We start from the raw sequence: 72,089 nt of genomic DNA, 5'->3' as shown, positions 1-72,089 counted from the left end.
ATACAGGCTACCGAGGCAGAAATCAAGGTCAGTGCTTCGGATGACTTTTGTGTACTGAGTCCGGTTCGGCATCACAAACCGAAACCAGTTCGATGAGTTTTTGTTTGTAAAGTCTGGCCGAGTTTCATGTATTTTGTTATCTTTATTCCTGACTCAACTCCGTCACTCGTAACTCCGTCATTCACCAGAATTTAGCAGGGTAACTGGGACACCTGTCTAGTACATTGTGTCATCAGTAGAAGTAAGGACAAAGAAATACATAATACGTGAGAACGAGTATATGAAGATTAATTATATAGGTTTCTGAAAATTTAGCCAGTCTCATCATTTTCAAAGTAGTTATATAACGAAATTACTATACGTTGCAAATTTGCCATCTTATCTGAAAGTGCTAAATGTACCATATTCGCCAGGTAGATGCAGGTAAAATATGAATAAGAACTTGTTGATGATCGCTGTGATGAATACTATCATTTCAGGACACAAAGTGATTTTCATTCTGGTCGCTTCTACAGTAATTCGTCCCAGGCGATAATAAGCTATCCCGAACTGTTGGGGTTAACTAAGAAAGATACGGTATTAGTAAAATAAGTGTCCATCCCACAGACCCTCCTTTTTCACCTCATTTATGAGTTCAGGTTCTCTGGCTTTGTATAATATAGTGGTAAAATTAACACAGTCATTATGTAACATGTGCGTAACAATATGGTGGTCTTGATGTGAGTAAGAGCAGCAAAACGGGATTCAGTTAATCGAACTGGTACTCCTTTTCCCCACCTCATAATAATAACAGCAGATACTATGACATTAAATTGACTTGATTAGCTCTATAAATATATGGTAAAAATTACCCATTATCATTTTAATGAGGGCCCAAAATGCATTCTTCAATGTATCATGTTTCAGCCGTGTATCATTGCTGTGGTGGACCGGAGGGCATCATGCCTGTACATTCCGCACCTCTCCCACACCTACCCCATCCCAGGATAACCTCGCTAACTAGAAGGTACTGATTATGTGATTCTGTGTGATGTAGTTCGATCCTCTTCTATGAAGCAATGAACAATGAAGCTTAAGATTTGATAGATACTGTTGGCCTGCATCAATATAGTTGTATGAGAAATTAAGGGACGTTTCTGGTGTAATTTAGTAGAGGTCTATCTATCTATCTATTGCCAGACGCCTCAATCCCGTTTGGGGTGGCCACAAACAAATCGCCTCCAAGTCGCCCTGTCCCCCGCCATTTCACTCCCCTGCTCCCAACTCACACACCCCTCTCTCATATACCTCTCCACCCCATCCCTCCATCTCATCCTCGGCTTCCCCCTCCCTCTTCCCCCCTCCACCTCACTCACATACACTCTCTTCGTCAGTCTTTCCCCCTCCATCCTCTCCACATGGCCAAACCACCTCAGTGTGTTCCTCATAACGCTTCCTATCACATCCACATCCACACCTTCAACGCTCCTTTATATCCTCATTCGTCAGCCTGTCTCTCCACGTGACTCCACAGGCTCCTCTTAAATAACTCATTTCCACTGCTCTCATTCTTGACTTGTGTCCTTCCAACAATGTCCAAGCTTCACTTCCGTACGTTAGAGTTGGTATCACAATACTGTCATGTAGTAACTTTTTCACTTCCATGCTCACTTCCCTGTTTCTTATCACTGCTTTCAAGGAACCAGCATCCTTTCTTCCCTGCTGTACCCTTTCAAGCACTTCATCCTCCAAACCTCCATCCTTACTCATCATACTACCCAAATACTTAAACGTACTCACATTTTCCAATTCCTCACCATCTAACCTCGCTGTACATTCACTAACTTCACCTTTCTCAAAGACCATCACTTTACTCTTCCCTACATTCACCTTTAGGTTCCGTTTCTTACACACTCTCTCAAACTCATCCACCAAGCCTTGCAGCTCCCCTTCGTCTTCACTCAACAACACAGTATCATCTGCAAACAACAGTACAGGGAGTTTCCAAACACTATCCTCTCTCACCAGGGCCACTCCAACATCCACTACCCTACCTTGTACCTCTTTTATTACCCCATCCATGTACAGATTGAACAACCATGGAGACATGACACATCCCTGTTTCAAACCAACTTTCAAAGAGAAAAATTCACTTAGTTCACCATCCACACGCACTGCAGCCTTCGCACCATCATACATACTCTTCACAGCATTCAACAACTTCCCATCTACTCCATATATTCTTAACACTTTCCACAATCCTTGTCTATCCACCCTGTCATATGCTTTCTCCAAATCCATGAAAGCCGCATACAACTTCTTTCCCTTGTCTAGAAACTTTTCCACTAAAGATCTAAGAATGAATATCTGATCTACACAACCTCTTCCCTTCCTAAAGCCTCCCTGTTCTTCTCCAACTAATTTCTCTGTTCTTTCTCTAACTCTGTCTATAAGTATCCTACCATACACTTTTCCTATTATACTAAGAAGACAAATGCCCCTATGATTACCACACACTTCTTTTTCCCCTTTTCCTTTGTAGAAGGGAATAATTATACCTGACTTCCAATCCTCCGGGACTCTACCTTCCTCCCAGGCTAATCTGCACATCTTCCACATCCATTCTACTACTATCTCCCCCATGCTTCAGCATTTCACCACACACTCCATCAATTCCTGGGGCTTTCCCAGATTTAACTTTCTTCATTGCTTCCACAACTTCTATCCTACTGATTTCTTCCTGTCTTCTCACCTCCCTCCTTCTCCCAGCCATTCCCCAGCCACTTATACTCGCATTACTTCCATCCTCTACGTTCACCAATTCCTTAAAGTGTTCTCTCCATCTGCTCACTTTTTCTCCCTTCTCCACTAGTAATCTACCATTTTTATCTTTCACTCCCCTGCTAACTTCACTTCCACCCAGTCTTACTCTTTTCACTTGTCTCCAGAACATTTTCTTACAGTCCCTCCACTTTACACTCAAATTCCTTCCAAATTCCTCATCCACTCTCTTCTTACTCTCTCTTACTAATCTTTTCACCTCTCTCTTCCTTTCCACATATAACTCTCTCTTCCGCCTCTCAACTTCTTCCACACCCCTATTTCTCACCCATTCATTGTATGCTTTCTTCTTTTGTGCCACAGCCTGTTTCACCTCTTCAGTCCACCACGCTGTTCCTTGCACCCCCCTCCGTCTTCTCTTCCACACACCACATCACACGCTGCACATATTTCTTCTGTAAATATCTTACACACACCTTCCACGTCTCCCATCTGCTCCAATTCATATTTGCCCAATCGTTCCTCCACTTCTCTCTTATACTCTGCCTTTTTCTCATCCTCTTGTAACCTTTCCACTCTCCTTGCAACTACTCCTTCCTCTCGTCTTTCCCTTCTTCTATTCCTCCATCTCACTTGCATCCTAATTCTGGCCACCACCAAGTAGTGGTCAGAAAGTCCACTCCCCCAACCTCTATACACTCTTGCATCCTTTACACATCTTCGCATCCTTTCATCCACACACACATAATCAATCATTGCCTTCCTTTCATTCAGTTCACCACCCACCCTTCTCATCACTCGCCATGTATACCTGTGGATCATTTTATGCCTGAAGAGGGTATTGGCTATCACCAACCCCCTCCCAGCACAAATGTCCACTAACGCATTCCCATTCTCATCTATCTCGGCAGGCACACCCCACTCACCAACTACTCCATCCACCTTCACATTACCAACTTTACCATTCATATCACCAATCAAAAACACTCTCTCATTCCTTCCAAACTTTTCCATGCACACTTCCACATTTGTCCAGAACTCTTCTCTCACTCTTCTAGCACGATCTTGCGTTGGCGCATACACACACACAATCGCCCACATTTGTATTCCAACTTTCAACTTTACCCACACAATCCTTGACCCAACTGATCCATACTGTCTTATGCTCTTCTTCCATCTTTTACTCACAACTATACACACTCCTTCCTTTGTCCTCTCATTCTCATCTACTCCTGCACATATACCCCATCCATACTCCCATTCTCTCACACTTTCTCCTCTCCATTTTGTTTCAGTTATTCCACATACATCCACTTTCGCACCCTCAAGCACCTGGACAATCTCTCTCTCTTTCACCTCATCATTCGCTCCTCTTACATTCCATGTACTCATTACCAAGTCCTTTGTCCGGTCCTTGGTCGTCATCGTTTGGTCAGTCCTTGTCCGAGGCTTCTTGTTTTTTTTTTTTTTTAGTTAGTTGTTTTCCGGGGAGGGGCACTAACCCTCCGCCAACCCTTTTAGTCGCCTTTTACGACAAGCAGGGATACTGGGGGAGTATTCTTGAAAACCCCCCTACCCCCAGGGGGTAGAGGTGAGGCTAATAATTTTTTAATGCTGATCTAAGGAACCTTTTGCTTTTAGGATGATGTAAATAAATTATCCAGAAATGTTTAGTTCCTTGCATCTAAAGTGTGTTCTAAGCTTTGTGTAAAGTAAGTGATTTTTCTTATGTTATTTTATAAAAGATCACTTGCGGACTGCATAATATGAACAAAAAATATTCCTGAAAGGTGATTAGACTAAACTTGTTCGTGTGTAACTGCTCTGTGACACAAATAAAATCTTGACTAATATTTTGTTTCTTGATAATAATTAAAATGATTTATCCCCAACATCCTGTGCAGTATTTGTTAAGCTGGTGTTTTTGGCACTGCAGGTGAGCCAGCGGTGTGGTGTGGCTAGGTAAGTGACTTAGAGCAGATACTAAGCTGCGTTTGTGCATGTGGTGAAACTAGGGGAGGAGATGGGATGTGGTGCGGTGTGGTGCGGTGTGGTGTTGTGTTGTGTTACGTTGTGTTTGGTGGTTTGGTGTGGTGTAGTGTAGTGTGGTGTGGTTGGGTTAGTGGTCTGTTTAAGGTCAAGCTGGGGCAGCAGGGAGGGACGGCACAGTGGCTCTTGCTTTAATCTTTCCCGGGTCAAAATTTCCAGGCTGGCTCTGACCTGAGAGGAAATATTATAACTCCTGTAGTCAGTCAGGGTTCGTCTGTTATCCTGCATCACACTGTATCAGAAAATACAGTTATATTTTCAAAGGCTAATCATCCCTTGTGCGTCAAAACCCCTGGTTTATGTGAGAGTAAAATGAGTAGGAGTATTAAGTACGTGGTTGGGAGTTACTGTGTGAGTGATTGTGGGGAGCTATCAGGTGCATAACTGCGGGAAGTGGTGCCCGGGGACGCAGCCAGGATTTTATTATATGGGGGGGGGGGTTGAAATATGGAAGTCATTATTCTTGAGATACACATGCTTGAAAGCATTATAACAGTATCTGGATTAATAATAAATATTTTTGGTGTTAAATAGTACATGAAGCGATCCAGGAAACAGTCATTAATACCTGCATGCATAAATGAAGGTTTAAATAAATGAATGATTACTTTCTTGTTCAGCATTTTTTGTTGGGAAAGAGGTGGCCTGGGCCCCTTGAGCCTCCCTATTGGGTGCACCCATAGCTCGGTGTTAAGGTAGATATTATATATTCCTCCGTAACAGTTATGAAAGGGCTAAGGCAGTAATGGCTTATTGTACTCTTCTTACTCTTAACTTAGCATAAAATTGCCATCTTTTCACCTTGAATGCTGAACTGTGACAACAGATTAACACCGAAATATGACGCTAGTCACGAAGAAGTGCTATGGAGGGAATTCAAAGCCATAACACTGCCATTTTCTATCAACTCATATACGTGAAATAAACTGCAAAAGGAACAAAATCTGGGTCAAGTTAAGGTAAAAAACGTATAGTAAAGGGAAACATTGAATTGAGATTCTTGAATAACTACATAATTTTATTCAGATTCCTGATTAAGTACACTCATGATTACTAATCTCTTACCAGAGAGTTAGCCAAAGTCGTGGCCAGGTGTAGGTTACTCAGTCACGTTCAACCATCGTTCCAGTAAAGTTTAGTGCTTCAGTGAACAAGTTCCTATGCATCACTGAAACACTTTCGCATCACATATTATTTTTTTAAGTAATATGTATGCATTTTAAGAAATAGACATGAAAATTGGTCATAGCTCTTATTTTTAGTGTGTAGTGAGTGCGTGATGCTATTTGACATTCATACAGCGATTTATTAATGTTTATTATTTCACTGACCTATTTCTTAAGGGGAGCCTTTAACCGAGCTGTTGATAGGTGATAGCTGAGAAATATCCACGACTACCACAGCAGCCGGCATTCACACGACATATTCTAAGTATACTTTAAAATACTTATTGACAAAAATTCACCATAACTTGCTACTTTGAACTAAATGTTCTTTTCTAGTCATAACAGGCCCCGTTACCATCCAGTGGGAATGGTTGCGCTATTCCTACGCGACGTCTTAGCTGCATGCCCCCTCTGGTCATAATGTGTGCCAGTTAATGCCGCTAATTCATAAATGATTAATATATATGACGCCAATAACCACTTATAGTGGCACATGCCTATTTACTTGATGGAGATTGTCCAAATGCAGATTGATTGAGGAAATGTCTGTCCCTGTCAATAAACACAGATTCATATATTATGGAAGGGAAACCATAAAAATAATACATGGTAATATCAGAGATATGAGGAGTAGAACGCTTCAAATCACCTGGTTACAGTTCTTTGCCCCGCCCAGTAGTGTAGAAGCTGTGTTCGAATGCGTGGCTCGTGTGTGGTCATAACACTGCCCACCACGCATCTCTGGTCAGAGATTAGTAATCATGAGTGTACACAATTATTATTATATGGAATTTATCAAGCAGCATCACTGAAAAGGCCAAGAAGTTCTTGCAACATACTAGTATAAACTGGTGTGTGTGTGTGTGTGTGTGTGTGTGTGTGTGTGTGTGTGTGTGTGTGTGTGTGTGTGTTTTAAAGGACCTTTCTTCAGGTTCTCAAGTCAGTTAGTCTACTTCAGATCATTAAAGGGTTCCCAGGCGGGGCTGTTTGTTCGAGCTCCACCATTCTTAGTTTAAAAAAAATAGTGCATTATTGTGGGAAATAGTCATATAAATGATATCAGGCGACTCAGTCATTAAATCAGCCCAGTATGGTCAGGGATGTAAAAACTTGGTCTGCCTCAGTGAATAAGAACTTGGTTTGGCTAAGTGACGCACTTCTGAGGTTTGTGTTTGCGAGAGTTTATTTAACGGGTATGACATTGTGTGATTTAAAAGAGTAAGAGATTTTTCTGGATGTTCATGCAGTCTCATTATATATATATATATATATATATATATATATATATATATATATATATATATATATATATATATGTATATATATATACATATAATTTTTATTTATATGAGATGAATATGTCCATACGAGGCAGCCGAGACTTCACCATGCTGTTACTAACATGATTCGGACTCTACTGTTCCAGGCATTCCTGAAACTTGTTGGTTATTGCTTTGTTTACATGTTTTCAGCAATAGTTCGAGCACATCTGTGTACGCGACGTTATATCTGTGAGTGAGTTTATGAACGTTTCGCACGAAACATGGTCTGGGTCATGACCCTAAAGGTTAAGACGTACCATAATAACGTAGATACACGTAAATGATTTACCCAGCGGGAAAGCCGTCAGTAATCACGTGAATTGTGACTCATGGGGTATTTGCATATTATCTATAAACACTCAAGAGACAGACCGCCTCAGTCTTAACCTTAATTAACATACACACACACACACACATACACACAAAGCCTTGTACTGACGAAGCCAACTTTTTTGTCGTGGCAAGACATTCAGTCACTCGGATTCCTTTAATATCACTCATCATTGAATTTCCATGGATAGCAACACCATGGCATGACATTTACTGTAGTGCCTCCAGCCTGACTAAGGACAGTCCACACAAATTGTTGTAGTCAAGGCGGCCAGCATGTCTATCTATCTATCTATCTATAGCCCGACGCCCTAGTCCCGCAAAGGGTGGCCGCAGACAAAACGCCTCCAAGTCACTCTGTCACCCACCATTTGACTCCCCTCCCCCCAACTCACCCCCCCCTCCCTCATATACCTCTCAACTCCATCCCTCCACCTCATCCTCGGTCTACCTCTCCCTCTCCCTCCCTCCACCTCACCTACATACACCCTCTTAGTCAGTCTTTCATTCTCCATTCTCTCCACATGTCCAAACCACCTCAGTGTACTTCTCCTAATCTTTTCAACCACATCCACATCTACCCCACAACGTTCCTTCACTTCTTCATTCGTCAACCTGTCACTCCACGTCACTCCACATGCTCCTCTCAAGTAACTCATTTCCACTGCTCTCACTCTTGACTTGTTCCCCTCTTGCAAGGTCCACGCCTCGCTTCCATACGTCAGGGTAGGGATCACAATACCATCATGCAGTGACTTCTTAACTTCCATACTCACCTCCCTATTTCTCATCACTGCTTTCAGTGTACCAACAACCTTTCTTCCCTGCTGTACCCTTTCACGTACTTCATCCCCCACAGTTCCATCCTTACTCATCACACTACCCAAGTACTTGAATGCACTCACATTCTCCATATCCTCACCATCCAATCTCACTGCACACTCTTTGACTTCATTCCTCTCAAACACCATAACTTTACTTTTGTTTACATTAACTTTCAGCTTCCTCCTCTTACACACTGTCCCAAATTCATTCACCAAACCTTGCAACTCCCATTCATCTTCACTGAATAATAATGTATCATCAGCAAACAGCAACACCGGAAGCTTCCAAATCTCACCCTCATTCATTAGGGCCACCCCCACATCCACTGCCCTACCTTGCACCTCCTTTACAACCCCATCCATATATATATTAAACAGCCATGGAGACATCACACACCCCTGTTTCAGTCCCACATTGAGATCAAAGAACTCACTCAGCTCACCATCCACTCGCACCGTAGCCCTAGCTCCCTCGTACATACTCTTCACAGCACTCAACAATTTCCCCTCCACTCCATATATTCTCAATACCTTCCACATACCTTGCCTATCTATTCTGTCATAAGCTTTCTCCAAGTCCATGAAGGCAGCATACACTTTCCTTCCCTTCTCTAGATACTTCTCCACTAAACATCTTAGAACAAATATCTGATCTACACACCCTTTTCCCTTCCTAAATCCCCCTTGTTCTTCTCCAACTAGCTCCTCTGTCATATGCCTAACCCTATCAATGAGTATTCTACCATATATTTTACCAGTCACACTAAGAAGGCAAATACCCCTATGGTTACCACATACTTCTCTCACCCCTGACCTTTGTACAGAGGAACAATTATACCTGATTTCCAGTCCTCTGGAACCCTTCCCTCTTCCCAAGCCAATCTACACAACTTCCATATCCACTCCACAACAATCTCACCCCCATACCTAAGCATTTCACCACACACTCCATCAATTCCTGAGGCCTTTCCCAGCTTAATCTTCTTCATCGCTTCCACTACTTCCGACCTACTGATCTCTTCCTCCCTCCTCTCATCTCTTCTTCTCCCAGCCATTCCCCAACCACTTATACTCACACTGCTCTCACTCTCTACATTCAACAAATCCTCAAAGTGCTCCTTCCATCTCCTCAATTTCTCTCTCTTCTCCACCAACAATCTATTATTCCTATCTTTCACTCCCCTACTATTTCCCCTTTCACACTGCCTTACTTTCTTTACCTCCTTCCAAAACAATTTCTTACTCTCCCTCCATTTCACACTCAGATTCCTCCCAAACTCTTCATCCACTTTCTTCTTACTCTCCTTCACCAGTCTCTTAACCTCCCTTCTTCTGCTCACATATACCTCTCTCTTCTCTCTCTCATCTTCTCCCCTACCTCTACTCGCCAACCATTCACCATATGCCTTCTTCTTTTGTTCCACAGCTCGTTTCACCTCATCATTCCACCATGCTGTCCCTTGCACACCCTTGCATCTCCTCCTCACTCCACAAACCGCCTCACACGCTGCGCTTATCTCTTCCGTGAATATCTTACACACGTCTTCCACCCCTTCCATCTGCTCTAGCTCATACCTTCCCAATCTTTCTTCCACTATGCTCTTATACTCTGTCCTTTTCTCACTATCTTGCAATTTCTCCACTCTTCTCACAGGAGCTGCTTCCTCCTGTCTTCCCCTTCGTCTCCTCAACCACTTTCTTTGCAGCTCTACCTTGGCCATCACCAAGTGATGGTCCGAGACTCCATTCCCCCACCCTCTCCACACCCTTGCATCCAACACTTGTCTTCTCATTCGCTCATTAACACACTCGTAGCATGTACTGTACAGTATGTCTCCGCATATACAGCCATAAAGTCTGCATGTGTTGGCGCGGTTATCAAGCCACCAGTCTATCTTAACTCTCTTCTGAGCCAATGACTTTTATTGTCTTGTTTTCTTGCTATCTAAAGGCGATCATAGCCTATTAATCATTGGAAAGACTTCAGGTTGGAGGGATTCCTTGTTGTCTTCATTACCTCTTTAACTGCTAGGGGATTATCCTGAATTGCATATATTAGTAATCGTCTGGAGATAACAAAAATAAAATATGAGTTAAAATGAAGTATAGAGGTACTGTACGTTTTAGTCAGTCTTTCTTCCATACTCATCATCCACTTTCTTCCTCACCTCTTATCATCTTGTTATTTCTTGTTCTTATATTCCTACCATTTTCTCTGTATTTCCTCGGTACATTTGTGTGTCCAGGCTGATAACATTTTGAAGTTTATAGCCTTTTTTTACTGCCGGTGATAAAAGAGGGAGGAATCCAGTTGGAGAAATGACGGGGGAAAGCACTCCTTATGAACATCTGAGTGTGATTTTCCTACAGGCTGGATGGACTGGCTGAATTACTGTTAAATAAAGTTATATGCAATTTCAAGATAGAGTCCTCTTCCGGTGAAAAGGATATAGTCGGGCTACAAGAGAGATGAGGTGGATGATGTTACCGTTAGTGTTGAGAGAGAGGCACATACGCTTCCAGAAATCTGATATAGTACTTTCGATTTAGACCACCGTGGCAAATCATTATTACTGTAATTATTTTTATTATTATTATTATTATTATTGTTGTTGTTGTTGTTGTTGTTGATGATGATGATGATGGTGATGTTACTATTCCTTGGATGTTTCATGAAATGGCTAGCGGAAGGGGAGGTAGGGAAGGCACTTGCAGAAATGTTCTCTGGAAAGAGTAAAAAATAATGAGTGATAGTGAACAAAGTTTCTGTTGAAAAATAATTATAACACTAGTCAAAGAGGCCATTTCTAAAAATACTATGTGGAAGCAAGAATAATAGTAGTCAGAGAGGACACTTGTAAATATGACCTGTCGAAAGGATAATGATAATGACAGATTTATATCGTCAGGAATTTATGGTGATGAATCAGTTGGCCGATCTTTTATCAGTAGGTTATTTGGGCAAGCATTATTGTCTTGATTTTGGTTTAGTTTAATCTGTTTTGGAGGGAGCAGCTTTTGCACACTCCTAGTCTTTGGGGCCTTCTGTGGTGTATAATATAAAATATGGTTTGTAAATTGAACTTGGTGGTTGTGGTGTTGGTTGTGTTGGGAGGAACATAGGTGTTGTGGAGGAACTGGTGCGAGGGTGTAGGTGTTGGCCGGGGTGTTGGCTGTGATGGAAGGATTTGGGTGTTGTGGAGGTGTTGGCTGGGGTGTTGCTGTGGTGGGAGGGATTTGGGTGTTGTGAAGGTAGTGGAATGAGGATTTGGGTGTTGGCTGGAGTGTTGGCTGTGTTGGAAGCTTGGGCATAGATCCTGGAGGGGATAGTGGGAAAAAAATCCTTCCTTGCACCTGGGTCGAGTTGGGAGGTACTATCAATGTAATCGTCTCTCTTGCAATTCAAGTAATCCAGAAAAAAATGCAAAATTAAACCTCCAATTACCTTCAAAATATTTTCAGTCTTCATTGCCTACTGAGAATGCAGTTATTATAAGAACATGAAAACTAAAACTGCAGAAAGTATTATTGCGGCTTCCCCATAATATAAGTTAATCAGATGAAACAACCACAGCTTTTATAACGGGCGATAGTGTGATGATAGATTGGTTCCAGATTGGGCTACAAGAAGCGAATTATTTTTCTTTTGTCCTCTTGCTACTTTACTGACGTTTGGCTTACTTTAATACACTTTCTAAGTATTCTTTTGGCTCTGACGTCATCTCCCAGTAATCGGAATAAATCTACGCCAGTGGTTGGAAGGGACTTTGGTGATGGTGAGTATTGAGACGAGGTTGTGGGGTGTGAGGGACAGAGAGAGGGTGACACTCTGGTGGATATTGGCACATGCTGGTGAGCGAAGTTGACAGGAGACACAACACCCACCACCAACCCTTGATGTCTCTATCACCTTGGCCCGTATTCTCGTTAGTTAAGAAAACTCCCTAACAAGCATTCCTTAGCGATTTATTTTTGGATACGTCTGGTTAATACTGTGTACGTTATTTATGCAAAATTTGGCTATATTGCAAGGATTCGTGTTACACAGAGGGGGACGGTAAGGTGTAATAAACATAATAAATCGCTTAGGAAAAGGTGTTAGAAAGATTCCTTAATCGACGAGAATACCGGCTGTTGACCCACAATCAGTTCTCCACATCTCTTTCTTTATGTTCCTCCCACCATTACCTCCTCCAGTTCATTGTTCATATTCCGTTTCATTAAAGTATCAAGTAAACAATAGTGTCTCTGTCAGTTATTCTTTCTTCTCCTTCCTTAAACTTTCTCTCTAATGCCGTACTCTGCAATCCATCGACCAAGCATTTTTCAGTTCTTTATTTACTGTTAATTATGCTTTTGCTTGCTATTCCTTTGTATTTTCTTATTCATTCTGTATACTTTTCTGCATCCTGCTTCTTGTCCTCGTTTTCTTCAGTCATAATGATTTTTCTTTCGTAAAATCAACCTTTGTTTTTCGAATCTTATTTTTTCCCCTACTGAATATTCACCCTCTTTCAGCAACCTCGTCCATCAAACATGCATTCAGTTACATATCACATTTTTACTGTAATATTATCCTTCTTTTCTAATACTGGTCTCACATATTTAGGACATCTGGGATAATGGTCAGCTACCCCCCAGAAAGTGTGTTTGATAGGTAATGTGGCTGAGTGAGAGTGCGTAGAAGTGTGACTGACAGCCAAGCCACACTCCACCCATTTACCCTGGTCCACCATTCATCACCCTACACCCTCGTCAACCTTTCACCTCACCTTTCACCCTTTATCACAACCCCACCACCTTACTCTCACTCCATCTTCATGCTAGGTATACTAGTATACTAATTTTACACTAACCCTTACATCTTACCGGGCAATTCATCTCTCTCCCCCAGCCATTACCGGGTACCCATTTTCATCCATGTTCCATCTCCCTACAGAGAGTTGTCGAACACCAGCGATTTATGGATACTGATAAACTTTACCTAGCCGACATCTTACAGAGACATGACCCGTCTCTTCTGCTTGCCGAGGTGTAATGTGTACATGTGTTTCTTTTGTGTAAATGTGACATTCGTGTGTGATTATCTGTGTACAGCTGGCAACATGCGAACCTGGGACAGAATCAGTGTGTAGCCCAGCAGAGGTCTTGCATTTGGCACACCTGACAACACTGACATATCCACATAATTGTTGGTGGCACTGACATGAATGAAGGGAGGTGTTAAAAATTAGTTGAAATGACCGAATAACTGTGATGAATGATCGTCGGAAATTGTAGCTAGGCCTTCACTTCACACAGACCCTCTCCCAGGTTCATGTGTAGCCAACTTTACCTCATTTGTGCATTTCTTTCCGTGCCTTATCTCATGAGTGTGCTTATAAGAGTATGTCGTCTACTCAAGACGCTCCCTTTTCATACTTCTCATCTATGGTCCTGGAATCACAATCTTTTATCTTCATGCATGATCTTTAGGGGTTCATGATAACCGTATTTTGTTAGAGGCTTCTTTTGAGTGTTTAAAAATGGTGTTTTATTTTGACTGAAACTAATTCTACGTGCAGGGGAGCAGGTAGCCTAGATTTGTAGCCTTTTGTGCGCTGTTATGATTATATTTAGTCCTGCGTTGTTTAAGCAGCCTGATGACTATTAAATGGTAATATTTTGTAGGTAATAACTTTTGTTCAGTCTAGACTGTGATGTGGTATGTAAGATAATGTCCTCATTATTTTTCTGTTCCTTTATCTACATTTGAGATGAGCTGTAGTCTAGTGATGTGGTTTGTTATGTATGAACTTCATATCCTTTTTTGAGTTGCCACTTGTCTGTAAACTGATGATGTTTGTAGGTCATTATTTTGCTCTTCTATTGAGACTGATGTGTAGGCAGAGATTCAATATTGTTTTTTCTTTCTATTCTGTTATCAAAGGCGTAATAAATGGATTGCCATGTGGGTTGTATTTAATATCGCGTGTGGTTTTCTTTTTTCTCTTTTTCTCTTTGCGATTGAGTGTAGTCTAGTATGTGGCTTGATCTTGTCTCTAAATTTTAATGGTCAGTGGCTTGATCAGTGACGTACTGATTATTGTGATATTTTTTGTCATGGAATCTGGTATGAGTTATTTGTTGGATATTCAGAAGTGGGGCTCGTTTTGTGCTGTGTGATGCCTTGTTTGGTGTGATAATATGTGTGACTCAATGTTGGTTTGATATGTATAGGTTTGAGGTGTCAACAGTAGTGGGATCTTTACTGTCTGGTCCGTGTGGGGCATGTACTTTGGCCTGATGTGATATATACCAGTGAATAGTGGTACAGTGTGGTGGTATATGTAGTTAAAACTATGACGTGGTGTATGCCATGTATGTATGCATATGGCGTGTGGTGTGGACGGTGTATTGCTCTGGCGTGTAGTCTGAAATGAATTAGAGTAAATCTTAACCAAACACCTAAGTAGATTGGACGCTCTCTCTCTCTCTCTCTCTCGCTTGCATACATTGGGTTAGGACTCGAAATTCCATCTGAGTAATGATTTGAAGACCATAGCTTCCTTCTTATAATATGACATCCCTCCTGCCGGTCTTCCCTGAGCAGAGTGGTGAGGTATGGCTTACATCTCCCTTGTGGAGAGATGGGTCTTGCCGTGGGACTAGTCATGAAGTAACCATGACCATGATACGGCACTCAACTCCTCCCCACCCCATTGCACATGTTAACAAGCTATTCATATCGATACAGAACACATTACCTATCACAGAAAAGTCCTGCACCATCCATGCCTTCTCTATAATTGGTGTAGTTTAAGAGCATTGGGTGTGATGGTGGCCAGGGTGGTGCAAATAGAGAGGGGGATCGTTTGCTAGCGATGCCGAACCCAAGGTAAAGAGAATATAAGGTAGTTTCACACGGGGGGGGGGGGAGCTAAAACGTGTCTCGGTCTGCTCATGACGTCACAGATAATCCAGACTGAGGGTCTCAGGCGGTAGTAAGGCCAGCCACTTTCCTACCTGCCCTGTGATATGAGCTCCCTGGCCTATATGGATTACTTTTATTTGCATCCTATACTGCATGCAGAGCAATGAACTGGTTAATGCTATGTTTTTGAGATATTATACAATTTATCTTCAAGAAGAACAGTCTGTTTTCAGAGAATATAGGACTGTAGTATACAGGGTCATACAGACACAGATCCGACATCATAGGTGCCTCTAAGCTAGCTGATTATGAGAAAAACAACTGAAAATATTGACAGAGATCACTGGTTGAGAGCACAGCAACTCCAAACACCTACCAAATGATCCGGAAATCGCAAGTTTACGTTGGTATACCATTACATTCGTTTTCTTTCACGCTCCCATTCTCTCTCTCACTTATTATCCTTGACGTCAAAAGCCTCTGCTTACGCCGGGGGCGGTGAGCCTACCTCTCATATTCTCTGTACCTTGGCCGAATATATAGTGTTGTAACCGCGTCTGTTTCTTTTATCATTATATAGATATATGTGGTTGAACCAGTGTCGCATACTGTAAAGTATGTTTGCACCCAGTCGGCTTGCGCGGGCCGATTACACTTGGTTCACAGACTACACACACATCCAAAGCCATTCCAACACAACAATTATACTTACAAGCACTTCTCACCCTACATACAATCTCTACCAGACAGCCTAAGCCACTTGGTAGAGATACATTGGCTGTATCGTCCCCACTTCGGTCGGGATAGGCCGGTCCTGCAGTGGATACTCAAACGGCTGATGAGATGATATACTGTATATATATATATATATATATATATATATATATATATATATATATATATATATATATATATATATATATATATATATATATTGTTACGGAACAGAGAAAGATAATGTACACTTTAAGTGAGAATACTAATAATCACTACAGTCCCGTAAAGGTCCAGGTTCAAAATAAAAGAGTTAGGTAAAATTACAAGTTAAAGTTTAATGCTCAAACTAACAACAAAACATTCAGGACTCATAAGGATAATGTAATGGCAAAAAACAGGTTAAATATATGGTTAACTGCAATAGCCTCTATTAACACAAAATTAGCAAGAGTAAATTTATCTAAGTCAGCCCTGTTAAAATGAGATACCAGATAATACTCAGTGAATGCCATATATATAATTACAGATACAAAATGTTATTAATGATGGCTGACAATAAGAACCTTACACAAATCACAAAAATCTCACTAGGCCTAAGAACCAACCTCATGCTACACAGTACAAGAAAAAATGCAACAACAGTTATACTCAAATTACACACAGCTGCTAGATGGTTGGAGACTTCCTGAGCACTCACAATAATAATAACTGTACAGGGGAGGACAGAGATGTGAGCAAAATGAGGAGTAGATCTAAGTGGCAATAATGCAGAGATTGAGCTCATTATATAGGGGCCAGCAGAGCTTGATACAACTTGTAAGAAGGACGCGCAAATGAAGCCATAGGGGACAAAGAACTGACAATCCTACTCTGGACAACAGAAAGGACGACTTACTCTACTATAACGGTAGAAGGGGGGACTGAGGCAGAACACGCTCGTGATCAAACATGCAGCATACTGTGCGTTAAAATTAAACAAAGGATGATGAAATCATAGGCTATGTAACACCTCCCCACAAAGAAAAAGAAATTTACAAAGGAAATTTCTTATTACTCTAAAACAATCTGTCTAAAGTCTAGATAAGCAATCTGCAATAACATTTTCTTTCCCCTTGACATGTTGTATGTCTAATGAATACTCCTGAAGAAGTAGACTCCATCTTGTCAATCTCTGATTTTTATCTTTAAACTTACTAAGGAATTTCAGTGGGTTATGATCGGTATAAATGACTATGGGGTCAAAACCAGAACACAGATAAAATGAAAAATGCTGTAAACCCAAAATCAAGGCCAAAAGCTCTTTCTCAATAGTTGAGTAGTTCTTTTGAGGTGGAGTGAACTTCTTACTGTAATAAGATACAGGGTGTTCAATACCCTAATCATCCTCTTGCAGCAAAACAGCCCCAGCTCCTGTATCACTTGCATCAACAGACATCTTAAAAGGTTTAGCAAAATTTGGAGTAGCGAGCACTGGCTGACTTAATAGGATAGCTTTAAGTTTGCTGAAAGAGGATTCACAGTTATCGGTCCAGACAAATTTAACTCCCTTTTTCAGTAGGTCTGTAATTGGTGATACAAGAATAGAAAAATTAAGAACAAATCTCCTGTAATAACCTACCATTCCCAAAAATCTTTGTAGCTCTTTCCTACTTTTAGGTCTGGGAAGATCACTTATAACCTGCACCACTCCTGGTGGTGCAACATGTCCATCACCAATTACATACCCAAGGTACTGAACTTTAGCTTGACCAAACTCACACTTTGAAAAATTAGCTACAAGATTAGCCTGAACCAAACGCTCAAGAAATTTACTGACATGGCATAGGTGATCTTTCCAGTTGTCACTGAAGATTAATACATCATCAATATAAACAACACACCTTGCCAAACACTCTGTTACAACATTCATGAGCTTCTGAAATGTGGCTGGTGCATTCTTCATACCATATGGCATTACAGAACATACAAAAGTCTTTCCTAGTGTTACAAAACATGAGATCTCCCTAGCACGTTCAGTCATAGGTACTTGCCAGTAGCCCTTTAACAAATCAAACTTAATATGTACCTAGCCTTTCCGATTTTGTCTATGCAATCTTCCACACGAGGGAGAGGGTAAGTATCTGTTTTGGTTATCTGATTAACACGTCTGTAGTCAATGCAAAGCCGCTGTGACCCCCCTGGCTTAGGGACCAGAGTGACAGGAGAACTCCACTCGCTCTGACAGGGTTCAATCATCTTGTGGTCCAACAGGTAGCCAAGCTCCTTCTGGATGAGAGGAACTTTCACTGGGTTCACACGGTAAGGAGGCAATTTAATTGGCTTTGTGTCTCCAACATCAACATCATGCATCAACACAGTGGTTCTTCCTGGAGTGGCACGGAACACTTGCGGGTACTCCTGCAGTAATGCCGAAAACTCCTGCCTTTCCTCGGGAGCTAGATGAGAAAGCTTAGTCTGGAGATCATTCATGATATCAGGATTCTTCCCCAAACTATCACTCAGGCTCATGCTGCATGGGAGAGCTTCACTTGCAGACTTGGGTGGAACAGCTACAGTGCAGACTGGATTATTTTCGTCCCGCCTGTGATATAACTTTAGCATGTTGATGTGACAAAGTTGCTTGTTCTTTCTACGATCTGGTGTGGCGATGACATAGTTGACATCACTGAGTTTCTTCTCCACGAAATAAGGACCACTAAACTTGGCTTGAAGAGGTTGCCCATGAACTGGTAGCAGAATCAAAACCTGATCTCCTGGCTGAAAGTGGCGTAACCTGGACTTCTTATCATACCAAGTTTTCATCTTCTCCTGAGCAGCTCCTAAATTCTCTCTCGCCAGCTGTAAAGCAGTGGACAGCCGTTCTTTGAACTTCATCACATACTCCAGCAGGTTGACGTCATCTTCCTCCGACAGCCAGCATTCCTTGAGTAACTTAAGGGGTCCTCTTACTTCATGGCCAAACAGTAGTTCAAAAGGTGAGAAGCCCAGTGATTCATTTGGAGATTCTCTTGCGGCAAATACGACGAATGGAAGACCTTTATCCCAGTCTTTCTGATGTTCCAAACAGTATTTCTCGAGCATCGATTTGAGTGTTTGATGATATCTCTCCAACGCTCCTTGAGTCTGGGGATGGTAAGCTGAAGACGTGATCTGGGTGATGCCCAACTCTTTCAGAGACTGCTTGAAAACATTTGACATGAAATTACTTCCCCGGTCTGACTGTACCTCCTTGGGCAGACCAAACTTTGTGAAGAACCCTAGCATTTCCTAAACCACGTTCTTTGCTGAGATATTTCTAAGTGGAATGGCTTCAGGATAACGAGTAGCCATATCAATCAGGGTTAACACATAAGAAAATCCTGAAGAAGTCTTAGGAAGAGGGCCCACAATATCCACCAACACACGGGTGAATGGCACCTCAAAAGGAGGAATGGGAACTAGAGGTGCAACCTTTTCGGTCTGATTACACTTCCCCACAACTTGACAGGTGTGACAAGACTTGCAATACCAGGAAACATCCCTGAAGATACCTGGCCAGTAGAAGTGTTTCAAAATCCGTGCCACAGTCTTCCTCACTCCAAGGTGTCCTGCCAAACTGGAATCATGAGCTACTCTAATGATATCCTGCCTACAAACACGAGGGATGACAACTTGATGTACAACCTCCCATTCACAGTCGGCTGATGCTGTTGGGGGTCTCCACTTCCTCATAAGTACTCCTGACTTTACATAATAACAAGTAGAAGCACCGGCTGACTCTTCTTCACTGTAAGCAGAGTTAGCTAGACCTTTGAACTCAGGGTCAGCAACCTGCAACTCAATCAACTCTTGATGAGACAAATTATCAACACTACGGAGTACTGCCTCATCTGGTGAGTGGTCCAGATTAGCAAGAAAAGTGTCAGCTAGGATAACATCATCATCATCATTATCCTCTAAATCACCAGTAATTTTAGACTTAGCCCTAGTGACAGCACATGCAGGGAACACATCAGGGACATCACAATCCTGGGTCGCAGCTACTGGCTCACTAGACAACTGAGGAGCTGGACACACTTGACTTCCACCAATATCATTTCCAAGTAAGAAAGTTACACCTGACATTGGGAGTGTCTCAACCAACCCAACCATAACAGAACCATTAACAAAACCAGACTCTAAATTCACTCTGCACAGAGGGACAGAGAAGTAATTATTCCCTACACCGTGTAAGATTACAGTTTCATCAGAGGAATTAACATTAGAGCCTAGAACGCTGGTCAGCATAAGGGATTGGCAAGCACCTGTATCACGATATATTTTAACTGATTTCCTGTCATTACTGTCCAGAGGACTGACAAAATCATCAGACAGGAAATTAGCACATGAACTCTTGAGAGTGTCACCCACGTTACTGCTCAAAAGAGGAGCTCCATCATGAGAATTTAAGTTACCCCTCAAAGCAGGTTCAGTTAACTCAGTTAAAGAATTATGGGAACTCTCAAGGGTGGACACTAGACCAATTGACTGAATATTTAAAGACTCCTTTTTGTTCACATTACGCTGTCTCCTGAAACATTTCTCTGTAGTATGACCAAGCTTACTACAATAAGTACATTTACTTTTCTGAAATCTAGAGGTGAAGCTGGTATTTACTTCCTGAGAAACATCATCTTTATTCTCTTTCCTGTTACCTGTACTCTGAGTAGAGGCAACGTACTTATTCTCAGCTTTCCCTTTTTCTTTAGAATATCTCTTGTGAGTGAGAACATATTCATCAGCTAAAACCGCAGCATCAGACATATTATCTATTCTTTTCTCATCAAGATATAGGCTTACATCTTTATTAACACACCTCTTGAAGTCCTCCAGCAAAATCATCTGCTTAAATTTACCAAAATCAGAATCCACATTCTTAGAATTTAACCACTGCTCTAACAGATCTTCTTTGATTTTTGCATACTCAACATGGGATTGCTTATCTTGCTTACAAGTTGTCCTAAATTTTACTCTATAGGCTTCAGGAACAAGCTCATAGGCCTTAAGAATCAAGCTCTTAACTACATCATAATTATCAGATTGATCCTGAGGCAAAGATGCATAAGTTACTTGAGCTTTACCGGTGAGAACAGTTTGAAGGAGTACTGGCCAATACTTTTTGGGCCAATTAAAACCTGTAGCTACCCTCTCAAACAACTGAAAATACTTAGTTAAATCAGATTCATTAAAAGGAGGGACAAGTTTAACATTTTTAGCCACATCAAAATCATCAGAGCTAGATGATCCAGTTCCACCTTGTTTCATGCGATACTCACGGTCTGCCTGAATCCTAGCTAGTTCAATTTGTGCCTGAGCCTGTATCTGTGCCTCCTGAATCCGAGCCTGAGATTCAGCCTCTTTAGCATTTGCCTGAAATTCAGCCTCCTTAACACGGGCCTCCTGCAGGGCTAGCTGTAACTTAGCTAATTCAATCTGCGTTTGCTCATTTGGAGGAGTTACATTAAACAAGCTCTTATTAATCATGCCAACAATTTGACCTTTAGAATGATGAGAGTGAACTGCAATTCCCAATTGTTGAGCAACAAGCTTAAGTTCATTCTTTGTTCTGTTTTCTACATCACACACTGTTTGCACATTTGACAAAAAATCTTTGGCTTCATCAAGTGTAGTAATAGTAGACATCATGAATAAATCACAGTCACAAAATATCAAGCAATATCCTTATGATAATATCCTGAATATCCTGATATGAGGTCGCCAAATTTATGTTACGGAACAGAGAAAGATAATGTACACTTTAAGTGAGAAAACTAATAATCACTACTGTCCCGTAAAGGTCCAGGTTCAAAATAAAAGAGTTAGGTAAAATTACAAGTTAAAGTTTAATGCTCAAACTAACAACAAAACATTCAGGACTCATAAGGATAATGTAATGGCAAAAAACAGGTTAAATATATGGTTAACTGCAATAGCCTCTATTAACACAAAATTAGCAAGAGTAAATTTATCTAAGTCAGCCCTGTTAAAATGAGATACCAGATAATACTCAGTGAATGCCAGATATATTATTACAGAGACAAAATATTATTAATGATGGCTGACAATAAGAACCTTACACAAATCACAAAAACCTCACTAGGCCCAAGAACCAACCTCATGCTACACAGTGCAAGAAAAAATGCAACAACAGTTATACTCAAATTACACACAGCAGCTAGATGGTTGGAGACTTCCTGAGCACTCACAATAATAATAACTGTACAGGGGAGGACAGAGATGTGAGCAAAGTGAGGAGTAGATCTAAGTGGCAATAATGCAGAGACTGAGCTCATTATATAGGGGCCAGCAGAGCTTGATACAACTTGTAAGAAGGAAGCGCAAATGAAGCCATAGGGGACAAAGAGCTGACAATCCTACTCTGGACAACAGAAAGGACGACTTACTCTACTATAACGGTAGAAGGGGGGACTGAGGCAGAACACGCTCGTGATCAAACATGCAGCATACTGTGCGTTAAAATTACACAAAGGATGATGAAATCATAGGCTATGTAACAATATATATATATATATATATATATATATATATATATATATATATATATATATATATATATATATATATATATATATTCATGCATGTATTTATGAGTGTATGTATGTATATGTATATGTATGTGTACGTATGTATGTATGTCATCAAAAAAATGATGGCTCACCTCCGATTTGGGTCAAAATTGCGACTTACATTGTGTGTCAGTCTGAAAAGCACTTTTTATACTGTATATAATAACATTACAGAGACCTTCCAGTTCCGTAATTTCCACTTTTTAGTGTCCCCATAACAAACAAGAATACTGTTATTTCCTTTGTAACAAGGGTCACATTTATGTCGGACGAATACCATACGTTTATATACAGTATTTATTTGTTCATTTACATTTTTACCATAGTCAACATGTTTCCACGTACTGTACTTCTTCTATGCTTCAGACAAGTACAAACTATGGGTATCAGTAAGCATGTAATATGAAACCTGCTGGCAATCGTACAAGACCTTGAAACTCCAGTTGATATTGCTTGCACTGGGCCCTACACCTTTTGCCACATTACGAAGGTATTGAATCAAAACACTGCCACATATGGATACTTTATCGAGCATAAGGATGAACTCGTCAATGTTGTACTCAGTAACATCCTTGAGCGATTGCTATGCTGTGAATATAGGCTATTGCAATCGGTACAGGTAAGGTCAGGATATAACACGGTGGCAGTAGATGATGTAAGCAGTAACACTTTTTATTAGCTTCTAGTTAATGGGAACTTGATTGAAATGTTTAACATTCTGTTTGGGTAAAAAAATTATTCAGCCTACAGAAAATAAGTATCAACAACTTTATGTATAATATAACCCATGCGAACCACAACTTGCAGTAAAGACGCCTCGGACAGTTAGCACAAAGAATTAGTCGACTCAGTTCATTTGCATTTTTACCTCTGTTCTCATGTGCATCGTAGGTAGCAATGTCGATGAGAGCTTGTAGTTGGTCAGAAGCAGTCGGTGTATAGTCGAGGGATGATCTGGTGTGATAGGACAACGGGTGGGGGGAGGTAAGGGCCATTAAATCTGATCTCCCGCACCCTCACCCTCACCCTCACCCTCATCCGTGCTCGGCGCCAGAGGAGTGATGGATTACCGGCACACTAATGCACGAGCACCAGAGCCACACGGACAGGTAAGACAGATAGGTAAGGGGATGTAGATGAAGGAGGGTGGAAAGGAAGATGCAATGATGGAGGGAGGGAGACGAAGACTGAGGGGAGAGGGAGGAAAAATGGAGGAGGATTGAAGGAAGAGTGATGGGTAAGTTGGAGAGAGGAGAGGAAAGGAGAGTTGAGGAAGTGATGAAGATAGGGAAGGAAGGGTGGATGTAGACTAAAGAAAGAGAGGGTGGGAAGGAAAGTAGGATGGTGGGAGGGATAAAGTAGGAATGGATGGAGGAAGCGAGGTATGGCAAGGAGGGATAATGCAAAGAGTGAAGGAGTGCAGGAGGGAAGGAAAGAGAAGGAAGGAAATGCTGAAGAGAGTGTGCAGAGGTACTGAAGGAGAGCGAGGGAAGGAATTGAAGGAGAGAGTGAAGGAAGGAAATTAAGGAGAATGACGGAAGGAGATGAAGATGAGAGGGAGAGGGAAATGAAGGAGAAAGTGAGGGAAGAAAATGAGGAAGAGAGAGTAAATGAAATGAGGGAGAGTGTGAGGGAAGGAGATGAAGGAGAGCGAGGGAAGGAAATGAAGGAGGGAGTGGGGGAAGGAAATAAAGAGAGAAAGGGAAGGAAATGAAGGATACCGCTGTAGTAAGGCAAAACGTGCTATCCTCTCCTTATTACAGTTCTCGCCATGATCGTACGTCTGATATCAACTGTTCTTTAAGCGATATCTTATATAACTGGTTCAGTGATGGTCTGATGACTGAAGTACAGGTATATCGCACCTGCCATTAATTATTGCATGTGTAACTGAGACAGATTGTTGTTGTTGTTGTTGATGTTGTTGTTGTTGTTGTTCTTCTTTTTCTTCTTCTTCTTCCTCTTCTGCTTCTTCATCTTGGCTAATTGGGACGTAAATCAAAATTACTGCAAAAATTTAGGTGGTTTAGCTGGGCACAACCACAGATCTTTGGTACATGTTAGCTACGAAGAAGACATTTATATGGAATGACAGTGAGGTATATGAGGAGTATTTTGTATTGTTATGAGGCTGCGGTACATGCACTGAGACCCACCCATGGTTGCTTCATTCCCCCTTCCCCCCTTTCAGCTTCACCATACTCCTCCAGCTCCTCCACTTATTCTCCCTCAGAGAATTTATTTCCATTAATTTCCTTTTGTCCAATTGCAGCACGTGTCCCTCAAATAACACAGCTACGAAAATAAAAGAATTCAAATAACTTATTATGTCTACAGTGATGCAGGTACAATAACCAAGGCACAGGGTATTTGATGACCATAGTTTACTTTGCTGCTTGATAGAATGAGTACGAGTATGTTTCTTCTTCGCCATATCTGAATATAAACTTGTGTCTTATAACGTGCGAGTCTGTGTCAGGGGGTTGGCTTCAGTTTCTCCATCCGCTGCCACCTCCCGTTTCCCTATTCACATATAAAGACTGTACGTGATTGATCCAACTGACGCCACGGGTTATAGATTCACAGGAATGAGCTCGTCTTTCGTCTTGTCTTCACGCAACTCTCTCAGACACAATATATAAGCTGTGTGTGTGTGTGTGTGTGTGTGTGTGTGTGTGTGTGTGTGTGTGTGTGTGTGTGTGTGTGTGTGTTTACCTTCAGTGTGGTTGCAGAAGAGGGCAATAGCCCGAGCGACTGATAAAAACATTCCTTATATATAGAATGAGTGAACAAGAGGCCATAATCATGTGCATTAAACTGGAGATACCTGGACACACGGCCTTTGACTGGGTGTAAACCCCAGTAAGGCAGAGAGACGAGGTAAGAAAACTGTCCTGAGTGTGCCAAGGGTCAAATATTATCATTTAACCTCTGCATTAGAAAGCTGAGAAGGGTGATGGTGGTGGTGGGGGAAGAGATGGGTGGTTAGGGAAATCGTGTAATGGGAGACGTTGTGGTGGAGATGGAAAGTAGTGGTGGGGGAAGTCAGGTAGGGAGAGTGTAGGGGTGGGGGAAGGTGGGTGATGAATGGAAAGGAAGAGGGAGGTAATCTTACTCTGAAGGGAATTTTGCAACATTCCGACGTACAGTGGCACAATATTACATTGTTGGGAGAAAATTGTGCTAAACTGTGACCAAGACATTTCTGAAGCACTGCAGTGGATAGCGCTGTGAAGTATTGCAGCTGATCAAGAGAGAGAGAGAGAGAGAGAGAGAGAGAGAGAGAGAGAATGTAAGGCAAGTTGTGGTACGCCCCAAAGGGAGTAGCTAGTTATCCGCTGCAGCAGCCTGTTTCACTAGCCCTTATGGAGGCACGGGGGAAGGGGGGGGGGTTATTGTATGAGAAAGTGACTTTGTGTGTGTGTGGGGTGTGGGGTGTGGGTGTGGGTGTGGGTGTGTGGGTGTCCTTATCTCTTTTAATGCTTATAAGTAAACCTTGATCAGAGAGTAATTTAATTACATCGTGCGTGATGAGAAAAACATATCAGATAATTACCTCATTAATATATTGCCTCGCCTTTGGGCCATTTTGTTATCCTTGGTTGTGATGTGATGCGTTAGTAGTGGTGGATGGGTGGGCGAGGGTGGATGGGTGTGTGAAAGGGTGTGTGTGAATGTGTGAAAGAATACTGGAGAAGGGTGTGGACTCCAGGGTGTGGGTGTGGGTGTTTGTGTGTGGAATGTACTCGAAAGATGTGGAGAGCAGAGTGAGTGAGAGGCCGGGTGCAAAGCATTGACGGGAATAGTTGGATTGGAATAGGATTATGGAAGAAAGGAAGTATGTAGGTGGATATGTGCAGAACGGTGGATGAGTGAGAATGTATGGGTGGGTGAATGAGGACTGGTAAGTGTGTGAGTGAAGAGAATGGAAGGATAAGTCAGTGAATGGACATGAGTTGAAAGGTTAAGCTGTAACTGGGCTTGGGAAAATGGATGAAGTGGAGGTGTATTGAAAGTAGGGTTAGTGAGTGGATGGATGCTGATGAATCGGTGAAATGTTGGATGTGAATGGCAAGCTACATGGAGACAGGTTTGTGTTAGAATGGATGGTTGTGTATGAACGTATGGGTGGGTGTTGGTAGAGGAGTTATGAGATGGATGTGGATGGCAGTATAGAAGGAGGTGGGCCATAGTGCGTGTTTCAAGGATGAACTGATGTGTTGGTAGTTGTGTGTGAATGCTGAGAGGAATGGGTGGCCGTAGGCGACTGAGGATGGGGTTGTGTGTTGGAGTGAAAGGAGTGTGAGTCAGGTAATGTGCTTCGGAGAGATAGCAGAATATTTCTCATAATCATCCGTAACACAAAATACAAGTAAGCCATATGAGGTGGCTCATTTGGCAGATGGGACGTGATGTGCAGGTATAATGGCAGAGCACTATAATTAGTCATCATCCTCATCACCATTATCATCAGTACAGCTGCATAATTCGAGGTTTTAATATTAATGAAGAATGAAGAAGTAAACGAGCATCGGTAAGTATTGTGAAGATTCAAATCAGTATTTATTGATTAAGAAGAAGTCGCACAGTGTAGTATAATGAACAACAAATAAGTCGTATGCCAAAAAATAAATAAATAAATAAATAACGGAACGTGAAGGTCGGATCGAACTCAAAGATAACCCTCGCTGAAAAGACTCTATACAGATACTTTCCATGACTCTGACGCGGAATCTCACAGTGTCTGAGTTTAATACTCTAATATATGAAGGGATAATAACAAGAGTTACAAAAATACGCTAGAATTTTCAAATGTCTTTTTTATACATGATTAATTACCTTAACTTTTGAATTAAGAAAATATCCATTAAATAGAGCAACCTTGAATTTAAATTTGTCTTTTATGGCATAACATAATCATTTCTCAGTCACCGATTGTTTTTAACAATATAAACATATTACTGCTAAAAAATCACCTTAAGGGATTATTTTAGAGGAGCAATGATTAAACGAACTCGTTATAAAATAACTTTTTACGTAACGACGAAGACATTTCGAATATTTATTGTCCTAGTTTTTTTTTTTTTTTTTTTTTTTTTTTAGGTGCTCATACTTTACCCATAACTCTATGGACCTGACCAGAATTTTGTAGGAGTCTTAGTTTGCTTTGGTCGCTCCGACCGCCAGTAAGTGCGAAATGTTTTTTATTACATACTACAGCATATTCGGCCTATATAAACACTTACATTACCTTTTGCTGTGCCATGTATATTCTTTCAGACATCGCAGTTATATACATTTTCTTCATACACATAACTTAAAACTGTACTTAAATAGCTTAAAACATCAAAGGAAAAACTAGAAATGAATGAAAGATGCCATTAGGGAATGTATACTAGCTCTAATAATTCTCTCTCTCTCTCTCTCTCTCTCTCTCTCTCTCTTATTTAGCCTTCCAAGCCTTCTTTTTTTCTTTTCTTCCTCATCCCCCTTGCACCCTCTCCTACGTCCACCCCCTGCGCCCCTGCTGTATCCCTACCCAGCTTGGTTTATTACCTCCACTTTTTCTCTCCACTTCCATTCCCACTCCCCACATTCCCTCCTTTCTCTTTGTCTCAACCCACCCTCTCCCACCCATCTCCACCCACCCCACCCTCTCCTACCCACTTCCACCCATCCCATCGCCCATACCCCACCTGGCAGTGACTCACAATAAGCAAGGTCGGGCAGTTGTTATTTATATTATTCATTTCTAGTTCAGTGTTATGTGGCCATCTCCAGGTTTGCCATCTGTTTATATATCCGACTCTCGACTGTCAGCCTGATCTGTGTCTGTCCTTTTGTTTATTTTGTTATTTGTTTCGCACGCTGCAGTTTATTGCAGTGTGTTTCTATCGTCCGTCTTCAGGAGTTGTCACACATAACTAGGCTAGGCTATATGTTTTCCTGTCAGTCTGTCTGTCTATCTTTTTGTCTATTTGCTTGTCAGTTTATCTAAGTGTCCTTTCCTATCTAATGTCCACGGCAGTTTTTCAATACTGCTTGGTGTTCTTTCTCACTTTTTCCTGTCGCTTTCGTTTCGAGGGTTTAGTGGGCGAGGGAGAGCTTTTTTCTTTGCTATCCTTGTCTTATTCTAGTCACAACCTTATTGGAGCTGCCCAGCATGGGCCAACTGACTGACTGCGGTTATCCTCTCTTCTAATGTTCTAATGCTCTATCAATCTAATGCCAGACTCCCAATCCCAGTGATTATTCATGGCGACGAAAGATTACAACGCTTTCCTGTCAGCACAGATTTTAGCTTGTTTTAATTGCAGCCATCTCTTTTTTGTATGAATATTCCTAATTTAATGTAAGGTTCGGTTTCCTATGTTTTTATTTTTATTCTATGTGCGATAATATTGTTATTATTATTAATATATATTAGTTTTCCTGGCCACAAATCTGCCATTACTGCCAAGGTTTTTGTGTGTGGAATTATGCTAGAGGGGAATTAAGCAAACACCCTCCACCTACCGGCTTATAGTCCTAAAGCTCATAGATCCGGACTTTCGGGTTCTCCCCTCGGTTAACTTTTGAAAATGCCGAATGCCACCTCGCTTTAGGACGGTGGGCACAAACAGGTTAAGATAATAAAAAATAATGTCTGCAGCAGACTTTTAAAAAGCTAACTCAGTCTCCCTATATCATGCTCCCTTTTGTCATTTCAGATTAACACAAACTTATTCGGTCGATAGAAACCAAGCATTTTGAAAGTAAAAATGTTCTCATAGCTTATATGCACGATGGCTTCCAAATTCGAGCTTCGGTCATTTGTGGTTCTGTTTAAACAAGTCCCCAGGAAATTCAAGTGTTGTTCCATTAAAGGCATGTTACCTGGGCCGGTATTACTGTTGGTTCAGGAATATCCTGAACACCTTTTTCTAAGTGCTTTATTTTGCTTATTACACTTTGCCATCCTCTTCTGTGTTACTTAAATAATGCTAATATCACCATACTCTGCATACAGGACATACAAATCGACATTAACCAGCCGTATGCAAAAATATATCGCTAAGGAAGAAGTGTTAGGGAGCTACCTTAACCGACGAGAACACCGGCCTAATCTTCTTAACATGTAAATTCAGGGGAAGCTAATATTCTGTACTCGTTTTAATGGGAATGCTGGGATGTAACTGCCTTGCTTGTGTGTGTGTGTGTGTGTGTGTGTGTGAGAGAGAGAGAGAGAGAGAGAGAGAGAGAGAGAGAGAGAGAGAGAGAGAGAGAGAGAGAGAGAGAGAGAGAGTGTGTGCTGTGATGCCGTAAGTAGACGTAGCCAAGGAGTGTAATTATTCAGAAGAGGTTATCTGGTTGTATCGTCGATGGGAGAGGCACTAGGAGAGAGTAATGGTGAGGCGTTGTAGATGTCAGTGTAGGCCTTCTTTGTTCCGTTATCCTCTTCGTATTTTAAGTGGGATGATGAAATAGGCAGATTTGGGTTGATGGAGTTTATTGTGAGACAGTTATGTGAATAAAAGTTAAGACCTTGGCGTGACCTGCGTAGCCTATGGTTAGTAGCAGTTTGTGCTAGTTGCTAACCTCCTACTTTACTCTCAGTCTCCTACTCCCTATCACTCTCTTGGGAATCCCTCCCGCTCTCTCCTTGTCTAACTTTCTTACATGTGATATCGAACTTATATCCCCCTCTAGCTTATATCCCCCTCTAGCTTCCGGCTAAAGTGTGTTGGCTTATGTATGCGTACGTTTGTGCGTGTGTGTGTGTGCCGGTCATTTTTCCGGCACATGATCATGGGTGTTTGACATTCTTGATTAGTCTAGGGTAAGATGATGCTTAGTTGTCTCTTCCTGGAGAATTCAGACATGTCTACTGTACCTGTTTTACATATTGTTACTTATAGCTATATAGTTACATACCATAGTTACATACAGTATTGTGTTATAACATATCACGCCTGCATTGTGAAGTGATGATAGGCATGGTCACATCTTTAAAAATTTTTTTCTTTTTTTATGCAGTATTAGTTGGCCAGAAGTGAGGGGCGCTGGTTGTGGACTGGGGTGCATTGAGGGGTATTGTGCATGAACTCGTTGGCCAGTGGGTGGGAATGAGGGTGTCCGACGTGAATTGGGTGGGAAGTGGGCGAGAATGAGTGGCGTTGGTCATGGAGTGATGGGGAAGTGGCCAGGGAGAGGGGCGCTGGGCTGAACATTGAGGGAAAGTGGGCAGGGGGAACGGTGTGTTGGATTTGGGGGGGGAAATGGGAGGGGAAAGGCACGTTGGGAGGCTATGAGATGGATGACGTCATTACTCCTCTTCTCTTGCACTCCCTGTCTGACCTGGTATGTATAGATCTTGGCTAACTGTGGACTGGCTAGGAAATGGTCGAGGGTGAGGGGCATTGGGTGTCAGCTGTGAGGGATTTGTGTGTGTGTGTGTTTGTGTGTGTGTGTGTGCGTGTGTGTGTGTGTGTGTGTGTGTGTGTGTGTGTGTGTGTGTGTAACATTTGTTGCATGTTTCTTGCTTTAACAAAGAATGCAGTGAAGAAACTACCCACTGGTTACAGTTATTTTTGAATGACTTAAGGTAATGTTTTGTCTTTCACTCCGTCCTAACTTTTACACAAGCACAGTATGTATCAGTCCTGTGGCCAACTTTTATTTATTGATGGCCTGCCTGTTTCATTTACCCTCAGCTGCGTCAGTCCCTGTAAAGCCAAGGCCCACCACCATCACCACCACCACCACCACACACCTTGTTTACATCATCATCCCTCACAGTCACTGCTATAATTACAGGTCGAATTCATTGTCAGCATCGAGTTTATGATGATTTAAGACGGAGCTGAGGAACGTGTGTGATGTTTTGTTGCATTTGTAATGTACAGTACCTTGCGCCATCCTGTAGGATTAAATTCTTGACTTGTTCATTTTATTTCAGGATACACGTAATGCATGACTGTTGTGATACCTGATTATTTCTTATTCTTTTGATACAGAGGTGCCCTCGTGCTTGTCTGTATAGCTACTTGCCTCCATACCATCCCATCTGAGTGCCGAGTGTGTGTGTGTGTGTGTACCTGATGGCGTGGTGTGTAATTCACCGGGTCGGTCAGGATCACGTGATGGTCGTGATCGTCAGCTTTTACCCTCCCAGAAGGGAGCTGAGAGCTCATATAGTCCGATCTAAGGGCAAGGCTGTGACCTTCACACATGCACACACCCGTCCCCTTGCTCAAGGGGGACAGTAACCACCCACTTCGTCAGTGAAACTTTTCGCAACCTGAGCGAGGTGCGAACTCCCGTCCACCAGTTGGCAAGCGAGAACGTTACCAGCGAGCGGTATGTATGTGTGCAGTGGTGTGTGTGTGGTTGTGATGTGGGTGGTGGGGTGGTTACGTGAGGCAGCCTATAATTGTAACAGATTGCCTCCATCAGCGCCGTCATTGACACACTGCCACCATCACTGGCTGGGGGGCTGAGTGGCGTGCCTAGCCGCCCCTCTCCTGACTCTTGCAGATAACCATTCTTCTGTCTTTCTCTTTCTCACAAAATTGTGCAAGCGTATTTATAAATTCGTGACTTTGTACTTTAGTGAGAAAACCATGAATTCTAGTGGAATTCTCACTGAGCATCACTCAGTTCAACCATCCTCGTATTCACTCCGATCGGGATGGTTTTCAGAACATGTCTCGCTGTTTCACAAGTGATCATTCTTATCCACAACATTAGTGTTTTCACTGAGTGATTTATTGTGAGCCTATATCGCTCACTTTCTTTCCATTGACTGTTGAGGTTAGGCCATGCCCTACTTCCGGCGAACACAGCCATCTCTCGCCCCCTTTCATAGTTTGAAGTCAGTCAGTTTTCAGTCGCCTCGAGGGTAGGACCGTTTGTGCCCAGCGTAGAGCAGCGCCTCCATTGTACAGCGAGTTCCTGAATCTCCACCTAGACGGTGAATTGGCAAAGTGTGCTTAGCAAATTGCAGCGTTTGATTTCATCATGGACGTCCAGTCTTTTCGTTCAGCTCCTCTCCACTGACCAGTATTTCTGTTTGTTTTTCTAGGATTAAGTGTGATTAGCTTTTGAATGAGCGAGTGAGTGTATTCTCCTTGTTATTTTGAATTCATTTTTGAGATTCATATAACAAAAATTTATTTCATTGTAATCAATAAATTTACAGTTCCTTTCTTTGAGCTTAATGTAATTAAACTCATGTTTTATTTCTCCACATTAAACTCATTTCAGTTGCCGCTCCTAGTTTGCACAAACTGTTACATTATTTATAACTGGTACTTAGGCCAGTTCTTTTGTATCAAACTTAAATCCGTTGTGCCAGCCAGGAGTTTGCATCAGCAAGAACCTGTTTATTATTATTAGCATTAATTATTGATTGTCAGAGGTGGAGTCACTTTCTCAAGAGGCTAACAGTACAAACATACAGCACGCATGAGTAATTAGTCTCTGCTGTGTACTGTTGAGAAAGTTTATAAATTCTCGTCCTTGGAGAATTGGCGAAGTAAGCCGGCATAAAGTAAAACTTACTGCTAGATTTTCACAAGTTAATTCCTTGTCTCTGTTTCAAGTAATGTCCAGCATATTTAACTCTTAATTTCACATCCCCCCGTGACATCTGGCGACCTCGCCAGGATGTTAACTCCTAGCGCTAAAGTTATTAACGAGATAATACTCACTCACTCACTCACACCTAGGTATTTATCATTAAAGTCAATAGGCACTATCTTACTGGTGGTTATTGATTCATTTCTATTAATTCTGTGTAATAGTTTTCACAGTCAATTGTTTCTTTTTTAAATTTTCTTTCTTTACCAGTTTAACTAGATAAAGCTGGTAACCACCAACCTATGCCTATATTCTTTACTTTGATTATTGGCATTTCTCTGCAAAAATAGCAGTCTTTACTCAGTCTTAAGTCTACTGAGCCTTAGTTGAGTTAGCATCATGACTACTAATATATATGTACAGGAAGCCAAAGATATGGGGCTTACAGATCCCGAACAAATAAAGGAGTACGTGCTCTCACAGTTTAGTTATGAACAACAGCTTGAGAGTGATGCCCATGAGGAGCGTAGAATTCAACGCGAACATGAGCGAGAACAGCACGAGGAACGCTAGAGAGAATGTTAACACAAGTGAGAACAATGCGAACATGAGCGAGAACAACGCAAAAGAGAACGTGAACACGAGCGAGAACAATGAGAATATGAATGTGCCGAGCGCGAGGCACGTGAGAAACGTGAACTTGAGATGCTGAAGCTCAAGCAAGACTCCTTGGCTTCAGAAACATCTGGTGCAGCTAACCCAAGCTCCACGAGCGCTCTCCCTACACATGTTCTGGCGACCCCACACATCAAGCTTCCTCCATACAAGGAAGGCGAGTGAATCGAGCCATTCATAGCTCGTTTTGAAGACATGGCTCAGCTGTACCTGCTGGATGAGGCAGCTAAGCGGCTCCAGTTTCTTAGCTTGTTGGAGGGCCCTGCTCTTGATATTCTCTACAAAATTCGTGGAGACAATCTCACGTATGAGATGATGAAGGCCGCACTCGTCAAAGCATACGGTCTCACAGTTGATGACGCCAGGAGTCAGTTTATGAGGGCACATCTACAAGAAAAGGAGATTGCTGTTCAGTTTCTTGATCGGCTTATTGCTTACTTAGATGAGTGGATGGAGAAAGATGAAACTCCTCCCAGGCGAGAGGGGATAATTAACCTTATGCTGCACACACCTGGAACAGGAAAGCTGACAAATCTGGGAAACTGTCTCAGACTGAACCCCAGCAACAAGGCCGTTCTCAGAATAATGGCCAAGGTCCAAACAAACCGCAGAAGAAGGACCAGGGGCAAAATACCCAGAAACCTAGTGGAAGCGGTACGACAGGCAGAACCCTAACCAGCAGCAGTACCGGTATTTCAAGCAGCAGCAGAGCAAGGACAAACCACGTAACCCTCAGTCAGGACAATCGACTTTTGTGTAACAGAGGCAGGATGCAAATGCAATCTTCATTCCACAACAAGCGCACAGTGGTGCCAACCCTACCAGTACAGGTACTTCTCCACAGTTCACTAGTCCTCCAGCGACAGTGAACTCTCCATCTCAGGTGGTCAATGCTCCAACTCCTCAGATGGTGAGCACGACCCCTCAGGCATCTAGTTCTCAGGGAGCCACATTTGCTGCATCGTTCGTTCCACAGTCTCATCAATGACTGGCTGCTACCTCCTCAGACCCTTCCACCTGCAACACTGCCTTTCTTGTTCTGCCAGGGTTTGTGGGAGATGTTTCTGTAAATGTTCTGAGAGATAATGCTTCCTCAGGTTGCTCCGTCAAGCAAAGTTTAGTTCGGCCCGACGAGTACACAGGTAAGCAGATCCAAGTTAGACTTATTGATGGATCAGTGAGATTGTTCCCTGAGGCACGTATCCAGGTGGCATCTCCTTTCTACACTGGCTTGACAGCTGCTGTTGTCATGAAAGAACCTTTGTTTGACCTCATTATCGGCAACATACCGGGTGTCAAAAATAGTTGCGCCATAGATGTTGCTACTCAGACTTCAGCTGTTGCAGTAACACGCTCCATAGCCAAGGCTCCGAACCGTGTCACCCCATTGGCCGTTGCAACACTGCAAGATGTGAATCGTAGTCAAGATGTTGTCCAAGAACAACAGTCTGACCCGACACTTGCCGCAGTGTGTAAGAAGCTGGAGGGTAAAGTGATTAAGTATTCATGGCCAGGTCAAGCCAGGTTCCTTCGTAAGCGAGGACAGCTATACCATGAGTCACGAACACCCCAGGGCGAGGTTTGACTGCAGTTTGTTGTTCCCGCAAAGTATCGCCAAGCAGTTTTAGAATGGGGTCATTGTTCAGCCTCAGGAGGTCACATGGGCAAAAGGAAAACCCAGGGCCGTATCCATGCTGACTTTTTCTGGCCAGGAATGGGCCAAGAAATAGATAGCTTTGTGCATTCCTGCAATGTGTGTCAGTGTACCACCAATCAGGGACATGTCCTTCCTGTGCCGTTTGAATCCACACCCATAATCTCAGAGTCAGTTGAGAGAGAGGGCAGTGGTGATGTGGGTGCAGACCTGACATCTCTCCCGTTTGCCCCACACAACACATTATGTCCAGGGCTAGTATATACAAGTATACCATAGGTTAAGGGGGAAGTTCAAGACCCCCGTAAGGACAATCCGAGGCTGTGTTTGAATTACCTTGTGGTGTCTCGAGCTGTGGGCCTCTCTGAGGATTCCCGGAGAATGACATTATCCACATGAGTGTTCACACCCACAGTGGGTGTTAAAATGTAACCTGCCCGAGATTTGTAGGGATTCTCAGCTTGCCATTGTTAATCGTAAGTGTAGAGTAGGATTTAATGAGTAAACTATAAGGGTTCTTTGAGATTCTGTCCTGGGACCACGTTTCCTGGTTAATAATAATGTAGGTTCAGGGTTTAACCAGTAAACTATAAGGGTCCTTTGAGATTCCGTCCTGGGACCATGTTTCCTGGTTAATAATGTATCCATTAAGAAGATAATAGCGTACTCTTTGTAGCATATACGCTGACTGCTAGGCAGAGAGAGAAATTGTACTGATAAAAATCGTTTGTCACACTGACACTTTTGATGCTCCACCTTGATTGCTTTCGCAGGTGCAGCTGGCGGGTGTAGCAATTTTGTCGTGCAGATCAGCTGTTCATCTCTGCCACATGCTGCCGCCTCTTCTGTTCTGCCTCGTTGCCTCTATTTGCTATTGATTTGTATTATATAATTTTACACGTAGGCACAGTTACACCACAACTGTCACACCTACGCCGTGTATTACATACATCACACTACATGACAATTAGTTGTTAATGTAAATGTAGCAAACTTTTCGCTCAGTTTGACGTGAGTACAGGATTTTTCACCGTCGTCACGGAGTTCTTTCCCTCAAGCTTGCTTCTATTAACGTAAATACGAGGTTTTTACGCTCATGGGCGACTGTGATTTTCTCCTGTAGCAGGATAGTACACACACCACAGTGTGAATCTTGTGTGACTGAGTTAGGATTTATACGTATGTATATCAAAAATTTTTCTGAAGAAAAATTAGATTTTGATGGGGCGTAATGTCACGAATTCGCGCGAGTTTATTTATAAATTCGTAACATCGTACTTTAGTGAGAAAACCATGAATTCTAGTGGAATTCCCACTGGGCATCACTCAGTTCAACCATCCTCATATTCACTCCGATGGGGATGGTTTTCAGAACATGTCTCACTGTTTCACAAGTGATCATTCTTATCCACGACATTAGTGTTTTCACTGAGTGATTCATTGTAAGCCTATAGCACTCACTTTCTTTCCATTGACCGTTGAAGTTAGGCCACTCCCTACTTCTGGCGAACACGGCCAACTCTCGCCCCCTTTCATAGTTTGAAGTCAGTCAGCTTTCAGTCGCTTCGAGGGTAGGACCGTTTGAGCCCAGTGTAGAGCAGCATCTCCATTGTACAACGAATTCCTTAATCTCCACCTAGACAGTGAATTGGCGAAGCGGGCTTAGCAAATTGCAGTGTTTGATGTTCATCACGGGCACCCAGTCTTTTCGTTCAGCTCCCCTCCACTGACCAGTATTTCTGTTTGTTTTTCTAGGCTTAAGTGTGATTAGCTTTTGAATGAGTGAGTGAGTGTATTCTCCTTGTTATTTTGATTTCATGTTTGAGATTCATATAACGTAAATTTATTTCATTGTAATCAATAAATTTACAGTTCCTTTCTTTGAGCTTAATGTAATTAAACTCGTGTTTTATTTCTCCACATTAAACTTATTTTAGTTGCTGCTCCTAGTTTGTACAAACTGTTTACATTATACATAACTGATACTTAGGCCAATTCTTGTGTATCAAACTTAAATCCGTTGTGCCAGCCAGGAGTTTGCATCAGCAAGAACCTGTTTATTATTATTAGCATTAGTTATTGATTGTCAGAGGTGGAGTCACTTTCTCAGGAGGCTAACAGTACTAACAAACAGCACGCATTAGTAATTAGTCTCTGCTGTGTACTGTTGAGAAAGTTTATAAATTCTCGTCCTTGGAGAATCGGCGAAGTAAGCCGGCATAAAGTAAAACTAACTGCTAGATTTTCACAAGCTAATACCTTGTCTCTGTTTCAAGTAACGTCCAGTATATTTAATTCTTAATTTCACATCCTCCCATGACACTCTTCAGTGATACTCTGTCCTCTCATTTCGTTAAGTCCTCTTTCTTTCATCCCGGCATTCCCTCTTTCCATATCCTCCACCGCTTTCCTTTTTGATGTATAATTTTCATCCTCCTTTTTTTTTTCTCACTTCTCACCATGGTCTTCATATGCCTGTTGGTCCAGTGCTCCTGCCATGTGCTTGAATTCGAACTCTTAGATGTCTGGGGGTTTTCTGATTATTTAATGCTAATAACGAAGTAGATTCACCAGCTCCCTGCAGCTGTACTGAACTGTAGTTGTTTCTTTTATCATTTTTTTTTTCAGATTTTTCTATACAGATCCGTTCGTCAGTCAGCCTGCCAGTCGCCTGGCTTTTACTTTTGTCATATAAACCTCCCCTGTATCCGTATAGAGGACTTATCACAGTGTCCTCATACCGAGCGTATTATCTCGGGAACGAGTGAAAGGAAGAGACGAGGATTGAAACAGAACTGTGGATTGAGGGAAGCCAAGGGAAGAAAAAGGAGTGAGAGAGAGAGAGAGAGAGAGAGAGAGAGAGAGAGAGAGAGAGAGAGAGAGAGAGAGAATGAAAGGATATGAAATGTAAAGGAAAGGGTGTTGACTAAAATAGAAGGAAACTGAAGTCTTTCTTCGAAAACTTGTTTATTGATAACAATATATTATTTAGCGCCTCTTTACAATTGACTCATTTTCTTTCCATCTTCATGATGTTTCTATTTCTGTCCTCCATACCCTTTACCATCTGCACTCACAAATTCAGTTTTCCATGACTTCCCTCTCATCTGCAAAAACACTTCAGCTTTCTCTTCGTTATATACTGTCATTGCCACCACCTTCCGTCAAGAAGGACCTGTTTCTTGATATCCATTTTCTCAACCTTCATCTTTGTAAAAGTTAAATATCATGTCATTTTAATGCTTATTCCAACAGTGTTCAACTCCTTTATTGTTGCTGATCTTTCCATCTTTTTAAGTGTAGAATCTATCTCATTTGTTGACTCTTCTTGTCCGCTGTTGATTTCCTGTTCCACAACAGTCTCTTCATTAACTTCCTTTCCCTTCCCTTTCACAAATATTTAAACTCAGTTCTTTCTGTTGACTCCCGTGTTTCCATCTTGTCGAAATTGGGTCTTGTCCTGTGGTGCTGACTCGGGTGGACCAAATAAGGATGGCGAGAATTCCGGAGTGCCCCCCAACCCTTCACTTACAGCATTTACTGTCCCGCAAAAGATACTTTCGGTTTTACATTGAATTTAAAGTGAATCGAAATTCTTGTGGTGATGTATTGGGGTAGGTATAAGCGATTGGCTTTGGTTAGTGGGGGTTGGTGAATGAGGGACAGATAGGAAGACAGTAAAAGTTGTAAAGGCAGATACAGAGAGATAAGAGAGAGATAAAGACAGGTTTTAGCCCGGAGACACGCATAGATAGGAAAACAATAAATGGACAGAGAAATGATAGACAAAGGCCGCATTGCAAACATTGATATCCTGAGATGCAGAGACGCTGGTAAGGCTACACATATTTAGAATCAGGAACACAGGTAATTTTACATAGCAACATAGACAACGATAGACAACGATAGATTTCTAGGTAAATATTGATAGATAAGTATGATGATAAATACTGTTAAACAGATGCATGAAGGAAGAAGCTTAGACACAGACAGAAAGCAGAGTTACTTATAATACAAAAAGGACCAGAGACAAATTAAGAAATCCACCAGTTACCCCGGCTTGCTATCCTTTTCGTAATCTGCATTGATAGTAAGGTAGGACCACCAGATAGGAACCGTATAATCTGTATGGGGTGTGTAACTGTTTGCTTTCCCCAGGCGTCTGTGGAGGGATTACTAGTTGTAAGTTTATATATGGGTATCCTGATATACTATAGGCCCAGGGTTCCATTTGTAATAGAAATAAATGGAACAAAGGGATCATATTTTGATGGTGAAAATGAACTCCTCTTTAGAGCATGGACCCACTGTGTAGCATATTGGGCAAACAAGGTACACTCATCTAAAACAATATCTCCAACCCTACCCAGGGTTTGATGCATTTCACCCTCCCTCATATACTCCATATTGTGTGTGTGTGTGTGTGTGTGTGTGTGTGTGTGTGTTTGCATGTGTGTGTGTGTGTGTGTGTGTGTGTGTGTGTGTGTGTGTGTGTGTGTGTGTGTGTGTGTGTGTGTGTGTGTGTGTGTGCATGTGTGTGTGTGTGTGTGTGTGTGTGTGTGTGTGTGTGTGTGTGTGTGTGTGTGTGTGTGTGTGTGTGTGCATCCGTCTGTCCATCTGTTTGTCCGCCCTTCCACCTGTCCGTCCATCCGTCCTTCCCAGCCTCCGAGACATTTCGCTACTGCCTCTCCTGGTGTTGGGCAGGAGACGGTACTTGTTGATTCCTCGGTGCTTTGGGTTACACCATGTGTTATCGATGAAGACTTCAGTTGGTTAGTTAAAGCCCCAGTCACACTGCAGATACGACTTGTCGCAAACCTGAAAATCGCGAAACCAGTCCCCGACCATGGAGGTCTCTGAGCAGTCGTGCCACTGATCGGCTACCAGTGGTCGTCCAGTGTCTGTCAAGCGTCCGTCCGGTAGGTGGTCGAACGGCGACCATGGCCAGGTACACACAGGTCAAGACACCAACGAGTGGCTGGCCAGTTGTCGGCAGGCAGCCGACAGACGGCGGCCGGTCCATGTCCTGTCGCAGTTTAGACCACGACCACTAGACCAACACCAGCCGTGGATTGGCCAGCGGCTGGTCTCAGTCCAGCCCACCACCTATCGCTTGACCAATCGCCGGCTGGATGGCGGCCGGACTTCAATCACCACCCCGGACAGGAGGCTTGTGGACGGCTGCCACCATAGTCCAGTCGTCACCTTGACGGAGTGTGAACGGCCACTGCACAGAGCGGATGGCGACCGGCCTCCGTCCAGATGACATCCACCGATTAAAAATCAGGTGTCGCTGACCAGTCACAGTCCGTAAGCCGGCCAGATGCAGTCCAGCCGCCCATCGGGCGGCATCTGTGCCACAACATCGATGGTCGTGGGGAGGTTTTTCGTGCAGCACGGAAAACCTCGCGACGATTTTTTGGTCGCCATGGTGGCCTGAAGCTAGACCGAGACATATGAAGACCGGTCTTAATCTTCACCAAATCCACCCATGACTTGCAGGTCATGGGTGGTTTGCGATAAGTTGTGCCTGCAGTGTGACTGGGGCTTAAGGAAGCTGGCTTTCTCAGGAAGATATACAGTATATTTATATGCAGGTGAATCTGTGTGACCACGTTGAATGTGTATTTGAATCGATGTCTTGTTACTGTTATTGTGAAGCAGTAATGATCATTCGTATTACCATACATTTCCACTTTTTTTTTTTTTTTTGCTGTTATTATCATATGTTCCTCCTTATGGAAATACTGAGTAGAGCAAGAGAAGCTTGGAATTTGGAAGGCACCAGAGGTGAGTGGTCATAGGGCAGTTTGGAAACGTGATCAGTTTGAAATCCGGGGCTATGTATGTTGCAGTACGTACATACAGTACAATTCAGGAAGAGGTATCGAGGTATCACTTGTGGTATCATGTGATGTGGTGTAGCAGCTCCTATACTAGGCAGCACACAGGTGGCATCAGCAAAGGTCTCCTCTAACTGCGGGTGTGTTGGCTTGACTAGGCTGCATGCAGGTAAGACAAGGAGGAAGCCAGAGATAACGCGCCTTTCATTACCGATGAAAGGCTGCTTATTTGTTGATGTGCCACTACCAGTTTAAGGTTGCTTATTTGTTGACGATGCCGGTATCATGATGGTAGGGAGGATCTTGATGGCTGCTGATGAGGCCTGACTTGTGGGGGAATTGTAGGTGGGGCAAGTGGGACAACACACGAGTGGTAGCTGTACTCCTTACCCAGTGCTGTGAAGTATCCAGTAAAACTACAGTATTTATGCACTGTCTTTCCATCTTCTGCACCGTCTTTACCTAGCCAGAGAATAACTTAATCAGATAAACCATACACTGTTTTTTGTAACGTTATCGGCTGTGGTGTGTAGCCAAGAATTTGATCAGTGAATGGACACATGGCCCAATTTGTTGGGCATCTTGCTTGGTACTTCCCTTACTCTTGGGCTCTCTTTATCCAATCTCTAAATCCTTCTCAGTCAGTGGATTTGTGGAAATTATGAAGATAATAATGATAATGATGTTACTACCTGTTATCTTTTCCTTCCTCTCCTGTTTTAATTTTTATTTTCCTCCCGTCTTTACTGAGGGTGTGATGTGCCAGATGTATAACACAGTGACTAGGGCCCCAAGAGGCCGAGTCAATACCAATATGCGCAGCCATAGTTTTTGTTTTTTGTTTTAAATAGCAAAAGCGTGAAATTCACCCTGGTAGACTTTTGCCTGAACTAGGTATTGGATGGACTAGGTATTGGGATGTGGCCCCTTAAGGCCATCCCTCACGAGGGGAGGGTGGGGACTCGTGTCCAGGTGATACCGGTATGAACGGCTACATTTTTTCTTGGAAAACAAAGCTATGGACAGTGGCAGACCTCGACTCGGACCTGGTTTTAGGCTGGGTGGCAGGGGGGGGGGGACACCTCCTGGAAGCGAAAATCTCAGATTTTTTACAAGAAACATGAAATTTTGAACAGTAGTACTGTGGTACACCGGAGGGTTGCACCCACGCCCCTTCCAGTCCTGGACAAAGGTGACATACAACGAAATCTTTTTTACATTTCATCTGGGAAAAAGTTACCTTGCACGGTGGTAGATCTCCCCAACACCAGATCTGAGGCAGAGTGTGAGTCTCCCGTCCTCTGTGAGAGGAAAGGGGGGGGGGGAGAAGGCAATGCCGGTATATGCGACTTTTTTTTTTTTTTTAACCAAGGAAAACGAAATTTTTATACACCATAAGACCTCCGCTCAGACCAGGTTTTAGCCAGGACTGACCCCAGATATTTCCCCCATGAAAAATTATTTCGTTTCCCTAAGAATACTTTAGATGGAAGTGAGACCAATAAAGGTGTCTTTTATCTTGTCAGGGCTAACTACGATGCTATTTGCGTTTGCTTTGAGTTTCTAAGTTTCATAAAGTCTTCTGCTCCCGTGAAATGAGGTTGCATAGATTTGCTGTGCTTGTTATCCCTCCCCATCCCTACCTTACCTCATCTCGCATTCTCCCGAATTACTTCCAGAGGACTAAAGATATTTGTCTTTGTCAGGACCATTTCTTACCCACTCCCTTTCCCATCCTTACCTAATTATCTAACTCAGAGGCGAGTTAGATTTAGCGGTGGCCTCGGTAGCCTGCAAAGGATGTGTTTAGAGGCATCGATAGCGGGATATCGATGAGATGGGAGGGCAGGCCTCAGCAGGTGTGAGCGTTTGAGTTATTTCCACCGTACACTCTAAGCCACCAATAATACACACATCAAACCCTTTAGTAATGACGGGGGATATTCTTTACGACTCGACTATCAGAGCCATATTTTAGTGCTGATAATTCTTCCAGTACATGAAGGTCGGGTTGATGGGCAGCTTAATGGAGATTTAATTGCGGTTGATTTTGCCTTAACATGTTTATCTCCGAGTGGAAGATTTAGGGTTCAAGTACATGTGAGGAGTTGAACCGTCTTTCTTGAATGGATTCCACCGCTATGGCTATACTGAATGATATCATAGAGAGTATATCTCAAAGGAGAACTCCAGCTATGATGATAAAAGTACAGTCTGCAAGGACAAAGGCGAAGTACTGTTCATTGCAATTACTATTGTGGGATTTCCTACCTGTCCATTTCCCCTAGTCTTTCATTGTTTCTCATCCAGTTGGATGGTTTCACAATATCTCTCCTTTTTTTTTTTTTTTTCTATAAGGGTATTACTGTCTCATGCAAGGTCTTCTGCAAACCTGGCTGCCAGAGAATAGTCAAGTTTCTAAATCGTTGCTAATTTTATCGCTTGGCAATTTATATCAAGCCGGTAGAAAGACTCTCCGTTTAACCCTTGTTTGTGATTAGTGAGCCAGTCTTTGATCTATAAACATAAGTCATCCACAAGATCATGGTATTTTAGTTTACAAATCGGTCTCTTGTGGGGAACTTAAATCAGAAGGTCTTTAGGAGACGAGAAGGTAGTGGGAGGCGGGTAAGAGGCGAGGGAGCAACCTTTCTTGGAAGCTGTCTTACTGTCTGACAAGTAGTGCAGGATTGGAAGCAAAAACTGATACATTTAATGGTATCGGACATTATCTTATTTGGTTGCCGCCCCACGCTGTTGCATCCCACCCAGTCCTACCCTGACCAGCCATGCCCCACCCTATCCTACCCCATTCAGCCATGCCCCACCCTATCCTACCCTGCCCCACCCTCACCCTCTACCATCCCCCATCCTATTCCTCCTAATCCTATCCTGTCCTATCTCTCTTTATGCCACTCTACCCAACCACATACAAGTTTCTCTCTCTCTCTCTCTCTCTCTCTCTATTTGTGTGTGTGTGTGTGTGTGTGTGTGTGTGTGTGTGTGTGTGTGTGTGTGTGTGTGTGTGTCAGTAGATCGTGTTTTCTTGTGTCTCTCTCCTTCACCCCTTCACCTCCCCGTCTTCAGCAGGTAAGCCAAACACACCTCAGTTGCCTTACTTACCTGGTTGGCCCTTCGAGTGTAGTGCCCTGACCACTCCACTAATTTACATATTTATTTATTTATTAATGACGGTTTATTTTACTTCATCTTTAGTCCACGTTAGCTGTATACGGATTCTTCCAACTTCACTTCCATCCATCCCCCATGGCCACCAGTATCTATGGACTTTATATTGCACTTACTCTAACATTACTCAGATTTTCGTCCTTTTTCAGCTTATTTCATGTAACTCAGTGACAGAAGGAGACAATGGTACCGCTCTATACACTTTCCGCAGCACTTTTTTGCGACTAGTATCATACTCTAGTGCCAGTCCCCTACAACTCAGCATCCAAGATAGAGGGGTGGAAAGTTTAGGTTAAGTAAGATTAAAAGGAGTATGGTTTACTGATGTATTCTCTTTTCCCCCTTTCCTCTCCTTGGTCAGTGCCCTGTCCCTCGAAGTCTGTGATACCTGTGTGGTCTCATTAGTATAGTTTTTAAGCCTCACCAAAGCTCCGCGGAAAGATGTAATTACCGGAGTTATTGCCAGGGAAGGTGCAGTGATGGGATGTGACCTGGAAGATGTGGCACAATAAGAGAAAAAGACTCGTATTCTTGTCGAGTAAGGGGGCTCCCTAACACCTCTTCTTTTGCGATTTATTCTCGGATACGGCAGGCCCATATACTGTAGTTGTAGACCTTATTCATGAAGAGTATGGTGATACTAGAATGCCTTATATAACAAAGAAAAGGGTTGCAAGCTATAATAAGCAAAACAAATTGCTTATATAAAGGTGTTAGGGAGCTTCCTTACCCGACAAGAATACAGGGCCAAGGGAAGGTACTTGGGATTCTATTACTTTCAATAAAGGAGGCGGCGGAGAGTAATCCAATTCCAGCCGCACCAGCATTATTACCGCCACTGAAAGACCCCTTGGGTGATGCGAAATTAGCTCATGGAATAGTCTCCTTCAGCACGTATAAAGTGTCATAATATACTACAGGATTATGATCTTGATGTGCCGTCATAGAGTGAGGCAATAGTATTTTATTTCATTTCAGGCCCAGTCGTAAACCTAAATATAACAAGAGTGAAACTAATCTGATTTAATGAAGATAATTTGATTGTGTCGGCCAATGTGAGTTGCCGTATACTCTAAGCATAATTCGGCGTGATAATGATACTAAAGGCGAAGCAGTCAGATGTAAACATGCATTACTGAGAGAGAGAGAGAGAGAGAGAGAGAGAGAGAGAGAGAGAGAGGTTGGATTACGCAAAAGAAGAGTTCGTATCAATAACATTATAGTGATCTGACAGTGAATATTAGAGGGAATGATAGAGGGTTAGAGACATTCCCATACTCGTATAACAGAGATGTTTGAAGTTACAGACGCCCACATGTGAAAGTACGGAAGTTGCTCGAGAGGGCAGGCTTGCTAATGTTATTTTAGCGTTCCAGTGATGTGCATAGATCAACTGTAGCTTTAATAAATTTCGAGATAACCCGGATTAGTGCTTCATTTATCACCTTTTTAGCAATATGATGGCGATATTTGAGAAAAGGCGCGTAGGTAACATCTCATACCTTTTCATAAAGTTTCAAGTGATTTGCCTGGATCTGATGTAGCTTTAATAATGGCTAAGATAACGAGGTTTTGATGCTCAGTTTGGAGGTTTTAAGTTTCATTCAGCAAAATGGTGGTGAAATTTAAGGAGAGTCACTTAAGTAACGCACATTCTTTTCATAAGCTTTCCAACAGTGAGCTTAGGTTTGCTGTAGCTTTAAAAGTATCGGGGTTCGCTGTTTTGGTACTGTGCTCTACCATCCCACTGTATCTCATGTTAGCTCATTCCCTTCACTCTCTTGAATAGTTATATCGAAAGATCGGTGAAGATCCCTTTGCGTTCCTTTCCACATACTCACTCCCTTTCATCGCAGCACTCCTTCCTGACATGTGTTCCTTACAGTCCTCCCTCTCATATCACACATTGTCCTCTTCCCATCCTCTCACTATGCCAACTCTCCATCATTCTCTCCTCCTGCTTCGTCTCTCATCCCTTATCCCCTCTCAGAACACACTCTCTCATGTCTCTCCCTGCCCCTCCATATCACAACAGACTCCCCCCTTACCTCTACCATACCACCCCCCACAGAACCCAATCCCAGAGTAGCGGGAAAATGGGATGGTGCTGATTGTGACTAGGTAGGGTCTCGATGAAGTGGGAATGTGTGGTGTTCCTATAGCCAGTCTTACTCGGATTCACACATACCATTTTAAGCAGTCGTCAACAGTCTACTTCACCTACCTTGGCTCACCTGCAGTCTTTCATTCCACCCTACTCAGGAATCCAGCGCATAGCCTTCCAACTACTCCTCGTCATTCCCTCTTTAGCAGCCTTCCATTATTATAATCTCCCACGTTATCCAGGCTATTCTATTATTTTCCATTCCTTTTTGGTCAGCATTCCACATTATACTCCTTCAGCCACACCATCAATTATCTTAACTCCTTTATTCCGGTGACTTTTAGTTTACTCATGATACTTCTAAAAGATTTTATTCAACCTAATGGCCTCCAGTATTGAAGAGATTAATTAAAGCTACAGCTAACAATTTCAGTTCCAAAAGTCTTTCATAAACTGAATATAAGCGTCTGGAATGAGCAAGAATAAAAGGTGAAATAAGTGTTGGGAGTGAAGGCGCTAAGCAGTTATTTAGCGTGTACAATAATTCATTTCACTGTCCTGCATCCATCGTTGTCATTTGCCATCTTTTTTTTTTTTAATTAACATCGTCAGTATAATGATGCCTTCCTTATTTAATTTCCTCCACTACCCGACGATTTTATGCAGCTAAGGTGGGACTTGTCGTGACAAAGGGGCTAATGGAGTTTGCAAACGGGTTAATGGAGCTTGTTCCTAACCTCTTTGAAAGCAGACTGCTCTCCTGATCCCAATAACTTCTCTGGTGGTAGGAAGTGTGAAGAAGGAGGAGCACTAAGAGACCCGTATTCTTATCGGGTAAGGAGGCTGTCTAACATCTCTTCCTCGCGGATTAATTTTTGGAAACGGGTGGCTAATACCGTTTTGTACGTTATATATACATAGTATGATGATACCAGAATGACTTAATACAGAAAAGGATGGCAAGGTGTAATTTACAAAATAAGTTGCCTAGGAAAAAGTATTTGGGAACTTCCTTACCAGACGAGAATACGGGCCAGAGAGTGCATCCCCCGTGCACCACATTTGGTCGAAGGGCCGTAGTCTTAGCCTGTGGGCCCTATCTGTATCTTTTGGTAATCTTAAAGCGCGAAAGGGAGAGCATTCCCCAGTGAACGGGAGACGATTAACGCAGCTTAGTACTGGAATCCGTGGGGAGTCCCATAGCGCCGCTTCGCATGCCCCTTCGTCATAATATAGTAGCCTTGTGCAGAGAAAACTTTGTAGAATTTGAAGGATCGTGTGATGTGTGTGATAAATTAATTTAATGATAAAATAATTGTGTAAAGAAAAAAATTAGCATTTAATATTTTTATCGTTTTAAAAGACCTCACCGCTTCTCCGGAGATGGTTAATATACAACGAGACGAAAACAAAGGTGAGAAGTAAATGCAGGCATGTACAGCTCCGGACAGATGAAACGGCTACACCCCATCCACCAGCGACTTGGTTTGGGTCTCAGTGGTTCTGGTAACAGTTGCAGGTGGAGGGAGGGGGGATGTGGGAGGGTGAGGAGGGGAGAAATGTGGGCGGAGTTATATAGGGGGTAGTGTGGGAGGGTGAAGAAGCACCACGGTCTGGCTGGTGGGAGGGGGAGACGAATGGTTGGGTAGCGGAGACGAGAGTCTGCTGGAGGGTAAGAGAGGTGAGTGTGATTAGATGAAAAGAAATTACAAAAAATGAATTATTATAATATCTGCTGCATATATTGCATTTTATCTACAAAATAAAAACACTGTTTATTATTCACCACTGTATTTGGGTATCCTACTCATTATTATTATCTTTTGGATATTAGGCAATAAATAAAGATATTGGACGGTCTTTCGGACCCGAACCAATTTTTTCATAACTTTTTTCTTCAGCTATTTCCGTATTCCTATTATCCCTCGTGCTTGAAGTCCCCCTTGTTATCACTTTCTCCTACGCCCTACCTTTTTTTTTTTTAGGCATAAGGCAGTTTAACTTTCTCTTTAAATAACCATATTTGTCAACAAATATTCCTTTCATTAATCTATTTAATTACCTGTTTCCTTTCAATATGCATTTGTCTAATAATGGGTGTTACACCTTAATTGGCGCCGCTATTTGACGTTTTGAATAAATTTGGTCTAAATTTACGCATATATTGCAGTCTCTCTCAAGTAGGCTGGCAACCTCACACATCCTCCCCCCTGTTTTCTCCTTCTCGCTACCCGTTCCCTCCTTTCCTTTTGTAGTACTGTTTATCTATTCTTTCTCATATTTTTAACCTCATTCCTTCTTACAAACTTTTAATGCCATAGGAATTTCTCCCTTATCACCTACAGTCCTACTACATGAAAGTGGAAAAAATTGCCATCGGGAAAAGAATAACTGGAAATTTATGGCGAAGGTTACGATATTAGTTATTTTGAATGAAAGTGTTGGCAGATACGCATTCTTGACGTGATTATCGCAGCCACAGCATTTCGCCTTCATAAAACAGAAGAACTATAGGTTTCATGCATTACCTCCTTACGTCCAGCATTACTGTGCAGAACGCCATGTATAACACATTAAGGACCACAAGGACAATACTGGTAGTCATCGTGATTCTCATGAATCTCTCCATAGGCTATTGAAAACAGTGCTTTATGCTCAACTTCAGAATTATGTTATCATGGCAATGATAGGCAAAGATAATAAAAACAATATATACAACCAAATTATCATTTATTATACAACAAAGCTCAAACTGCCTCCGTGCTGCAGTCTCAAGGGTGTAACCAGCTCACACAATCACATGTAACCTGAAGAAATTAAATACATGATTTTCTCTCTCTCTCTCTCTCTCTCTCTCTCTCTCTCTCTATATATATATATATATATATATATATAATATATATATATATATATATATATATATATTTATATATTTATATATTTATATATTTATAACCATGAACAACACTGTTTGATTTAAAATTTATTGTGTTGGGTAAAGCAGAGGACACTAATTAGCATGGCAACCTACCACACGGAAACCACCATCTTGCACTACACGCCACAGAAACCGATGCACAGACCATGATATCAGCGAAAAGACTATGAGAAGAGTATTGCACGAAGCAGGGTTGCATCACAGGACCCTAGCAAACGTTATGTTGACAAGCCAGAGGATTTTTGGAAGTGTGTCACTGAAGGCGCAACTGCTGGAGAAAGAATAATACTCGGTGAGTACTATTTCTGAGGTTTTCGCTTGTATAAACTAAACTATTCAGTCATACATGACCATAAAAATATATTAATAATTACTGCAGCGGGACAACCAGTTTCGTTACAACGTCAGTCCATGCAGAGGAAATTACTTTGGGCATATAGGGTTACTCGATGTTAAATTTCATAAGTGTAGAGCCTGTATATATATATATATATATATATATATATATATATATATATATATATATAGAGAGAGAGAGAGAGAGATATATATATATATATATATATATATATATATATATATATATATATATAATTGTGTGTGCGTGTTATTTGCACATCTAACATATATATTTCATAGAATAAGAGCAATGAGACTTAACACTTACTACCTCTCAGTATCCTGTCCATCCACCACCCTTTTCGATCACAGCCTGAAGACGTCTTTGTATATTACCTGTGTGCATTTCACAAGGTCAGGTTTACCCCGGAAGACTTCCCATACTCGCCGGGTGTGGTCCAGTAGCTCCTGGGGTGTGCGTTCCTGTTCAGGCTCCCACGAAGTTACCATTGATCCCCAGATATTTTCTATGGGGTTGCAGTCCGCACCCTTACTGGGCCAGGGCAGAAGCTGGAAGCGAGGGTGCTCCTGGAACCACTCCTGGACCACGCGAGCCTGGTGAACGGGGCATCTGTCCTGGACAAAATATATTGGACCAGTAGGAAAGGGATGGTTGCTGGCAGAAAATGAGGGCAGAAAGAAGTTATTAAGTATATCAATATACTTCTCGGAATTGAACCGACCCTCTATGTGGTGCATGTCACCCATCCCATGCCAGCTTACCCACCCCCAAATATTAACGTTCACGTGTCCACTCCTGGCCACATGAAATACGTTTTCCTGGTTGTATCTGTTGAAAGAAGGAGGCTACCATTAATAATCTTCAAGGTATAATTGCATATTTGTTTTATGCTAACAAGAGGTTCTTAACAATATTGGGAAATGTTAATGACATGCCATGAATGCCTGTCTTACTTCAGTGCAACTGAGGAATAGCCTACACTAAAGAACAAGCATGTGAAATGCGTGGTTGCCTTATAGAAGTTCATTTATAGGGTTACTAACTGAACAATGGTAGGATAAATATTGATTACGTAGGGGGAGCCTAAATTGATGGTGCGAAATCTGCAAAGATGATATCTATATGTATGAGTAATAGATCATTAAATAACCTGTTCGCTAGGGATAAGATTTGGTAGGTTGTGTTTGTCAGTCTGTGTGCCATAGTTCAGGTTGGTATGGTAGCAGTGACACATACTAAGTGAATATGCATTTTGAATGTAAGCACGTAGAGTTATTACATTTACCACTTTTAGGATTCCCAAGGGAAAAATCAACGTCTGTCTAGTGTGGGTATTATTTAAAGTTGTTGACTTCATGCCAGCGTGATCTTTCCATCCCATTAGTATTTAAAGTTTTTGTTTGTTTTAGGGAAAATGTTTTACAGTCACTAATTCAAACACTGCGTAACCCTATATACCCAAAGTAATTTACTGTGCATGGACTCTTATTAGTAACTATTTTATTGATGTCGCTGACGTTGTAACTAAACTGGTTGTCCCCCTGCAGCAATTATTTATATATTCTTATGGTCATGTATGACTGAATAGTTTAGTTTATAGAAGCAAAAACCTCAGAAATTATACTCACCGAGTATTATTCCTCCTCCAGCAGTGGCGCCTTCCGTGACACGAAGAGGAGAAGGTTTTCTCATCTGTCCATATCACTCTCTTCCAAAATTCCTCTGGCTTGTCAACATATTGTTGGGCAAACCGTAGCCTTCCCTCGCGATGTTGGTCATTCAGAAATTCCTTGTTTGCTGGGGTCCTATGATGCAACCCCGCTTCGTGCAGCACTCGTCTTACAGTCCTCTCGCTGACATCAAGTTGAAGCGATTCCCTTATGGCTACCGCATTTGTCTGTGGATCGGCTTCTGCGGTTTGCACAATATCTTGCCTCTGAGCAGGAGTAGTGCACCGTGATGGTCTTCCCCGTGGTAGGTTGCCATACCAGTCAGTGTTCTCTGCTCTGGCAAACAAATTTAAATTTAGAGTTCATAGTGTTGATCATGGTTATTGATAAAAAAGGCCATGATAAAAGAAAACTTTGGGTAATTTCTTATATGTAACACAGAAAACAAATTCTTTCCACATAGGAAACTCATCATACAGAAACCTGTTCAAATATATTTCAATGAAAAATAATATTCATATTTGAGGCGTGTAGAGCAGAAGGAGCTTACTGGCCAGAATCCCAAATTTGATATCTTGTTTAGTTAGTCCTGTTTGAATTACTCTCTTTGAAAAACTAGGCGACATTCGACCTTCTTCCCCTACACAAGAAAGCTCAAAGTCACGTAGATTATGGCAGGCCCTAAACTACGTGAAAAAAAAAAATATATATATATATATATATATATATATATATATATATATATATTATATATATATATATATATATATATATATATATATATTAGTATTTCACGGCGAATTAGGCACCTTAGATGAGGGTGCAACCCCGGTTTTACATCAGAGTTTCTACTTTCTGCTACGCGATCAGGAACACAGTTGGCTCGGAAAATTGTCCACCTACTCCACCGACCCGGGTATCCGTCTCAGATACGAGATAACCACCTCGTTGCCACCAGTTACATATTTATGATATGACAGTGACAGTTTCATATGATTTTTCTGTGTAGTTTTCTTTATCTAATTTGTCTTAATAACCGCTCTACTTACTCCTACTCAATTTTTGAGGGCCAAACTAGGGAACGAGGCTTTTGGGAGGAGTAGTCTGGCATCAGATTTTACATGAATCATTCAACACAGTCGCACCTGACTTAATGTAGACCTGCAGTCCTTACCCTAACATTATCCGGGATGCGTGTTTTCTAGCTTAGTTGTCTACACATTAAAACTTTCATCTCTAAACAGTTACAATATATACTATTTTATTTCGTCAGGCCTACGTGATTGTGGCATTATTTGTAAATATGACACTATCGCATTGGCAGTTCGTGATTTTTTTTTTTTTATGTGTCCGACTCTGGGCATAGGCTTCACAGCCTGCTATCAAGGCCCAGCAGTCCTCCTACATACCATACACCTCTACATGTCACCACTTCAGCGCTAACACCCACCGTCCATATTGAATACATGCTAGGGCTGTCTCATACAGGACTGGTGTATTGGTATTAGCGGGGGTATTTTTACGACATGTCGGCGGGTCTTCTGGTAGATCAGTAAAGCCTGATTTAATGAAGTTCAAATCCTTAAACTGTTCCCTGCCCCAGCCGGGATTCGAACCTGGGTCCGTTAGGATTGCAGGCCACCTCTCTACCGATTGAGCCCCCGCCTCCCCGAACATATGTTGATTACGTTTTACTTATTGAGATGAACAATTAAGTTATTCCTTCGTTAACGTTATTTTATTACTCAACGACACAAAGATTAATAAAAATACATTTATGAAGGCATAAATTTTAAATATTTATCTTAACAAGCCAAGGGTAAAGGACCACATTTGTTCTGCCAATCACGAGCGTGCAATGCGATGTTACCATATTTAAACTTGCGTTGGCCAGACGGAAGGAAATAGAGTAAATGTATTATATAGTAAGGTCAGGAAGAACATGATGTGGTGTTATTTCATAAACCTTATGTGTCTTTAACTCCTAAACTGACGGTTATGTTATTTATTATTAGAGGAACTATATCTAAACTCACCTTCTTATCCACCTTTGGACAGTGTTGGTGGAAATTCCCAGGGTGTTAGCGATGGCTCGGATGGACTGCCCGGCTTCACGCATCCGTACAATGCGCCCTCTCAAACCAATCCTCCTTTCTCTTGCCTCTCTCCGTCTTGCCTCTCTACGTCTTGCCTCCATTCTGAATCGGTGTGACTGATGCCCCGGGGTGGCTGATACCTCTGTTAACAACTCTGTTCATGGCAGGAAACCTAACGACTTTGCATAGTGTCACGTGGCACAAGTTTGTCCTCTAACTACTATTTTATTTGTTTCTACAGGTAAACCAAGTCTTTTTTTTTTTTTAAGGTTTCTAAAGAATAACCAGACATGACAATTAATTCACATGTCAGTATACCACTGTCTCAGTTGACGGAGAGGATCTACCTGTTTCGGTTCGAATGAGTCATCTCAGTATATACTGACAAAACATGGAAATGGTGGTGTGCCCTGAGTAACGGTGTTTATTGCAGTCCATAGAAAATACAAGTGAACCACAGTCGTTTCTCGTTGATGTATAAATATCCATGTGTTTGTGGTGTATTAGTCATTATGGCGTTATTCTCACCCCGGTACTCCATGTCTGAGTTTCAGGAAGTGGTTGAAGAGGTGGCCAGTTACGAGGATACTATCTGTTTGATAAATTTGAGCTCTATGCATCCTCCGTACTATGCCACGAACCGGATCCCTCATAAGAAACACCAAGGTCACCTGCTTCCTGGCATACAGTCTAGAGTATTCATCGAGCTTCAATGTACGAAGAAGAAACACTTCTGATACTGTCTGTGGTATAAATTAGTTCGCTTTACAAATACCCTTCCGTCACAGCAAGATTTACTCTATCAGGACAGATTATCATTACTATATCATACTTATCACGTAATATAGACGATAAGGATATCTCTCTACCCATTTATCAATTTATATCAGTTGTATCATCTACCGAAATGTTCCGAGACGCAATAACGGCGACATGCAGATCTATAAAAATTATTGTCAATAAACGGGGTCTGGAATTATTAATGTCCATTAGAATTTGCTTCAGGTAGAGGAAATTTTCCTTTCATCTCGTTCCCTTGCGACAATTATCACCGTCGTCATCCCTGTTATTCCCTTAAGGGCTACGACATGGCATCATCCATATATATATATATATATATATATATATATATATATATATATATATATATATATATATATATATATATATATATATATGATCAAGTATTTAATTTTTTTCAGGTAGGACGGAGCCAGTTTGAGCTTTGTTGTATAATAAATGATAATTTGGTTGTATATATTGTTTTTATTATCTTTGCCTATCATTGCCATGATAACATAATTCTGAAGTTGAGCATAAAGCACTGTTTTCAATAGCCTATGGAGAGATTCATGAGAATCACGATGACTACCAGTATTGTCCTTGTGGTCCTTAATGTGTTATACATGGCGTTCTGCACAGTAATGCTGGACGTAAGGAGGTAATGCATGAAACCTATAGTTCTTCTGTTTTATGAAGGCGAAATGCTGTGGCTGCGATAATCACGTCAAGAATGCGTATCTGCCAACACTTTCATTCAAAATAACTAATATCGTAACCTTCGCCATAAATTTCCAGTTATTCTTTTCCCGATGGCAGTTTTTTCCACTTTCATGTAGTAGGACTGTAGGTGATAAGGGAGAAATTCCTATGGCATTAAAAGTTTGTAAGAAGGAATGAGGTTAAAAATATGAGAAAGAATAGATAAACAGTACTACAAAAGGAAAGGAGGGAACGGGTAGCGAGAAGGAGAAAACAGGGGGGAGGATGTGTGAGGTTGCCAGCCTACTTGAGAGAGACTGCAATATATGCGTAAATTTAGACCAAATTTATTCAAAACGTCAAATAGCGGCGCCAATTAAGGTGTAACACCCATTATTAGACAAATGCATATTGAAAGGAAACAGGTAATTAAATAGATTAATGAAAGGAATATTTGTTGACAAATACTGTATGGTTATTTAAAGAGAAAGTTAAACTGCCTTATGCCTAAAAAAAAAAAGGTAGGGCGTAGGAGAAAGTGATAACAAGGGGGACTTCAAGCACGAGGGATAATAGGAATACGGAAATAGCTGAAGAAAAAAGTTATGAAAAAATTGGTTCGGGTCCGAAAGACCGTCCAATATCTTTATTTATTGCCTAATATCCAAAAGATAATAATAATGAGTAGGATACCCAAATACAGTGGTGAATAATAAACAGTGTTTTTATTTTGTAGATAAAATGCAATATATGCAGCAGATATTATAATAATTCATTTTTTGTAATTTCTTTTCATCTAATCACACTCACCTCTCTTACCCTCCAGCAGACTCTCGTCTCCGCTACCCAACCATTCGTCTCCCCCTCCCACCAGCCAGACCGTGGTGCTTCTTCACCCTCCCACACTACCCCCTATATAACTCCGCCCACATTTCTCCCCTCCTCACCCTCCCACATCCCCCCTTCCTCCACCTGCAACTGTTACCAGAACCACTGAGACCCAAACCAAGTCGCTGGTGGATGGGGTGTAGCCGTTTCATCTGTCCGGAGCTGTACGTATTATAGGCATGCGGACGTATTTGTACACAGTGGATGGATGTAGCGCAACATGCGGACATAGGCGTAATTTACTGTTTGCGTACTCATAAACTGAGTATTCAAGAACAAATGCCAGTCTTTAATGATAAAGGAGGTAAGAACTGCTAACATTAAGAGATGATACTGTATGTGACTTTTAGAAACTGTCATATGTTTTCTTAAAATAAGATATTAAATTTTTAAATTAATCAAGGCTACCAATGTCTGCCGCGCCTACCCACACAACTACCACTTACATTGAGGGTGTGGGCTTGGACTTGGAGCAGGGTGAGGAAAGGATAACCCCTGCCCTCAGTTTCGGGCGTAAGGGTCGAGCATTTTACATTGCCCTGTGACCTTGACCTTAAACGTAATATACTCAAAATCATATTACTTCGGTCATGTCTAAGTCTCTTCCACTAAGTTTGGTCCTAATCGGATCAAAGTTGTATCGGTTCACCTTGCTCTGCGATCTTGTCATATTGTACTCAGACATCGAATTTCTTCAATCCCCCCTCCGAGACTGGTCCAGGTGGAATCGAATTTGAGTTATAGGGTTGAATATATGACCTTACCTTTTAATTGTGACTTTTGACATGGTATTCTCAAAATTGAACCCTTGCATAAAGGTTAGTGTAAATTATGTATAATTTACTTTCCATCTGTTCTTGACTTTCAGATGAATATTTCTAAAAAAAAAAAAAAAAAAAAAAAAAAAAAAAACAGCTCCATGGCTGACTCTACCCTTCCGTTATGTTAGGTTAGATATTGCTTGTCTTCAAACACTACTTACACTAACGAAAAAATAATGTCACTGTTTTGAGACGTACTTGACAAAATAAAATGAAACTGTGGCAATATAATGGTGTACAAATACCATACTAAAGAACGGAGATAGGGAGGTAACACAACTTAAGTAGACAGCAAAAAATAGGACATGGAGAAGAAACCACGTGAAAAGAAATACGAGTACAACAGGAGAGAGAGAGAGAGAGAGAGAGAGAGAGAGAGAGAGAGAGAGAGAGAGAGAGAGAGAGAGAGAGAGAGAGAGAATTATGAAGGGCCTGTCGTAGTGGAAGGGTTAGAATGTCTCCTTGAACACATTTACTACGATAATGAGTTCTTTTTAGTTCCTGCCTCCCTCTGCCCATTCTCATAACCTTGGAAGGACCTCTCGTACTGAAACTTTTACTTTAGCAGTCGTAGGAGCACACCAGAAGCACCATCAGACACTCTTACTTCGTTATCAAAGGTAATTTCCTTCGTCCAATTTTAACTTCCATTATGGTCGTGCCTGATAGTGTGAGTTAGGATATGGGACGCAGTGTGGAGCAGCATGAGGCAGCCTGGGACTGTGTGGTGGAATTCATGGCAGGATGAGACAATGTTGTGTAGTGTGTGGCAGCCTAAGATGATGTATACACTGTGAGGTAATTCGAAGAAGTGTGTTGGAGTGTGGCAGCCTGAGACCGTGTAGATAGTGTGAGGCAATTCGAGGTAGTGTGAGACAGTGTGGTGTAGCGTGTGGCAGCCTGAGACAGTGTAGAAAGTGAGGCAATTGCAGTGAGACAATATGGTGTAGTGCGCGGCAGCCTGTGACAGTGTAGGTAGTGTAAGGCAGTGTAAGCCACCCTCCATCATGCACCCCTCCACTCCAATCCCCGACTCACTGACAAATAATCCTGGGTCAGTACTTTTGTGGAGTTGACCTTTTAACACGACAATGTTTTCACACAGATACAAAACAATGATACATCCACCGTAACAGGCAACATACTCGTAAATATTTTGCTTTATAATTTTCCTCTCAGTCGCTCAGCTATATTCCATTGTTCACTAGCCCGTCACTTTGTCTCAGTGTCTGACTATCCATCTAAAATATGAATCAGCACATCTAAAAATAACATGCACTAAGAGTTATATATTCTCTGCCAGCGCTAATGTGATCATGTAAATATCCTTCAGTTTTTCCTGTAAATTCATTTCATTAAAGATTTACAATATAATGTAGTAATGACATGAGAATAATGTTATTTATTGATTTTATGTGTGTGTGCGTGTGTGTGTGTGTGTGTGTGTGTGTGTGTGTGTGTGTGTAAAAGAGAGAGAGAGAGAGAGAGAGAGAGAGAGAGAGAGAGAGAGAGAGAGAGAGAGAGAGAGAGAGAGTCAGGCAGGTAGGCATAAAGGGACTTGAAATTACATGTGATGGAGAGAGAGAGAGAGAGAGAAAGAGAGAGAGAGAGAGAGAGAGAGAGAGAGAGAGAGAGAGAGAGAGAGTCAGGCAGACAGGCATAAAGGGACGTGAAATTACAAGTGATGTTCTGATACTCTCTCCCATGCGACTTCCTCCAATAATCCATCTATCCCCACTTTTTCTCAATTTCTTTCGCTTTTCCTTGTCTCCTTCTCTCCACCACATAATATCCCTTCCACATATTATCCCCTAAACCCGATCGGGCAATGTGTAAGACTTCAAAAACATTGAACAAGAGAAAAATCTTGATGGTAAAATGAGAGTATACTCGTATATCGCTAGGAAAGTGGTTTGGGAGACTCCCAAGTCCTCAAGATAGAAATGCCTTGCGGTGGTCTGTTCATATGAGACACACCTGGGAGGCTGCTATATGTGAGCGAGGCCAAGCTAGGGGCTGAGACGTGGTTTGGGAGAGTATATGTTGGAGGGATATTTACTGAACTGATATTAATATAAGCACATTGGTTGGGGCTATGCTGGCTCAGTCATCACGTACGTGCAGTACCTAAGAGTGGGTTAATACTGAATGCAAATATTTACTTTACTTTAGCTTTTAACTCAGAAGGGCAAAATGAGAATTTTACGCTGCTTTTGTGAGTGATAAGTTTTAAGTAGGTTGTCAAATGGCCGATGGTTTTTGTGAACCTTCTAACACTTTTGATGTTTTTATGCCATTTGTTGTTGTTGATATTGATGTTTTGCTCAATCCCGGTCCGTCTGGCCGAGCAGATTCGTCGACCGTAGGTTAGCAAATGTCTGGGTCATCCTACAGGTACAGTACAGCACATACACCGTGTAGGGATACGGCGCGCCCTTGTGGTACACAACGCTTTACCAGGGTCCTTCCCAGAGCGAAATGTAGGGAAATGTGGGGAGGTTTGACTTTCAGGTGAACGCGGCAGCCGCACCACCCAGGATCCACAGTGCCAACACATGTGGGCTGGCCGTCAGCGTCATTTATACCAGTAAAGGCAAGAACCATACTAGTCTCTGAGGATTATTTCCTGCCTCCTTACCCCACTGTCCCCGCATCAGTTGCCCCCCCCCCCCAGTTATAAAACACGGTAAGGGTAGGTTGTTGTGGCTGTATCGGCGTAAAGTGGTGACCAGTTTGTCAACATGATAGTGATCAGTGGCTGGTGTATTTACGGAATGGTTGTTAGAGTTGTTGTCAGGAGGGAGAAAGGTTGTACAGGGTGGATTTACAGCTTCATACTGCACCAAGTTTGTAACCTGGCTTGTCTGTGTGTCGAATTGCCTCTAATCGATGTATCTGTCTGTCTGTCACGTTATGAATATATGTATGTATGTATGTGTGTATGTATGTATTTGTGTCTACCATTGTTTAAGCTGGGGAAAGGGTGGAGGGAGGGTAAATGAAATGAGAAAACTTGGCAAAGGAGAATGAGCGAGTTTGTAGGAATGATCACTAAAGAGTCAGCACTGGTCTGTGGTCCTAGCGCCTTTCTACTGCGGACCGCTCAGATTGTGGGCAACTTCTGTGATATGCCAGGCAAATGGGTGAGGTAAAAAGTTGTGATTAACGTGGATGGCAATAGTGGTTTATGGTGGTGTGTGGTGTGGTGTTTGTGGGGGCTAACTAGGTCACTGTTACTATGATAATGCTTAGTGATTTTGGCCTCGTTTGGGTTTTATGACAGGATTTACTGGCACCACGAAGCACTATGTGTTAAAGTCTCAGTATAAGACACCGACCTTATCTTTATTTTACGGTTGTGTTAATTTTAGGAGATATCGTACAATGAAAGTTCTTAATGATGGTTAGGAAACTAAGTAGCAATAAGTGATTGTTGTACATTCTTAACCCTAAGTTTTTGCTTCACAGTGAGGTAAAAAAAAAAAAAAAGGCTTTACATTCGTGTAAGACAGAGAGGGACAAGCTGAATATGAAGAAATTGCGTTAGTTTCCTTTCTCGTTAACTTTTCATTAAGAAACAATGAGTAAACTCCACCAAGAATTGCTGTATGGGGTACCATTTGTAATTTGATGGGTAAATACAGATTCGATTGATTCTGAAGACGGATCAGGCTGTTATAACTGTAATGAAAGAAGTCATGTGAAAATTACGTGATTCGGCGAGAGAGAGAGAGAGAGAGAGAGAGAGAGATAACAAGGATACTTATCATGGGTAAATGAGGACGGCTTGGCAGAAGCTGACTTGCGACTATCTGATAGGTTAGATTACCTCCTCAGTACCAGGCAGTTACATCATAATAACTCATGACTGTAAATAGGTTTTGGTCTCCACCCCCCCCCCCAGTTTTCTCTCTCATGGTAGGACGATGTACTTTTTAACGCTGTTATTATTATTTGATCAAACCCACACACTATCCTTACCAAACATCCATATACAGTATGCCATGACAAACTACTTACAGTATATTCTCCTGCGGAAAAAAAAGTATTTCCTTCATTTGTGAGTCTGATTAGATCGTTTTAATTCCGATTCACTATGAGAATAGTGGAATTTAGAAGAGAAAGATACACTATCTGTCTATTGACAGAAACCTTAATCTCGTAAGGGGTGGCCACAAACAAATAGCCTCCATGTTGCCCTGTACCCAGCCATTTCACTGCCCTGCTCCCAGCTTATACCCTCCTCTCTCATATACCTCTCCACTCCATCCCTCTATCTCATCCTTGGCCTCCCCCACCCACTACTCCCCCTCCCATACACTCTCCTCGTCAGTCTCACTCTCCATCCTCTCCACATGGCCAAACCATCTCAGCGTGTTTCTCCTAAAGCTTCCTATCACATTTCACATCCACATCACCACGCTCCTTCACTTCCTCATTTGTCAGTCTGTCTCTCCATGTGATTACATGCACCTCACAAATAACTCATTTCCACTGTTATTACTCTTGAGTTCTGTCCCTCCAACAAGGTCCAAGCTTCACTTCCATACGTTAGAGTTGATATCACAATACTGTCATGTAGTAACTATTTCACTTCCACGCCCACTTCCCTGTTTCTTATCACTGCTTTCAAGGAACCAGCAGCCTTTCTTCCTTGTTGTACCCTTTCAAGCACTTCACCCTCTAAACTTCCCTTCTTACTTATCACACTGCCCAAGTACTTAAACGCACTCACATTTTCCATTTCCTTCTCATCCAACCTCACTGTACATTCGCTGACTTCACTTCTCTCGAAGACCATAACTTTACTTTTCCCTATATTCACCTTCAGATTCCTTTTCTTACACACTCTTACAAACTCATCCACCAAGCCTTGCAGTTCCCCTTCGTCTTCACTTAATAAAACAATATCACCATCAAACAACAGTACAGGGAGTTTCCAAACACTGCCCTCTCTCACTAGGGCTGCTCCAACATCCACTTCCCTACCTTGTATCTCTTTTATAACCCCATCCATATACAGACTGAACAACCACGGAGACATGACACATCCCTGTTTCAATCCAACCTTAAAACAGAAAAATTCACTCAGTTCACTATCCACACGCACTGCAGCCTTAGCACCCTCATACATACTTTTCATGGCTGTAGCACGGGCCGAATAGGGTGGTACTTCCAAGGGGAATGGGAATGCTGGTGATAGGGAGAGCTGGAGCTCCTGTTTCACTAGCTATCTAACCATCCCCCTTTGCTGACCTTTTCAGTGTGACAGTAACATGGAGAGTTGACCAGCATACTCTCCCAAACATTTCCTCTATCTTATGCACTACACCACATGCACTTTACATTTCACACAACGTATCCCACTACGTTCCAGGGGTTGGCACCAGCAAGGGCATGCGGCCAGAAAACTTTGCCCCCGCTACATAGTGGCGGACTTCTGGGGGAAGGCGTACGGGGGTTCCGCCGGCATAGATCATGGGTCCAGGGCGAGATGGGCCTTGAGCCTGTGCTAAAGGGTACAGGGCATTGTGGTTCCCAGGCTGCCGCTTCCGCCCAATAGGGAGGGGCCCGAATCTGGGAGTAGCGCCCCAGGAGGCTGTCATATCACTGGGTGTATAATGGTGGGACAGTTGCCATGCCAAGGCACGCTTGGAGGGTGTCCCTGCAGCTGTTCTGGGAGGATGCCCCAAGGCCACTACCACAGCCACTGGTAAACTGGTGGGCTAGGGGTCCCAGATCCATTGCCTGGACCTGGGACTGTGCAATGAGTGTGGCTTGTGGTATGTCTATCTCCCTTTATTAATACTGACTATGACAAAATACAAGAATAAGTTTCAAAGCAAGCCTGAGGACAGTAAATCGCCCAAGGGGATGATGGTGGGTTCGAGGAATGTGGAAAGTTTGAGAGGAAGAGCGGGGGAAGGCGTTGAGGTATTCAGTAGGAGGTGGGTGGATGTGGCGTGTTTGCAGGAAGTGAGGTACACGGGTGGATCAGCCAGAAAAATTGTTGGGAAGGACTGTTACTATAAGTTGTTTTGGCAGGGGGGGACAGACGGACACGGGGTTGTTGGTGTAATGGCTGTGGAGAAATGGGTGGATTATGTTATGAATGTTATGAGAATAAGTGACAGGATATTGGTAGTGAAAATTCTGTTCGGTAGAAAGATAACTGCAATTATATCGGCATATGCTCCACAGGCAGGATTGGATGAAGTAGAGAAAGATAGATTCTGGGATGATTTAATACGTGTAGTAGGTGGTATGCATGATGATGAGAGTGGTTTTGGGAGGGGACTTAAATGGTCACGTAGGTGAAGTAGCACAGGGTTATGAAGGAGTACATGGGGGATGTGCATATGGTATAAGAAATGCAGAAGGGGAAAGGATACTCGAGTTTGGGGAGGCAACGGACATGATTGTGTGCAGCACATATTTTAGGAAAAGATAGAGTATGTTAATTACGTATGAGTCTGGGGGAAATAGCAGTCAGATAGATTATTTTCTGATTAGGAGGGCTGATAGGAGGTTAGTGAGGGATATTAAAGTTATAGGAAATGAGAAGTGTGTGCAGCAGCACAAACTATTGATTTGTGATATGGTGCTTAAAGAACGAGTGATGAAAAAGAGGACTTATGTACCTAGGAGGAAAATATGGAGGCTGGAAAACCAAGTAGTAAGGGATGCCTTCTATAGCGAGATGAGGAGAGTGGTGGCTGAACAGGAAGCCGTAGACAGTGGCGTTAATGAACAGGACAAAGCCCTCAAGAACAACCTCTTGAGAGTTACTGACGTAACATGCTGTTGGACAAGAGAACCACCAAGACATAAAGTAACTTGGTGGTGGGATGAGGGTGTAGAAGCTGCAGTTAAGGAGAAAAGAAGGCTTTTCCGGGAATAGAAGAAGGGTGGTAGCAAGGAGGAATACTTGGCTGCCAAGCATAGGGCTAGAAAGGAGGTATACAGGGCGAAGTCTGAGTCACAGAGACTTTTACTTGATAACCTAAATCATGGGGGAAGGAAAAATATGATATTTAAGGTGGCAAATCAGATGAAGAGGGATAATCGGGATATTACAGGTGAGCAGTGTGTGAAGAATGATGAAGGAAGGGTAGTGGTAAACAGTGAGGATATTAAAGATGCGTGGAGAGAGCATTATAACCGGTTGTTGAATGAGGAGTTTGACTGGGATAGGGAAGGTTTGGAGCCAGCAGATCCAGTGTTTGGCCCTTGGTCGTTGATTGATGCTGCTACAGTGAGTGAGGCAATAGGCAGGATGAAGGTGGGGAAGGCAGCAGGTGTGTCTCGGTTGACTGCCTAAATGTTGAAGGCCTCAGGAGATATTGGGGTGAGGTTAGTCACTGACCTAATAAATATGATTATATATGAGTGTGTTGTCCCAGATGATTGGCTGAAGAGTGTAATTGTAAATGTGTATAAAGGGAAGGGTGATGCCCTGGAAAGAGGAAATTATAGAGGTATAAAGCTTTTAGATCAGATAATGAAGGTAATGGAGAGAGTTTTAGAAGGTATGATTAGAGAAAGAGTGAATATTGATGAGATGCAGTTTTGGTTTATGCCAGGTAGGGTGACCACTGATGCCATATTCATTGTTTGACAGCTTCAGGAAATTATATTGGTAAGAAAAGGGATCTGTATTTTGTTTTTGTTTATCTGGAAAAGGCCTTTGACAGAGTCCCTAGAGAGGTGGTGAAGTGGGCAATGAGAAAGCTTGGCTTTGAGGAGTGGCTGGTTAGGGTCGTTATGGCCATGTATGTGGGTGCTCGGAGCCAGGTAAGAGTGAATGAAGATTTGAGTGATGAGTTTTCCGTGAATGTTGGTGTGCATCAGGGGTCAGTTTTGAGTCCCATGTTGTTTATCATGATACTTGAAGCCCTCTCACGTGACTTCAGAAACGGACCCCCGTGGGAGATGTTGTATGCTGATGATTTGGTGTTGATTGCAGAGAACGAAAGGGAGGCGGAGGAAAGGTTTAGGAAGTGGAGAGATGGTATGGGGCACAAGGGTTAAGAACAAAAGTGATGATATCTGGGGTTGGCGGCGGTACTGTCAAAGACAAGGGAGAGTGGCCATGTGCAGTTTGCCACAAGGGCATGGGAAGTAATTCCATCTAGTGCAGTGTTTGTGATAAATGGGTGCACAAGAGATGTAGTGGTATCAGAAGTAGATTGCGAGATAATGCTGATTTTATGTGTATGGTGTGCCAGGGAGAGCAGGTGGAGATTGTCTGGCGTGAAAGGATTGAACTTGCTGGTGAGTCTTTTGAGTGTGTGGAAGATTTTTGTTATTTGGGAGACATGTTGTGTGAGAAGTTGTTGGAAGAAGTTCAGGGAGCTGTTGCCTCTCCTGACATTGAGAGGACTATCCCTACGTCCTAAGGGATCTCTGTATGCAGCATGTGTTAGGAGTGCAATGCTGTATGGTAGTGAGATTGGGCAGTAAAGGAGGAGGATATTCACAGGCTCAGACGTACAGAAATGACAATGATTAGGTGGATGTGTAGTGCGTCCCTGTGTGCAAGGTCTGAGGGGGCTGGGTTTACGATGGAAGAGTTGAAAGGTAGGATGGGACTGGAGTGTATTGGTGTTGTGATGAGAAGAGGTAGATTGAGATGGTTTGGGCATGTGGAGAGGATGGGGGATGATAATTGGGTGAGGAAGGTGAGAAGTGTTAATACTGGGGGTGGGGTTGCGAGGGGTAGACCGAAAAAGAATAGGACGAGGTCATTACGTGTGACCTCAGGGTTAAGGGAATGAACAGGGAGGCTGCAATAGATCGTCAGCATGGAGAGCCGCCACTAGGTGACCAAGGCAGACGCATGCAAGCATGTTGGAGGCTTTAAAAACGAAAAAAAAAAAAAGCGATATATTCTTAATACTTTCCACAATCCTTATCTATCCGCCCTGTCATATGCTCTCTCCAGATCCATGAAGGCTGCATACAACTTCTTTCCTATCTCTCGAAACTTTTCCACTAATGATCTGCGAATGAATATCTGATCAACACAACCTCTTCCCTTCCTAAAACCTCCCTCTTCTTCTCCAACTAATTCCCCTGTTATTTCCAACTCTGTCAATAAGTATCCTACCACATAATTTTCCTATTATGCTAAGACTAATGCCCCTATGATAACTGCACACTTCCTTTTCCCCTTTTCCTTTGTACACGGGAATAATTATACATGACTTCCAATCCTCCGGGACTCTACCTTCCTCCCAGGCCAATCTGCACATCTTCCACATCCATTCTACTACTATCTTTCCCCCATGCTTCAGCATTTCACCACACACTCCATCAATTCGTGGGGCTTTCCCCATTTTAACCATCTTCATTGCTTCCACAACTTCCATCCTTTTTATCTCTTTTCTATCACTACTTCAATGGTCACAGCTCCTCTGAACTGTCTGCTTGCATCCTCCACCTCTATGACAGTTGCATAGCACCCATCTAGCAACAAACTCTCATCCCTTTTCTGTCGACCTCTCTAATGCAAGAGTTAAGCATTACTCCCAGTCCTTCATTTATGCAACAGGTCAACTCTGGAACTGTCCCTCTGTCTGTATTTCCTGCTTCATATGATCTCCAGTTAAACGTAGTGTGTCCAGGAATCTCGAAATGAACGGATCTTGGATTTGGCTCTCTTTTGTATTGTTTTCCTTTTTTTCATGGAAAGAATGCTTTGCGGGCTCCTGGCCTCTGGTTCCTTCTTCCTGGAATTAAGAAAAAAAAAAAAATCCCTCCGTCTCCCAGCCATTCCCCAGCCACTTACACTCGCATTACTTTCATTCTCTATGTTCAACAATTACTTGAAGTGTTCTCTCCATCTACTCATTTTTTCTCCTTTCTCCACTAGTAATCCACCGTTTTTATCTTTCACTCCCCAGCTAACTTCTTTAGCACCCTGTCTAACTCACTTTATATACCTCTTTCCAGAACATTTTCTTACATTCCTTCCACTTTACACTCAAATTCCTTCCAGATTCCTCATCCACTCTCTTCTTACTCTCTCTTACTAATGTTTTTCACGTCTCCCTTCCTCTCTACATTTAACTCTCTCTTCTGTCTCTCAACTTCTTCCACGCCCATGTTTCTCATCCACTCACTATATGCTTTCTTCTTTTGTGCCACAGCCTCTCTCGCCTCTTCATTCCACCATGCTGTTCCCTACATCCCTTTTCGTCTTCTCTTCACCCCACACACCACCTCACATGCTGCACATATTTATTCTGTGAATATCTTGCACACACCTTCCACGTCCCCCATCTTCTCCAATCCATATTTACCTCATCGCTCCTCCACTTCCCTCATATTTTCTGCCTTTTTTCCATCATCTTGTAACCTTTCCACCCTCCTTGTACGAACTACTTCCTCCTGTCCTTCCCTTCTTCTATTTCTCCATTTCATTTGGACCATGATTCTGGTGGAGCTCAGAAAGTCCACTCCCCCAACCTCTACATACTCTTGCATCCATTGCACACCTTCTCATCCTGTCACCCACACACACATTATCAGTCATTGCCTTCCATTCATTCAGTTCACCACCCACCCTTCTCATCACTTGCCAAGTATACATATGGATCATTTTGTGTCTGATGAGGGTATTGGCTATCACCAAGCCCCTCCCGGCAGAAATGTCCACTAAAGCACTGCCATTCTCATCCATCTCTGCAGGCACACCCCACTCACCAACTACTCCGTCCTACTTCACATTCCCTACATTTCCATTCAAATCTCCAATAAAAAACACTCTCATTCCTTTCAAACTTTTCCATGCGTTTCCACATTTGTCCAGACTCTTCTCTCACTCTACTTGTACGATCTTGCGTTGGCGCATACACGCACACAATCGCCCACATTTGTAGTCCAACTTTCAATCTTACCCACACAATCCTTGAGCCAACTGATCCATGCTTTTTTATATTCTCCTTCCATCTGTTACTCACAACAGTACACACTCCTTCTTTTGCTCTGTCATTCTTACCTACTCCCACGCATATACCCCATCCATACTCCCATTCTCTCACACTCTCACCTCACCATTTAGTTTCATTTAATATACATACATCCACTTTTGCACCCTCAAGCACCTGGACAGTCTCTCTTTCTTTCACCTCATCATTTGCACCCCTTACATTCCATGTAGCTATCCGTACCATGTCCTTTGTTCGGTCCTTAGTCGTCACCTTTTGGTTAGTCCTGGTCCGAGGCTTCTTGTTCGTATTTTTAGTCAGTTACTTCTTCCATAAACATCCTGATAATTTTTGAAAAGCTTCTGTTCGGAGTAATATATATATATATATATATATATATATATATATATATATATATATATATATATATATATACAGAGAGAGAGAGAGAGAGAGAGAGAGAGAGAATGTGGGAGTCCCGTCTCCTCACCATGGTAGACTGGGAATGAATTTACGATTAAGATAACATTTCTAGTATCGTTTTAGAATCTGCTTCTCCAGTTAGCCTATTAGTTCCTCTTGTCATCTCCATCCAACCTCCACCCTATCCCACCAAATCTCCATACATCACTTAAACTAATCTGTCTCCTGCCCCCCCCCCCACCCAGGCCCCCATTCTCCATCACTGCACGTGTCCTCCCAGTCTCCCTTCCACCAGCGCCATAGAGTAGGACTCCCAGCTCCCTTTCCCTTACTCTCTCTTTCTCCATCCAAAATATATATATATATACAGAGAGAGAGAGAGAGAGAGAGAGAGAGAGAATGTGGGAGTCCCGTCTCCTCACCATGGTAGACTGGGAATGAATTTACGATTAAGATAACATTTCTAGTATCGTTTTAGAATCTGCTTCTCCAGTTAGCCTATTAGTTCCTCTTGTCATCTCCATCCAACCTCCACCCAATCCCACCAAATCTCCATACATCACTTAAACTAATCTGTCTCCTGTCACCACCCTCCCCAGGCCCCCATTCTCCATCACTGCACGTGTCCCCCCAGTCTCCCTTCCACCAGCGCCATAGAGTAGGACTCCCAGCTCCCTTTCCCTTACTCTCTCTTTCTCCATCCAAAATTCTTTCTTCCATATTCCATTCACGCTCTTTTACCCACCATCCCCATCCTGTCTCCCTTATTCTTTCCCGATTATTCTCCCTTCCTCCATAGTTCACTCACTCTCCCTTTCTCCCTCACTATCCAGCCCTCCTTCCTCCATAGACAGCATACTCACTCCCCTTCTCCGAGTCTTCTTTCATAAACCTTTCTTCTGTTCCAACTCATTCTTTCTCCTTACAGAGCATAATCCGTATCCTTCTCTGACTTTTCATTCCTCCTGGCTCGCTCTTATTTCCATTCTCCCGATCACCCACTTTCCCCCTTCCATATCCCACCCACAATACCTCCTTCCCTCTCTCTCTTAGTCCCCTCCCTTCCTTCTTCCATATCACACACCCCCTCTCTTCCATCCAAATCCCATCCCTCTCTGTTCTTCCTGCGCACTCAGTAATTTCTTTCCTTTCTTCCCACACCCCAAGCATGCTGTAATATTGAGGGTGCCTAAACTATGTCGAGATGCTGTGACAATGCTGAGCGCCATGTAATTAGTCAGTTAGGAAACACTTACAGAAGATTAGTGATGATAGCTAGACGGGAACGAGCATCTGATTCTAAAGAATGAAGGCTGTTGGAAGTGCATCACTTATTTTTCTCATTCCTTTAGACGCATTTCCTTTCCCTCCGTCCACCTTCTTTAACATACTCTGTTTCTTCCTTCTTCTCCTTCATCATTCTATTACTTTGCCTTAGGCTCTCCTATTTTTATTCATCCTTTGATTTTTCCTTTAATCTTTGGCTTATTTCATGGTCCTGCTAGGGCAGTTGCTTGCCTGCATTTGATTGGTCTGCATGGCCAGAGAAGCCGAAACTACTTATTTCTCATTTTCACTTTTTTCCTTTCATTCAATGTGACATATACCGGTATACGGTATATACCACATCCTGCCTGTGGTAACAGGGGCAGAGTTGGGTTAAGCACAGGTCCCCAGCCTGTGTGGCAACAGTGGCAGAGTGGAGGTGTGTGCAGGTCCGCTTCTTACCCCAGCTTGTAAGTCTCTCTTATCTGGTGGTGATGGCCGGTAATCCTGATGTTTAAGTGGCTTATGCTCAGTTGGCAATAATCGGGTTGTTGGGTGATTTAGGATATGCTGTAACCACAAATACGCTTCTTTCATGCATGCACGGCTGCTTCATGCGATAACGGGCTGGTTTAGGTCAGAGCTGGTCGCCAGTTTTAGCAGAAAGACCAAGTGAGCACTGCGAATGTTTTATGCTGGGCTGCGTGCCATCGACCGCGGGACGTAATACCACAGCAGTGTGAATAGTGAGGTTGGTTAGAACGTTTTGTGTAAAGGCGTTGCCAACCAGCGACCCTGGGAGGTAGCATCGTTGCAGTGATGCGTGATTAGAAACTTGGTAAACAGTGCTGAAGGCATCAACCTTACGCATGGAACTCAGCCTCAGTTACAAAGCCCTTAAGCCTGGCTCACACTCTCACACCGTTACATGTATTCTTATATTTTTATATTACTCTTTCAGCACATCAACAATATTGAAGTATTTACCTGGTTCTGGCACAATGATTATGTTTCCATATAAAACGTTTAGTCCGTAAGAGGGAGGATTGTGTAATTTAAATAAGGGCGATTTACTTTCATCATGCATAAATATGATTTGGAGTAAGTAATGACGATGAGAATCAAGAGTTTGAGAAATAGTAACAGAAGAAATAAAGTGAGTAAGAGTAGGTAGATGGGTGGAATGAGTAACCAGGTACCTGAGAATAAGCAGTGGCTGGAGTATCGGTATGGGGCTGACTGAACACGTAACAGGATAACACAGCATCAAATAATTAGTAGATTTTATTTTGCAAAAAATGTATCCCAGAACACAGGGTAATGAATGAATAAAAGGAGAGCCAGTCAAGAATGGGTTGTAATAGGGTAGGCAACATGATGGGATGAAAGACAACCAAAGTTCATCTTTGAATTAAAAGCAACAAAATGCGGATAGGTAAGTGAAATTTGGAGACTAAGGCACCAAAAACAATACTGCTCATGTATAAGGAAGGTGCACTATAAAATTAAATCAGTCAGTGAATGAACGCCACAAAATATAATATTGGAAGTGAATTTTGTGAGCTGAATATACACCAGAAAAATATTGCCCCTCAACACTAGTAATTTGTGAGCCAGACACAGGGTATACAGTGATGGTGATAGGCAGCCAGTGGTCGTAAAATTAAACTGGACTAACAGAAGCAAAGGTTTTATCCCTGAAAAAAAAAAAAAAATACTGAGAGAGAGAGAGAGAGAGAGAGAGAGAGAGAGAGAGAGAGAGAGAATAAGTTTGTATCAGAATAAAGGACAGTTATTTACTGGACTAAATAAGACAGAATATGGGGCAGTGTAAATAGATGAAGACAGAAACACCCAGATTAGAGGAAGATAAATCAAATAAGTCAGGGTAAGATATACGATAAGGACATAACAAGTGCCAGAGATGCAGATTAAGACAGATACATTCAGATAGAAAGGGAGAGGCTAGACAGAGGGAATGAGGCATACAAAAGGACCAGTAGGAAGAAAGGGAGAGGGTAGAAGGGTAAGAGGGGAGGAGGAGGGAGAGAAGTAAATGGAGAATAGGAGGAGAGGTTGTGGCGGTGGTCGTCGTCTTCTTTCACGTCCTTCCCTGTATAATAGATCATACGTATTATTAGAATTTCTTCTGTTCAAATATTTCCTATCTTCTGTGGTGTTTAGATTAACAAGCTGTGTGGTGGTGATGAGGTCCCTTCAGTTATCAAAATCTGTTTCGCCTTGTTGACTCCCAGATGGACATACTCTTTCGTCACTCTCTTACCCATGTAGCTTCCTCTCTTGCTGGAAATATGCTGTCATTCTTAGCTCGATCCTAGTGCTCGAACACTTCTCAAGTTTCATTTACATCATGAATTTTCTTAAAAGTATTTAGAGTAGAAAACACGTTCTAATAACCATTTTTCTGACCGTCAGTTTGGGCTCCGTTAAGGGCGCTTTCCGGGTCATCCACTGTTCTCTTCAAACTCTGGGCCATACATC

Source organism: Coenobita brevimanus, chromosome 7 (genome assembly GCF_032717465.1).
Source record: "Coenobita brevimanus isolate Jiangsu-jjx chromosome 7, ASM3271746v2, whole genome shotgun sequence".
Lineage (NCBI taxonomy): Eukaryota > Metazoa > Arthropoda > Malacostraca > Decapoda > Coenobitidae > Coenobita > Coenobita brevimanus.
The sequence above is the reverse complement of the archived record's forward strand: the minus strand, read 5'-3'. Positions refer to the sequence as shown.